The sequence below is a fragment of the Rhinoderma darwinii genome, chromosome 11 (assembly GCF_050947455.1).
Source record: "Rhinoderma darwinii isolate aRhiDar2 chromosome 11, aRhiDar2.hap1, whole genome shotgun sequence".
Classification (NCBI taxonomy): Eukaryota; Metazoa; Chordata; class Amphibia; order Anura; family Rhinodermatidae; genus Rhinoderma; species Rhinoderma darwinii.
This window is the reverse complement of record NC_134697.1, coordinates 91,671,344-91,743,432: the sequence shown is the minus strand read 5'-3', so window position 1 is coordinate 91,743,432 and position 72,089 is coordinate 91,671,344. Positions and strand designations below refer to the sequence as shown.

The window sequence follows — 72,089 nt, the reverse complement described above, 5'->3', positions numbered from 1 at the left end:
CAGCCAATCACAGGCTGCCGCGTCAGAAAAGAAGGTCGGACTGGAGGAAGAAGAGGGACTCGTCACCAAGACAACGACCGGGTACGTATGAAATGTTTTTTATTTTATTTTTAATCAGCAGCCTCTTTTCTCTATCAGTGATTGATAGAGACAAGTGGCTGCCGATTTGTATAATATTTTTGACCGGGTTCGGCCGAACCCGGTGAAGTTCGGATTCGCTGTCCCGGTTCGCTCATCTCTACCTGTCAATATTGTTTCTGACAGAGGGGTACAATTTGTTTCATTGGTTTGGAGAGCCTTCTGTAAGAAGTTGGAGATTGATCTGTCCTTCTCCTCGGCCTTCCATCCTGAAACTAATGGCCAAACTGAGAGGACTAATCAGTCTCTAGAACAATATTTAAGGTGTTTTATCTCTGACTGTCAATATGATTGGGTCTCATTCATTCCCCTCGCCGAATTTTCCCTTAATAACCGGGTCAGTAACTCGTCAGGGAACTCCCCCATTTTCTGTAATTTTGGGTTTAATCCACGGTTCTCCTCCGTTTCACCTGGTGGTTCCAACAATCCTGAGGTAGATGTCGTTCATCGGGAACTGTGCACAGTCTGGGCCCAGGTTCAGAAGAACCTAGAGGCGTCCCAGGGCATACAAAAGACTCAGGCAGATAGAAGACGTTCTGCTAACCCTTTGTTTGTGGTCGGGGATCTGGTGTGGCTGTCTTCAAAAAATGTGCGCCTTAAAGTTCTGTCTAAAAAATTTGCTCCCCGGTATATAGGGCCGTACAAGGTCATTGAGGTCCTTAACCCTGTCTCCTTCCGGCTGGAGTTACCCCCGTCTTTTCGAATACACAACGTGTTTTATGCCTCCCTCCTGAAACGCTGCTCCCCGTCCTTGGTTACCTCGAGGAAACCTCCGGTCCCTGTTCTCACCCCTGAAGGGGTAGAATTCGAGGTGGCCAAGATTGTGGATAGCAGGATGGTCCAAGGCTCCCTCCAGTACCTGGTCTATTGGAGAGGATACAGGCCTGAGGAGAGGACTTGGGTACCCGCCCGGGATGTTCACGCTGGGGTATTGCTCAGGAGGCTCCATCTTCGGTTCCCCAATAAGCCAGGTCCACCTAGGAAGGGTCCAGTGGCCCCTCATAAAAGGGGGGGTACTGTAAAGGATCTGCCAGACACCGCTTCTGTGTCGACGCCCGTGGTTAATCAGTCTGCACCTGCTCCTAGGTCTGATAGAGTGACTCGATCTGTTACCACTCAGGCTGGTAGGCTGAGGAGTGGGAGAACCTATCACAGCCTGGCCAGACAGTTCTAGCTCCCGCCCTCGGTCTATGTATACCTTCATTTCCTGCTTGTCTTTGCCTGTGATTCTCTCTGGTTTCCTGGCTCTACTGTTCCTGCTATAACTATTCACCTCTGCTTCATATGACCCTGGCTTGACTGACCATTCTCCTGCTCTGCATTTGGTACCTCGTACACTCCTGGTTTGACTCGGCTCGTTCACTACTCTTGTTGCTCACGGTGTTGCCGTGGGCAACTGCCCCATTTCCCTTAGCTTCTGTGTACCCTTGTCTGTTTGTCTGTCGTGCACATATTGAGCGTAGGGACCGTCGCCCAGTTGTACGCCGTCGCCTAGGACGGACCGTGCAAGTAGTCAGGGACTGAGTGGCGGGTAGATTAGGGCTCACCTGTCTTCTCCCTACCCCGACATTACAATAGGATTGTATAGAAAAAAACCTAGTTTGTTATTAGCACCATTTTGGGTACTTCTTGATCACTTTTTATTACATTTTTTTTAAGGATTTAAGGTACCCAAAAACCAGCAATTCTGGTGGGTTTTTTCTCGTTCTTTTTTAAATATGGCATTTACCCTGCAGGTTAAATAACGTTATTTTAGATCAGACTTATACGGACAAGTCCATCAATTATGTTGATTTTATTTTTTTTATATCACTTTAGAGGATGAGGGTCTTTTTTTTTTTGGTGTATTACTAAAAACTTTAAGGGTATGTTCCCACACACCGGATACGCTGCAGATTTTCTGAAACAGAAAATCTGCAGCAGAATCTCAATAAAAACGCTGGTCAATGTGTGACAGAAATCCCCACCAAATAACGTGTTTCTTCGGCTCATTTTGCTGCGGTAATGCTGTGTTTTACCTGCGGATTTCGTTTTAAACATTGGTTATAGCAAAGTATATGTGCACCTGCGTGTTTCCGCTGCGCAAACGCTGTAAAAACCGCAACAACATAAATCTGTTGCAGAATTTCTGCTCCCTATTGAAGTCTATGGGCCAAACACGCAGGATCTCTGCACAACACGCAGCATGAGAAACGCACCGCAGAACACTTTCGCGTGACTTTTCTGCGGTTTTGTTTTCCGCAGCGCGGGCATGAGATTCTCTTATTCACTTTGCTGCTACTGTAAATGCTGTGGAATATCTGCAGAGTTCAGTTGTGGAAATTCCGCAGCATTTACGCTACGCGAGAACCCGGCCTTACTCCCTTTTTTTTTTGTAAACATTTTTTCCATCCCCCTAAGGACTTCCGTATTGCTGTGTATTGTGCTATTTACAGCCTCCTATTAAAGGGCTTAATAGGAGCACAAAGATGGCAGACCTGGGGTCCTTTTTATTAGGCCCCCAGACTGCCATGACAACCATCAACACCACGTAAGTGAGCCCGCTCCATGCTCCTCTCCTCGCGCCATAAGGTACAGTTACGTCCTGGTGCTACAAGAGGCTTAAAGCACCGGCCTCACCTACAGCAACTTCTGTATAATATACGAGCCCGTACACCAAATGCTCGGCTTTCCGAGAGAAGTCGATCAGAAACGAAGCGGCTCAGCGCTCACCTGAGCACTTCTCCTGCTTCGTTTTAGCGATCTGTGGGGGTCTCCGTGCTCGGACACCCAGTCATCCAAACTTCAGACATCTCACTATGACAAGCCAGAAGTTTTTTTGAAAGTTCAATTACCATTTTACCTGCAGAAATTTGCCTTTTTAAAAAATAAAAATAAAAAAACCCTGTGTTTTTGACCACTTAGCCCGTGTTTATTTTTTTACAGTTTATATAATCAAATGACATTGTGATCATTGTTACCAAAGTTTCCACACTCCGTGACATTCCCAACCAGCTCTGCATTGTTAGACATTACCAGATTTTAACTGAGCATCACATTTTGTTTGGTTCTCCACAATTTGCCACAAACATGTTATTCCCTTTGCAGTTGGAGCAGAACGGTTCCTATTCTCCCATTATCACTGCAGTACCAGCCTGGGCAGCCCACTCTATCTGTTTCTATATCTGACCATCCGTCTCCTGAGTGACGTGGGGGGGGGGTCTAGATTACACCCAAAAATAATCATTTCTGTGTTCCTTTGTAATTCCACCCACAAGGTTTCCACCTCCTGACAATCTTCCTCCAGTATTGCTTCTTTTACACTTCCCTTCGTATGACGTTTAACATGCAGACATTCTCCCCCACCTTTCCTATTTGTCCTGTCTTTCCGAACGAGTGTAAAACACTGAAGATTGACAGCCCAATTGTGTGAAGGTCCCGGCTATGTTTCTGCGAAGCCATCTATATCGATAAGTTCCTCCAGTACCAAGGCCTCAAGCGCCCCCAGTTTTTCTTCCTAGACTTCTGGCATTTGTGAACATACACTATAGGTTGCCGTCCAATTTTTCATGTTCAGTTTCAGGAATGTGATTGACATTTTTAGGCACATGTGTCTTCAATGTTGGTTTGTAACGCACGGATCTCATTATCCTGTGACCTAATACTTCACCCACCAATATAGTCTGACGCCTCTTGATGACTGAATCCCCTAGAACCACTTCTTATCTTGCCCTAACTTCATTACCATCCCCCCGGCTACCAGCTGGGCTGTCCTCCTGGCTGTCGGGGAGAGCAGTATCCAGTATACAGTAGCTGCTCAGCAGTGCGACTCCATTACTGTCTACAGTAAACCAACACCCCAAGTAGCTGCCGAGAAGTTAAGGTCTGTTCTCATCTGCGTCTATGGCAGTTTCCGTCAGATTTGACGGGAAAAACAATGCTGTATGTTGCACCACGCTCTGGCCCGATTCACCACATTGTAAGATAATGTCCTGGCTTTCAGTGGCGTGTGTGCGGCTTGTGTTCTATGTGTGCAGTCCTGGCCAAAAGTTTTGAAACAAATTTTGGTTTTCACAGTTTGCTTCTTCAGTTTTCATAGTGCTATTTGCATTAACTCTAGATTGATATGAAGAGTGATCAGATGAATTGCAATTAATAGTATAGTCATTCCTTGCCATGAAAATTATCTTAATCACAAAAAAAACATTTCCACCTCATTTCAGCCCTGCCATAAAATGACCTCCTACCATCATTTCACGTTCGCTCAGGAGAAAGTGTTAATGAGGACAAGGCAGCTGATAGAATTATAAGAGTGGACTGGTTGCTTTAAAATGGAAAGGTGCTTGAAATCAGTCTTCTTCTGTTAGCCATGGTTACCTCCATGGAAACGCGTACAGTCATCATTGCTTTGCATCAAACGGGCTTTACAGGTAAGGACATTGCTGCGTGTAAGATTGCCCCTAAATCAACCATTTATCGGATCAAGAAGAACTTCAAGGAGAGAGGTTCGATTGCTGTGAAGAAGGCTTAAGGGCACTCAAGAAAGTCCAGCAAGTGCCAGGACCGTCTCCTAAAGAGGATTCAGCTATGGGATCAGTTTTAACAGCAGTGCAGAGCTTGCTCAGGAATGGCAGCAGGCAGGCGTCAGTGCATCTGCACGCACAGGCAGGTGAAGGATTTTGGAGATTGGCCTGGTGTCAAGAAGGGCAGCAAAGAAGCCACTTATATGGGAAGTTGTCCGTGGTCAATAGAAGTGAATAGGTCTGTAATTGCGGACCGTAATTACTGTCCGCAAGTACGGATGATTTTTACGGTTGTGTGCATGGGGCCTAAACGATCGATAAACACTAAAGCAGCAAACTTTGGGAAAACCAAAATTTGTGTCAGTCTCGAAACTGTGTCATTTATAGTGACCCGGCTCCAACAAGTGTTACAGGAAGTTGGTTTAGAAGTTTTCCATTAATGAATTACTCGGCTTCTCTAGATGTTACTGACACCATTTTCTTGGATAATATTTGTGAAATATCTTTAGTAAGAATAGGAAATATAAACGACTGTACAGTGTGTGAAGAAGAACAATTAATAAATGAAAGTGATGGGGGAGGGGAACTATATGCACTTTATATGAGCTTTACTGCTTGGAGTTGTGCCTAAAATTATTATCTTGCCTCCAGTTTTTTGGCTTTCTTTCCATGTCAAAATAATAAAAATGTTCTTGTTTGATAATCGCTGCGTCAAAATTGTCTTTAAAAAGAAAAATAATATTACATCTTTGTAATTTAATGGTCTCATTTATTTTTCTACTTGATTTATATTGACTCCTGCACCCTATAAAGAAGCAGTTAAGTGCTGAGTTCAGGAACACTACAGTGCCAGCCCATGCACCTGGGTTTGAAGCTTGCTGCGTGCCGCTGGTGTTGTAGATGGCATTCTCCTTACTTATACAAGTTTTCTGGGGATAGTACCTGCATGTTCCTGACTCTTCTGTTAGCAGAGAACTTTACCAGTGCGCTACCTCTACTGTCGAGAGCCAGCTGCAAATTATTCCAAAGATGACATGTTCTTATTCCTGCTGGAAGTAATGTTTACATTTGGTCTTATGAGGACAATAAGAAAGTCCAAATATCAACCTGAGCTGGTGGCATGGTGCATGATCAGTGTCTAGCCAGTGAGTGTCTTCTGTGTGGTCTCTGGTTCAAATCCTGATGTGTGGTCTTGTCCAAAAGATACCTTGCTGGGTGGTGTTTATAGTGGTGTGGAGGCAGGACAGTGAGTATGTTGCTGCATAAGAAAGTCACTTACATGAATAATGTTACTTATACAGCTGTATTTATATAGAAGATTATAACAATATACAAATCACTCAAACAGGTATCATAATCCATCACTCCATGGGTGGCACTTTACCCAAGGAGGCCAATGTGGGGATTAGAACCCACGTTGACACAAGCGATCCCTGCACTTAACTCAGATGACGCAAGCTGCGCTGCAGCTTCTCAACAACGCGTTTATTCACTTCTTAAAAAACAGGGGTAATCGGACTTTCAACATTAGAAACTTTAGATCACATAGGGTGCATGATAGCATGGTGGCTTTGGGATTAAGTGCCTAGACCAGTTATGGAGTTAGCCCATGTGCCAGGGTTCATATCTTGTTGCATGGAGCTTGTGTGGTAGGTGGCATTCTCCTTACTTATAAACGCTTGCTGCCTGTGCTTAACGGTGACAATGTTTTTCCAACAATTTTGTCAAGCAGCTTACGCTCAACAGGCAAAGAATTTCTCCTTTAAAAGAATCCCTCGCCTTGTGAACCTAAACTGGTGAAAAGCTGGAGATCCTGGGGATAGAACCCATATGTGCCTGATTCTTCTAATTTATCAGCAGAGAACTTTACCCGCATGCTACATCTGCTATCAGGAGCTGTCTGCAAATTCTTCCAAAGATGACATGTTCTTATTCCTGCTCGAAGTAAAAAATGTACATTTGGTTTTATGGGAGACAATGAAAAAGCCCAGAGATCAACCTGAGCTAGTGGTGGTATGGTGTTTAAGCAGTGTCTAAGCAGAGATTGTCTTCTGTGCAGGCCCTGGTTCAATTTTTGATGTGTGGCCTAATCCAAAAAATATACTTTGCTGGGTGGTGTTTATAGTGGTGTGGAGGCAGTGCAATAAATATGTTGCTGCATAAGAAAGTTACTTATATGACGAAAGTTACTTGTGCAGCTGTTTCTTTTTCTAGAGAGCTGTATTCATATAGTAGATTATTGCAGATTTCAGCAATATACTCATCACTCAAACAGGCATCATAATCCATAGGTGACACTTTGGGGAAGGGGGAAGGTGACCAGGAGAACAACATGGGGATTAGAACCCACGTTGTATAGAAGTGATCCCTGCACTTAACTCTGACTGTATGTAGCTGCAGTGCAGCTGGCGTGGTCTATTTATCACCTCTTTAAAAATAGGGGTAATCGGATTTTCAACAAAAGAACCATTAGATCACATTGGGGTACAACAGCACAGCAGCTTTAAGTGCTTTCAAGACTGGAGACACAAGGAGTAGAACCAGGGTATAGAACTTGTATGTTCCTAACTTATCAGCAGAGAACTTTACCTGTGCGCTAAGTTGCTTAGTGGTGTGGGGGCAGTGCAACAAGTTTTTTTGTAGGATAAGAAAGTAACTTATACAGCTGTCTTCTTTTTTCTAGACAGCTGTATTTATAGAGTAGATTATTGCAGATTTCAGCAATATACTCATCACTCAAACAGGTATCATAATTCATCACTCCACATGTGGTACTTTGGGAAAGGGGGGAGCTGCCCAATGTCACCAGGAGACAATGTGGGGATTAGAACCCATGCTGTACAGAAGTGATCCCTGCACTCAACTCAGATCACCGCAGCTGCACCGCAACACATGTATCACCCCTTTAAAAAATGGGTAATCATACAAGAAAAACTCTACATCTCATTAGTGCTTTTAAGGCTGAGGACACAAGGTGGAGATCCTGGGGATAGAACCCATATGTGCCTGATTCCTCCAATTTATCAGCAGAAAACTTTACCAGTGCGCTACCTCTGATGTCAAGAGACAGTTCCAATGATGACATGTTCTTATTCCTGCTGGAAGAGACAATTACATTTGGTCTTATGGGGACAATAAGAAAGCACACTGATCAACCTGAGCTGGTGGTCTGGTACTTAAGTAGTGTCTAACCAGTGAGTGTTTTTTGTGCAGGCCCTGGTTCAAATCCTGATGTGTGTGTGACCTTGTTAGAAAGAATACCGTGGAGTTGGTATAATGAGAAGGTTCCTGCATTAGGAAGTTACTTACTTCTACAGTATATTATTGCAGATTTCAGCTATATACTCATCACTCAAACAAGTGTCACAATTCGTTACCCTGTCACCACATAAAAAGCGAGGTAATGGGGCAGATCTTGGCTCCTGAGTGGGATGGCTGCCCAATCACCTTAATCCCGTGTACTTGCAGCTCAAAGCAGCCCTTAAAATCTAAAACCTGCCTTAAAAGAGTCTGAAAGTAGGCAGTTGGGTGAGTCAGTTTAGAGAGTGCTTATCCTGAGGCGGGATTACACTTTCATGAAGAGAAACTTTAGACCACATTGGGGCATGACAGCACAGTGGCTTGGGGCTTAAGTGCTTTCAAGGCTGGATACACAAGGAGAAGATTCTGGGGATAGAACCCACATGTTCCCGACTCCTCTAATTTATCAGAAAATAACTTTACCAGTGCGCTACCTCTGCTGCTGAGAGCTGGCTGCAAATTCTTCCAATGATGACATGTTCTTATTCCTGCTGGAAGTGACAATTACATTTGGTCTAATGGGGACAATAAGAAAGTCCAGAGATCAATCAGAGCTGGTGGCATGGTGCATGAGCAGTGTCTAACCAGTGAGTGTCTTCTGTGTGATCTCTGGTTCAAGTCCTGGGGTGTGTGGCCTAGTCCAAAAAGATGCCTTCCTGGGTGGTGTTTATAGTGGTCTGGATGCCGCACAACATGATTGTCAGTGCTTAAGAAAGTTACTTATATGAAGAATGTTACCGACACAACAGTCTCTTTTTCGAGACGGCTGTACTTAGCGAAAATTTTCAACAATCTACTCATCACTCAAACCAGTATCATAACCCTTACTCCATAGGCAGCACCTTGGGAAGGGGGAAGCACCCCAAGGCCACCAGGAGGACAACATGGGGATTAGAACCCACATTGTTTAGCAGTGATCCCTGCACTCAACTCAGATCACACAAGCTGTAAGCCAGCTGGACTGCAGATACACAATACCACATTTATCAACTCTTTAAAAATCATGGGTAATCAGACTTTCAACAAGAGAAACTCTACACCTCATTAGCGCTTTTAAGGCTGGAGACACAAGGCAGAGATCCTGGGGATAGAACCCATACGCTCCTGACTCCTCTAATTCATCGGCAGGGAACTTTACCAGTGCGCTACCTCTGCTGTCAAGAGCCCGTCACATATTCTTCCAAAGGTGACGTTCTTATTCCTGCTGGACGTGATGATTACATTTGGTCTAATGGGAACAATAAGAAGCTCTAGAGAATAACCTGAGCTGGTGGTGTGGTACTTAAACAGTGAGAGTCTTCTATGCAGATTCCTGGTTCAATTCCTGATGTGTAGCCTTGTCTGAAAGGATACCTTACTGTGTGGAGGCAGAATAATGAGTAGGTTACTGCATAAGAAAGGTATTTATGCTGCTGAACCATCTTACTTTTCTACTACATTATTGCAGATTTCAGCAATATCCTCACCACTGAAACAAGTGTCACATTTCATCACCCCATAGACGGTGCTCTATGGGAAAGGGGGAAAGTTGAATTATGAGCACAAAAGCTGTGAGCTAGCTGCTCAGTGGCTCCACCAGAACATATTATTCATCTCATAGAAAAGCGCAGTAACCTGACATTCAACAGAACTCACTTTAGACCGAATCAGGGAACAAGTGGGCTGCGGGCTGTGGCTGGGGGGCTTAGGGTTTAAGTGCTTAGGCCAGGAACGCTGCAATATTTGCACATGTCCCTGTCTTAGATCAGTTAGAATCTCTACTATATTCTAAGAATGTGAAATGTCAGAATACTACTAGAGATAATGATTTATTTCAACCTTTATTTCTTTCATCGCATTCCCAGTGGCTCAGACGTTTACATACATCAAGTTATTTTTCAATTCTATTTTTATTAAAACGTTTTTTTATTACAGATAAATAGACAAAGAATCGAGCACAAAGTCATTTGCTAACCCCGCAGGGCGGCTTAAAAAACACATGATATCTCAAAAGCCTGTGTAGCTAAGAAATCTTGTGTACCAATAACAATAGTTGAACAAAAGCAAAAGTAAAAATACAAAAAACAAAATTGTATAGACATATATTTTATATAGTACGGAGTACAAAATGCGGTCGAGACCAGACCGCTTAATAAAACATAATGAAAAGAAATGGAAACAAAACAAAAAGACAGAGGGTGACCTCCAATCAAGGTGTCGTCTGTTATGGAAGATTATTAGAAGTAGCAGGAAGGTAAATATGTAGCAGCAATAACCATAGAATTAGAATACCCAAGCCTTTAGGCCAAAGAGATATCATTATATGTCGCTATATGAGTAGGTGGGAAGGACAGCACACAGGTTATAAAACAATCAGTCTAGATAGCGAGAGAAGGAGTTTGAGAAGTCCCATCCTGTACATTTTATACTTAATCTACCTGTCCAATGTGCGGAAGATCTTTAGTCTATTACCAGATTCCCCCAAAAAAGTTCTTGGACCTTTTCCCGCCAATGTTGGATGGAAGGAGGTTCTATTAGTTATATAGTTTCTATGTGCCCCCAGTGTAGGGAAGTAAGCAGTTTAGCTGCTTGTACCAGCCAGGTGACCAAACAATGCTTGGACAGTTTGTAGTCCAGGGAGGGGACCCAGCAGAGGATCGTTTTAGGACTAAGGCTATGTTCACAAGGCAAACTAAAAACGGCTGTAAAATACGAAGCTGTTTTCAAGGGAAGACAGCCCCTGGTTTTCATCCGTCTTTAAAGCATCAAGAGTATTTTACGGACGTTTTTGGAGCCGTTTTTCTACTTAGAACTATGAAAAACGTCTCACACACTTCTTTTAATTGGGCTTTTTTTTTTTATACACACATTCAGGAAAACAGCAGCACAGCCATAAAAACAAATTCAGTGGGAAAGGACAACTCTGGAGGGATATCTCTAACTTGCAAAGGATTGACAGTGACAAAGCAGGCTGGGTCTATGATATATTGAGAGGGCGCCACAGTGTCCCCCGTTTCAAACGACATGGATAGGGCATCGGCCCTCACATTATTGTCAGCGTGACGTAGTGCAACACAAATTGGAAACAGGTGAAGAACAGCGACCACCTGGCTTGACAGGGGTTTAGCTATTGAGCCGACTGGAGACAGGTGAGATTCTTGTGGTCGGTGTATATCAGGATGGGGTGAGCTGTGCTCTCCAGCAGATGTCTCCACTCCTCCAGAGCCAATTTGATGGCCAGTAACTCCCGATCCCCATTAGAGTAATTGTGCTCTGCGGAGGAGAAAAGTCTCGAGTAATAGCCACATACTACTGCCATTCCTTTGAGGCTTCTCTGGAACAGAAGTGCACCTGCACCAACAGAAGAAGCGTCCACCTCCAACGAGAACTGCCGAGTCACATCAGGATGATGGAGGATCGAGGCTGAAGTGAAGGCATTTTTGAGGCTATTGAATGCTAATTCTGCATCTAGAGTCCACACCTTGGCGTTCATACCTTTCTTGGTAAGGGTAGAGATGGGGGCCGCCAGTGAAGAGAAGTTTGGGATGAATTGCTAGTAGAAGTTTTGTATGGTGTATGGACCGCAGGCCCTGAGGACGTGGCCACCCCAGAATGGACTTTACTTTCTCAGGATCCATCTTGAGACCCTGATCCGAGATGATGTAGCCCAGGAAGGGCAGAAAATTATTTTCAAAAGTGCATTTCTCCAACTTGGCATTCAGGCAATTCCCCCTTAAATCGCAGCATGGCTTGACGGACATGCCTCCGATGTGTCATCTGATTTGGGGAGAAAATCAAAATGTCATCGAGATAGACCACAACAAAAACATAGAGGAGATCTCAGAAGATACAATTCACAAATTCTTGGAAGACCGCTGGAGCATTACACAGGCCAAAGGGCATAATCAGGTATTTGTAGTGCCCGTCCCGGGTGTTAAATTCCATCTTCCACTCATCACCTTGACGGATTCGGATGAAGTTGTAGGCCCCACGCAAGTCTAGTTTAGAGAAGATCTTGGCTCATATGCGATAAAATAGTTCCCAGATCAGTGGCAAAGGGGTATCTGTTTCTTACCGTGATCTGGTTGAGACTACGGTAGTCAATGCAGGGTTAAAGAGATCCGTATCTTATGGACACCCTGACTTACCTACCCCCGATTAGCTTTCTAAATGGGAGTCTGACCTGGGTATCTCCTTTTCTATCACACAAAGTAAACGTATCCTAACTATGGCTCACAAGACATCGGTCGGTTCACGCTATCAAGAAGCCAGCTTCAAACTTCTATCTCGCTGGTATAGGACTCCGGTCCGTATACACCGCATCTTCCCTACAGCGTCTCCCATGTGCTGGAGATGTGGACGTGAGAATGGCACCCTCATTCACATCTTTTGGTCGTGTTCTCTTCTTACCTCGTTCTGGGAGGGCGTTAAAAGGGTGATAGGTGAGGTCACAGACACCGGTATAACCATGGATGCGGCCTTTTTCCTTCTCCATCACTGCGACATTCCGGTGGATATCTACAAGCGTTCCTTGCTTCACTTTTTAGTGATGCAGCACGTCACTGCATCCCATTGAGATGGAAGGATTCCTCGCCCCCTGCTTTGTCCCTCTGGGTTTCCAGGATCAACGACCTTATGCACATGGAGGATTTGACCTCCATTATTCACATCTCACATGTCAAGTTTAGCCAAGTATGGGCTCCTTGGATTGCTTTTCAGGATTCTGACTCTTACAAAGACATTATAAGGGAGTTGAGTGTTGCTCAGCAACCTGAGTAGAGCTTTTGCTGAACTGCGGGATGTGGTGGTGGGAAACTCCATACACTTTACCCCACTTTTCTCCCTCCTCTGCTCCTTTTCCCTTGTAACTTTTTTCTCCCTCTGTATTATTTTGCTGCCTCCTGAATCGAGCCTTCACGTAGGGGGGCATGGAATCACTTAGATTATTCTCCTGCGTGGGAATAGGTGTTTTCATAACAATGTTTTATGTTTATGTATATTCTACATTTAGATTTTCTGTGCTTTTGTGTACTTCTGTACCCCACATGCTTGATAAAATGGACCTTTCTGTCATGAAAATAAAGACTTTAAAAAGAAAAAAAAGAGATCCGTATTTCTTCTTTACAAAGAAGAACCCGGCACCGGCCCGGGAGGAGGATTTCCGTATAAAACCCCTCTCCAGATTCTCCTTGATAAAGGCTGACATGGACTGAGTCTCTGGCAAGGAGAGGGGTTAAACCCGTCCACAGGGCGGTGAAGCATTAGGAACCAGTTCAATCGGGCAGTTGTACGCCCGTTGATGGGGAAGCATCTCAGCCTCCTTCTTGCAAAAGACGGCCGCAAACTGTTCAAAATGAGTGGGTAATCCTGTCAATAACTCAGACATAGGAGGCAGGACAGGCTGAATCTGTGACAGGCAGTGGTGGAGACATTTGAAGCCCCATTGGAGAACTTCCCCCGGAATTCCAGTCCAGAATCGGGGCATGAAGCCAGAGCCAAGGCAGGCCCAGCAACACCGGATTGATGGCTTTGGGCAAGATGAGGAAAGTAATCTGCTCAGTATGAAGAGCTCCCACTTGGAGCTTCAGTGGCTTGGTCTCAGACATGATGGGGTCGGGCATTGGAAGTCCATTCACCGAGGCAACCGCCAGAGTTGTCTCCAAGGGAACAGTCGGCAACTGGAGCTGATCCACTAGGTCATGTTGGATGAAGTTTGCCACGTACCCGGAGTCCAGGTAGGCAGAGACCTGGTGCGTCTGCTCACCAGACGCTCATCATTGATATCAGAGGATAAACCCTGCCAGAAGGTAGCCACAAAGGCAGCGTTGTTCCAGGATAGCTCTGCCGCCTGGGTATGGAACTGAATGGCGTACTCGCCCACAGAGGTGTCTCCTTGGTGAAGGGTCAGCAGGGATGCAGCTGCTGAAGTGACTCACCCAGGTTCCTCAAATACAGTGCGGAAAGTCTATAGAAAACACTGTTCCCTGACGTTCCCAGATGGGGTTGTCCCATGCCAGGGCCTTGCCAGTAAGAAGAGAGACTATGAATGCGATCCTTGTGCCAAGGAAATGCTCTGGCATGTGGATCTGACTTTGGTTCAGAAATCCCCTGCAGATCCTCGCGTCTCTGTCGTAGCGAGGAGGCAGTGGCAGAGAGAATCGGGAATCGGTGCTGCCAGGAGTTGTAATTGGAGGAACAGCAGTAGCAATAGGAGCAGGTGCCGTAGGTGCAGCTTGCATTTCCAGCCGATGTGCAATTATGTTCACTCCCTGGAGGAGTTGGTCCTGTCGTGACCGGAGGTCTAGCATATCCGCCCGCATTACTTCTGATGTCATGGTCTTGGTTTGACCAGCGGAGTCCATGGCCTGAGCGTACTGTCACGATCTGTGGACCCACTAGGCTGCACCGCCGTTAAAGGGTAGCAGTTGGCCAAACAACAGAGTACCAAGTCAATATAAGGTCCGAGCACAAGGGTACCTGTAATAGTCCAGACAGTAGCAACGGCACTGATGGGACCTAGGCGGCAGGAGATGAAAAACGTAGCAACTGACACCAGATGTGGTGTAAGTCAGCAGTCACAAGACGACTACAACACTACAGATGGCAGAGGAACAAACACAGTTACGTTATTTTGTGGGACAATATAATTACGGTGAAACCAAATTTATATATATTTTTTTTAATGTATTACTACTTTTGCACAAAAAAAAAAAGAGGTAGCAGGGCACGGGAACAGGATACGGCTAAGGGACTATTTGCAAGACGAACAGAGAAATACAAAACGCTCAGGCAAGGAGTGAAAGGGCAGGACATTTTTTATAGTCCAGGGTGATCTGGGAGTAATTAGTTAATTATTAACGTGCACACGCTGGCCCTTTAAGGCCGGGAATGAGCGTGCACACACACCCTTGTGGTCACTGCAGAACAGGACAGCCGCATGTGCTGGCATCTCCGGGGATGAAGACGTCGGCAGGATGAAAGGGGTCTGCGGTTAGCGCCCACCATTACACACTTAACGCGGTCCATTGAATGGCTATGTGAATGGCCCCACTGAAATACATGCGTCCGTGTGACGGCCGTAGTTTTAATGGCCGTCACATGGACTTATTCTACGTTAGTCTGAATAAGGCAGGATGATTTTAAGTTCAAACTATGTGAATAGCTCATTCTCCCATTCTCTTACATCGCCCGGTTTTGGGCCAGAGTTCTGTAAAAGAAATAGCGAGTAAATATGGGACATAGAAATTTGAATTGGTTGGAGAAACTCCTTGATGATACTGCACCTCAAGCCGAATCTAAGTGGAGAAGGTATAAAATGCAGTTTGATGAATACCTATACGAGTATAGACCATTGGCATGCGCCAAACAATAATGCGTCCACACAAATCATAAAGCAAATATCAATACCTATACCAGACTGTGAAGACTACTAGTATATCCAGAAAATGAAACACACATAGCACAAGTCATGTACCATGACAATATAAAATAAAGTTTATTGAAATATACATAACACATTGGCCATCAAAATATAAAAACAATATAGCACACAGTTAAAAAGGAGAGTATGGAGCAGCTGCGTGAATAATCCAATAATACCATACTAAAAACATCCTGTGATGTGGTAACAAATGCAGATATCTATAGAAAAGATAATCATATAGATCAAGTATTTGGACAACAGAAGCACATAAATATATTTAGCACCTGACAGAAGAGCACACAATTGTGCATGCATATAAAAGTATACAGCTAGAGCTCCAAGTTGCACCCAAAACAAAGACCATGCTTTATAAATAAATGATATTGCACAAACCCATGGACTGCATGATAGGAAGCACGCAGGAACACTCCACACTGACCGCCCCCCAAACCCATGGACTGCATGATAGGAAGCACGCAGGAACACTCCACACTGACCGCCCCCCAAACCCGTGGACTGCATGATAGGAAGCACGCAGGAACACTCCACACTGACCACCCCCCAAACCCATGGACTGCATGATAGGAAGCACGCAGGAACACTCCACACTGACCGCCCCCCAAACCCATGGACTGCATGATAGGAAGCACGCAGGAACACTCCACACTGACCGCCCCCCAAATCCATGGACTGCATGATAGGAAGCACGCAGGAACACTCCACACTGACCGCCCCCCAAACCCATGGACTGCATGATAGGAAGCACGCAGGAACACTCCACACTGACCGCCCCCCAAACCCATGGACTGCATGATAGGAAGCACGCAGGAACACTCCACACTGACCGCCCCCCAAACCCATGGACTGCATGATAGGAAGCACGCAGGAACACTCCACACTGACCGCCCCCCAAATCCATGGACTGCATGATAGGAAGCACGCAGGAACACTCCACACTGACCGCCCCCCAAACCCATGGACTGCATGATAGGAAGCACGCAGGAACACTCCACACTGACCGCCCCCCAAACCCGTGGACTGCATGATAGGAAGCACGCAGGAACACTCCACACTGACCACCCCCCAAACCCATGGACTGCATGATAGGAAGCACGCAGGAACACTCCACACTGACCGCCCCCCAAACCCATGGACTGCATGATAGGAAGCACGCAGGAACACTCCACACTGACCGCCCCCCAAATCCATGGACTGCATGATAGGAAGCACGCAGGAACACTCCACACTGACCGCCCCCCAAACCCATGGACTGCATGATAGGAAGCACGCAGGAACACTCCACACTGACCGCCCCCCAAACCCATGGACTGCATGATAGGAAGCACGCAGGAACACTCCACACTGACCGCCCCCCAAACCCATGGACTGCATGATAGGAAGCACGCAGGAACACTCCACACTGACCGCCCCCCAAATCCATGGACTGCATGATAGGAAGCACGCAGGAACACTCCACACTGACCGCCCCCCAAACCCATGGACTGCATGATAGGAAGCACGCAGGAACACTCCACACTGACCGCCCCCCAAACCCATGGACTGCATGATAGGAAGCACGCAGGAACACTCCACACTGACCGCCCCCCAAACCCGTGGACTGCATGATAGGAAGCACGCAGGAACACTCCACACTGACCACCCCCCAAACCCATGGACTGCATGATAGGAAGCACGCAGGAACACTCCACACTGACCGCCCCCCAAACCCATGGACTGCATGATAGGAAGCACGCAGGAACACTCCACACTGACCGCCCCCCAAACCCATGGACTGCATGATAGGAAGCACGCAGGAACACTCCACACTGACCGCCCCCCAAACCCATGGACTGCATGATAGGAAGCACGCAGGAACACTCCACACTGACCGCCCCCCAAACCCGTGGACTGCATGATAGGAAGCACGCAGGAACACTCCACACTGACCGCCCCCCAAACCCATGGACTGCATGATAGGAAGCACGCAGGAACACTCCACACTGACCGCCCCCCAAACCCATGGACTCCATGATAGGAAGCACGCAGGAACACTCCACACTGACCGCCCCCCAAACCCATGGACTGCATGATAGGAAGCACGCAGGAACACTCCACACTGACCGCCCCCCAAACCCATGGACTGCATGATAGGAAGCACGCAGGAACACTCCACACTGACCGCCCCCGACGCACAATTCGCCGTCAGCTTTCTCAAGGGGTACTGACTGATGGGATAGTGGTTGTTTTAAATATAAAATGCAGAGGGAGGGGACTACACGAATAGCCAAACACTAAGCAGTGTTCACAGCATATGGAGATCTGCAATCACAGATCAAATTACACCTACCATGCTGCAGGCACCATTAGGCTATGTTCACACAGGGCACTTTTGCAGGAGGAACATCCGCCTAAAAATTCTGTTAGGAAGTCCGAGGCAGATATTCCTCTCCCTGCACGCCGATTTACGCTGCAATTCTCGCGCCGCTCTTCGCCCGCGGCCATTGTGCGCCGCGGGCAAAAAACAGCGCGAGAAACTGCTGTAAATGCTCTTTTACATGCATCTTCGTTCCACCCCTCACACACTATACGCGCCATCCCCACAGGACAATTCCTGCGGGCACGACGTGTATGCGATTCACAATCAAACTTCGAAAATGAATCCCAATGTTTGAAGGCTCGGTTTGCACAACGAGGATACCGTAAAAATGATATTGAGAAAGGGTATCAGAGAGCATACCATACTGACCGTAATAGTCTTCTTGTTCAACAACAGCGCAAAAAGAAAAACAGTGAGGACACGGTAAGGCTTATCACTACCTACAATACACAATGGTCTGAGATGCACAAAATTGTTACTCGCTTTTGGCCCATACTGTTGACAGACCCTGATCTTAAAAGGCTTCTACCCCCCAAACCCCAACTTACAGCCAAAAGGAGCAAGACCTTAAGCGACCATCTAGTTCGGAGTCACTATAGTGCCCCAAACTCTAATATGTATCTATATGGTTCCAAGGGACCAAAGTGGGGATCATTCCCCTGTGGCCATTGCTCTATCTGCAATTTGATAGTCAAAACGGATACTTTCCCGGACTCTGAAAACAAAAAATGCTACAAAATTGTGCATTTTATTAATTGCAGTACATCGGGGGTTGTCTACAGGGCAACATGCCCGTGTGGTCTCTCCTATATTGGCATGACCACAAGAGAGCTTAAAATAAGAATTCAGGAACATGTAAGAGACATTAAAAAGGCTGAAAAAATTGTGGATAATGATTGGGAGATGATTAATAAACTTAAATCTATCCCCAGACATTTCCGGGACCATCATAACAACAGGTGGCAAGATCTGAAAGTACATGGCATTGATAAAATCATCATCGGAACACGAGGTGGAGACACTTTTCGCAAGCTTGAACGTATCGAGTGTAAGTGGATAACAAAGCTTAACACTAGTTCACCATATGGTCTAAATGAAAAAATGTCCTTCGCTTCCTTCTTGTAATTTACCCCGTGGGTTCCATGGCGTCACTTTTATGGAATATAGTTAGTTTTATGATATTTTAATTGTGTGATGGGATTATTTCTGGTTGATACATTTCTGTGATCATGCTGTTGCGGTGGGGACGCAATGTTCTGTCGGTGTGAGTTATATATACTCAGGTCGGACTATTTTTGAGTATTCTACACTATCTCAAATTCTCAATCTCTTTGCAGGCGATATGGATACATTGGCTCATTTGTCCAGTTATAGCGGAGGTGCTTTATGATGCCCAAATTGTGCCCGTTCCCGCTTTCTTCTGCGTGCTATTATCATATGTGGGCTTAGTGTATGCATGGGAATGTCATTTTATGTATACATTGCTATACATTTATACCCTTTTTTTGTATATGTTTGGTATTTTGGGATGTTCTCAGCTTTCTCAAGGGGTAGGTATTGGTACTGGTACACGTACCTTATCCATATTTCTCTCTTACTGACACATGTTTATATGCATTTACATATTGTTATTATTGTATTTCTTGTATGATATCATGATTACTACATGCACATATTATGTATACACTTTTAGTGTACCAATTTTATATATTTGTATATTTTTATTACTTTATATACACTAATTAATTAACATATTTATATACCTAAGTCTATACACGTTATCACTTTTTATATATCATGCATGTATCTATATATATATTGTTTCATGTTTCTTATCCATTATATTATATCCACGTATACTCACTACACATTTTTTTGAATATATATATATATATATATATATATATATATTTTTTTTTTTTGCACATGTATGGATTTTAATTGTATACATGTGTTCAGTTATATTTATTAGATCACTTACATTTTGATGACTTTCAGTCATGATGCATTTATTATTTTTATTGTCTCTAACGCTCATATTGAGTCGCATCATTTTCATATTTTTATATAGGTTTTCACATTTTTGTCATTTATACAATACATTATATAATGATTCATATTGAATGTTTATATTTCTGCATGTTTAATAATGGCTATATATTTTTCAGGTGCAGTCCTTTTTTTTACTCCTTCACATAATCTATTTATTTATTTATTTTCCTCACTTCTTTTCACTATCACGAGCACGTGTGTTCACTCACCTCTCCTCACTCCCCTTGCACTTTATTTACACTATTTACTATTATTTGTTTATATGGGGGTACATTGTATATTATATGTAAAAAAAAAAAAAAAAATATATATATATATTTTTTTTACGATGGTGTTTATTGTAAAATAAAGTGGAATTTTTAATTGTATGGTGCTATTTACAGTGATGTACTAATATGTGTAGAATATTGATATTGTTGTGTATTTATGTATGTATGTGTGTATGTATGTATATTCATTCACGTCTATGTATATGGGATTTTTATGTGCGTGCTCCAGCTGTCCAGTGATAATGTCTCAACTACCTTGAGAGATACCCAGGTACTCGGGAGTACCGACTAATGTAGTAACTATGCTTTCACTATTTATGTTTTCCCGGGGTAGATTGTTTTAGTGCTATATACGGCACTCCTGGTCAGTACATGACCTTTATCCCATGTTTGGGTTTCTGGCATAACTGCCAGGCTCTAAAATGGCCACTAACCCTTCCCTGTATAATGCCAGCCCCTCCCTTTAGTCTTTTTGCAGCGTGCATGCGCAGTTTGTAGTTTAAGTCCATGGCACAGTTTCCGACATCCGGATCAGTGCCGGTGCGCATGCGCCAAGCAGGTATGATGGCGTCCGCAGAGACGAATGTGGCTTCCGTCATCCGTGCACATTGAGGCTGTATTCGCACGGAGTATTTTGGCGAGTTTTTTTATGCGGAAACCGCGTCGCAAGACTCGGCAAAAACGGCCTGAAAACGCCTCCCATTGATTTCAATGGGAGGCGTCTGCGTCCTTTTCCCGCGAGCAGTAAAACTGCCTCGCGGGAAGTGGAAGCGACATGCCCTATCCTCGGGCGCTTCCGCCTCTGACCTCCCATTGACTTCAATGGGAGGCAGAGAAAGCGTGTCTCGCGCTGTTTTTTGCCCGCGGCGCACAATGGCCGCGGGCGAAGAGCGGCGCGAGAATTGCAGCGTAAATCGGCGTGCAGGGAGAGGAATATCTGCCTCGGACTTCCTAACAGAATTTTTAGGCGGATGTTCCTCCTGCAAAAGTGCCCTGTGTGAACATAGCCTAATGGTGCCTGCAGCATGGTAGGTGTAATTTGATCTGTGATTGCAGATCTCCATATGCTGTGAACACTGCTTAGTGTTTGGCTATTCGTGTAGTCCCCTCCCTCTGCATTTTATATTTAAAACAACCACTATCCCATCAGTCAGTACCCCTTGAGAAAGCTGACGGCGAAACGTGCGTCGGGGGCGGTCAGTGTTCCTGCGTGCTTCCTATCATGCAGTCCATGGGTTTGGGGGGCGGTCAGTGTGGAGTGTTCCTGCGTGCTTCCTATCATGCAGTCCATGGGTTTGGGGGGCGGTCAGTGTGGAGTGTTCCTGCGTGCTTCCTATCATGCAGTCCATGGGTTTGGCGGGCGGTCAGTGTGGAGTGTTCCTGCGTGCTTCCTATCATGCAGTCCATGGGTTTGGGGGGCGGTCAGTGTGGAGTGTTCCTGCGTGCTTCCTATCATGCAGTCCATGGGTTTGGGGGGCGGTCAGTGTGGAGTGTTCCTGCGTGCTTCCTATCATGCAGTCCACGGGTTTGGGGGGCGGTCAGTGTGGAGTGTTCCTGCGTGCTTCCTATCATGCAGTCCACGGGTTTGGGGGGCGGTCAGTGTGGAGTGTTCCTGCGTGCTTCCTATCATGCAGTCCATGGGTTTGGGGGGCGGTCAGTGTGGAGTGTTCCTGCGTGCTTCCCATCATGCAGTCCATGGGTTTGGGGGGCGGTCAGTGTGGAGTGTTCCTGCGTGCTTCCTATCATGCAGTCCATGGGTTTGGGGGGCGGTCAGTGTGGAGTGTTCCTGCGTGCTTCCCATCATGCAGTCCATGGGTTTGGGGGGCGGTCAGTGTGGAGTGTTCCTGCGTGCTTCCTATCATGCAGTCCATGGGTTTGGGGGGCGGTCAGTGTGGAGTGTTCCTGCGTGCTTCCTATCATGCAGTCCATGGGTTTGGGGGGCGGTCAGTGTGGAGTGTTCCTGCGTGCTTCCTATCATGCAGTCCATGGGTTTGGGGGGTGGTCAGTGTGGAGTGTTCCTGCGTGCTTCCTATCATGCAGTCCACGGGTTTGGGGGGCGGTCAGTGTGGAGTGTTCCTGCGTGCTTCCTATCATGCAGTCCATGGGTTTGGGGGGCGGTCAGTGTGGAGTGTTCCTGCGTGCTTCCTATCATGCAGTCCATGGGTTTGGGGGGCGGTCAGTGTGGAGTGTTCCTGCGTGCTTCCTATCATGCAGTCCATGGGTTTGTGCAATATCATTTATTTATAAAGCATGGTCTTTGTTTTGGGTGCAACTTGGAGCTCTAGCTGTATACTCTTATATGCATGCACAATTGTGTGCTCTTCTGTCAGGTGCTAAATATATTTATGTGCTTCTGTTGTCCAAATACTTGATCTATATGATTATCTTTTCTATAGATATCTGCATTTGTTACCACATCACAGGATGTTTTTAGTATGGTATTATTGGATTATTCACGCAGCTCCTCCATACTCTCCTTTTTAACTGTGTGCTATATTGTTTTTATATTTTGATGGCCAATGTGTTATGTATATTTCAATAAACTTTATTTTATATTGTCATGGTACATGACTTGTGCTATGTGTGTTTCATTTTCTGGATATACTAGTAGTCTTCACAGTCTGGTATAGGTATTGATAAAATGCAGTTTGTCTACAAGATAAACCAGGCAAAAACGTTAGTTCCATATTGTCACTTCCAGGTAACAAAGAAGAGATGTCTATAAGAGAACCTCGGAAACAAATGTCTTTAATATGGGACCTGAGAAGTTCAGACCAGGGAGCCGTGATGTCCACAAATTCATCCGATTATTCCAATCTGCATCAAAGGGACATATCACTCGTGCTTAAAGATTTTGTCAGGTCTAAGTTGACCTTAATCGGGCCCCAGTAATAGCACAGAGTACATCCCGTTTCTGGTGAATTAATTTGGACTTCCACAGACAGGGGATGGCTCGCGATCCTAAGAGCTCTCTATATTCCCAAGTATGGGAACAGGAGATGGAGAGACCAAATCCAGCCAAAGGGAAGTAAGATTGGCCTTATAATACATATAAATATCAGGGATTGTGTCCCTTTTTCTGTGTTGGGAGGGAGTAAGCTGGTCTGGGACGTCTGCTGTTCCATAGGAAGGAGGAAAATAAACGTTGAAGATGGGTAAAGAGGGATTTAGGAAGTTCAGTAGCTACAGTTTGCAGTATGTAGAGAATTTTGGGCAGGATAAAGGTTTTCAATATATTCTACTGACCCATCTAGGAAGTATAAGAAAGTCTGAAATTTGTGATTTAAAATGAGATAGCAACGAAATATAGTCAAGAGGATATAAAAGGTCGGGCTTAGCTGGAATCTGTACACCCAAAACCTTAATAGACTTATGAGGCCACATGAAGGGAGTGATGGGTGTCAATGATCTAGTAGCAGAGGAGGGAGCGGAAACATTTTACATTTCACATTTACCCAAGTTGACTTTAATTGTTAGTGACCGCCAATACACCTTTTCACGTCGCGGCATCGGAATAAGTAAACAGAGCAGGGAGCCGTTAAATCTCCCTGCTCTCAGCTGCCAGAGGTAGCTGAGGGCTGGGGGCGTCCCTGCTCGAACGGGTGAGATCGATATCAACATCGATCTCAGCCGTTCAACTCCTCATTAGCGAGCGCCGCATCTGAGTGGTTTTGGAGAGAGGGAGGGAGGGAGCTCCCTCTCATGCCACCGGCACCCGGCGATAAGATCACCGAGTGTCTGTGTCGTGTATGGCAGCCGGGGGCCTAATAAAGGCCCCAGGTCTGTCTGTAGTGAATGCCTGCTGGGTCATGTCAGAAGCATGTCCTAGCAGATGCCTGTCTGCTTTAAACGGACAGGCAGTAATACACTGCAATACAGAAGTATTGCAGTGTATTATAAAAGCGATCAAGGGATCGCATATTAAAGTCCCCTAGTGGAACTAGTAAAAAGGTAAAAAAAAACTTTAATAAAGTTAACAAAAAAAAGTGAAAAAAAATAAATTAAAAACCCACTTTTTCCCCTTACAAAATGCTTTATTATTAAAAAAAACTAAATAAAGTAAAAAAGTTACACATATTTGGTATCGCTGCGTCCGTAACGACCCCAACTATAAAGCTATTACATTATTTAACTCGCACGGTGCACGCCGTATAAAATAAAATAAAAAACAATGGAAAAATTGCTGTTTTCTGTGAATCTTGCCGTAAAAATAATGTGATAAAAAGTGATCAAAAAGTCGCATCTACTCCAAAATGGTACCAATAAAAACGACAAGTCGTCCTGCGAAAAAAAGCCCTCATACAGCTGCATCGGCGGAAAAATAAAAAAAGTTATTGCTCCTCAAATATAGAGACACAAAAACAAATAATTTTGAAAAAAAAAGTGCTTTCACTGTGTAAAACTAGTAAATCATACAAAATCTATACAAATTGGTATTGTTGCAATCGTAACAACCCGCTGAATAAAGTTATTGTGTTATTTATACCACACGGTAAACGGCGTAGATTTAGAACGCAAAAAAACAGTGGCAAAATTTGTTTTTTTCCTATTCCCAACGAAAAAAACGTTAATAAAAGTTAATCAATAAATTATATGTACCCAAAAATAGTGCTATTAAAAAATACAACTTGTCCCGCAAAAAGACCTTATACAGCGATGTCGACAGAAAAATAAAAAAGTTATAGCTCGTGGAATGCGGCGATGGAAAAACTTAAACAATAGCTTGGTCATTTAGGTTTAAAATAGGCTGGTCACTAAGGGGTTAAAGTTAGAAACTTTGCAAATAGAACAAACCATTGTAGGATGGAGGGAACCAACGTGACAGGGTCAGTAATGAAAACAACGGGATCATTCATGGAGGCTGCAGTGGTATATGGGTGTAATTACCGGCTGTCAGACCCTGTATATCAGGGGTTTTACCTAATCTTCTGGAGGAGCGTTTAAAAAAATCAGGATGAAAAGTGCTGGGGAGAGGGGGCATCCCTGCCGAGTAACATTTTTAATATGAAATCGATCAGAAAGTGTACCATTAACCCTAAACTGTTGCTGGCGCAGAGTATGAGCAAAACACGGTTGAGATTAAACTAGATGGGAAACGAAACTTCGTAAGGGTAGCGCGCATAAAATCCCAGTTGACACGGTCAACAAGTCTTTTCGGCGAGAAGAATCAATGGGACCCACTGGAATAAATCCCATGTGTTCAGGACCGATCAGCTCTTTCAAGAACTCTGATGTCCCGGCTGCCAAAAGCTTAGACCACCTTTTTACATCAGTATTAAGAGAAATCTCAGTAGGCCAGAAAGCACCGACCATGAGGGAGTTACAAATCTTTATAGATCTGGGAACCAGGATGTCAGAGGATCTTTTGTAATAAGCGGTCAGAAACCCATCTGGACCCAGTGGGATAGTAAAAAATAGGTTATGCAGTCCTGTCCAGACAGGGATCCCGGCCATCAGGAGTCGTGTTGATATTATCAAGGTATTGGTAGTAGAAATTGAATTCTTTAGCAATACTGTCCGTGTGCCAATCAGCGTCATACACTTCTCTCCATTCATTTACACAGCACATAGCGATATACCTATATCGCTATATGCAGCCACATAAACACACTATAACATTACTGCAGTGTCCTGACAGTGAATAAACATTACCTCCAGCCAGGACGTGATGTCTATTCAGAATCCTGTCACTTCTGTAGCGTCTCTGTGATATTTACAGCAATGCAAGCGTAATCTCGTTTGAAATTACAGGTTACATGGTAATCTCGCGAGATTACACTTGCCTTGCTGTAAATATCACAGAGACGCTACAGAAGTGTCAGGATTCTGAATAAACATCCCGTCCTGGCTGCAGGTAATGTATATTCATTGTCAGGACGCTGTAGTAACGTTATAGTGTGTGTATGTCCTGTTGTAGGATGAAATTGGCTCCAATCCAGCGCTGTCCACAGGGTATGGCATGGCGTTGCAAAATGGAGTGATAGCCTTCCTTATTCAAAATCCCCTTTACCTTGTACAAATCTCCCACTTTACCAGCACCAAAGCAACCCCAGACCATCACATTACCTCCACCATGCCTGACAGATGGCGTCAGGCACTCTTCCAGCATCTTTTCACTTGTTCTGCGTCTCACAAATGTTCTTCTGTGTGATCCAAACACCTCAAACTTCGATTCGTCCGTCCATAACACTTTTTTCCAATCTTCCTCTGTCCAATGTCTGTGTGCTTTTGCCCATATTAATCTTTTCCTTTTATTAGCCAGTCTCAGATATGGCTTTTTCTTTGCCACTCTGCCCTGAAGGCCAGCATCCCGGAGTCGCCTCTTCACTGTAGACGTTGACACTGGCGTTTTGCGGGTACTATTTAATGAAGCTGCCAGTTGAGGACCTGTGAGACGTCTATTTCTCAAACTAGAGACTCTAATGTACTAGTCTTGTTGCTCAGTTGTGCAGCGGGGCCTCCCACTTCTCTTTCTACTCTGGTTGGAGCCTGTGTGTGCTTTCCTCTCAAGGGAGTAGTACACACCATTGTAGGAAATCTTCAGTTTCTTGGCAATTTCTCGCAAGGAATAGCCTTCATTTCTAAGAACAAGAATAGACTGTCGAGTTTCACATGAAAGCTCTCTTTTTGTAGCCATTTTGAGAGTTTAATCGAACCCACAAATGTAATGCTCCAGATTCTCAACTAGCTCAAAGGAAGGTCAGTTTTATAGCTCCTCTAAACAGCAAAACTGTTTACAGCGGTGCTAACATAATTGCACAAGGGTTTTCAAGTGTTTTCTAATCATCCATTAGCCTTCTAATACAGTTAGAAAACACAATGTACCATTAGAACACTGGAGTGATGGTTGCTGGAAATGGGCCTCTATACACCTATGTAGATATTGCATTAAAAACCAGACGTTTGCAGCTAGAATAGTAATTTAGCACATTAACAATGTATAGAGTGTATTTCTGATTAATTTAATGTTATCTTCATTGAAAAAAACAGTGCTTTTCTTTCAAAAATAAGGAAATTTCTAAGTGAACCTAAACTTTTGAACGGTAGTGTATGTAAACTGGGCAGAGTGCATCAGGGTATATGTAATATGTGAGGAGTACATCAGGGTATATGTAAGCTGTGTGGAGTACATCAGGGTATATGTAATATGTGAGGAGTACATCAGGGTATATGTAATATGTGAGGAGTACATCAGGGTATATGTAATATGTGAGGAGTACATCAGGGTATATGTAATATGTGAGGAGTACATCAGGGTATATGTAATCTGTGCGGAGTACATCAGGGTATATGTAATCTGTGCGGAGTACATCAGGGTATATGTAATCTGTGAGGAGTACATCAGGATATATATAATAATTGAGGAGTGCATCAGGGTATATGTAATATGTGAGGAGTACATCAGGGTATATGTAAACTGGGCAGAGTGCATCAGGGTATATGTAATATGTGAGGAGTACATCATTGTATATGTAATATGTGAGAAGTACATCAGGGTATATGTAATATGTGAGGAGTACATCAGGGTATATGTAATATGTGAGGAGTACATCAGGGTATATGTAATATGTGAGGAGTACATCAGGGTATATGTAATATGTGAGGAGTACATCAGGGTATATGTAAGCTGTGAGGAGTACATCAGGGTATATGTAATATGTGAGGAGTACATCAGGGTATATGTAATATGTGAGGAGTACATCAGGGTATATGTAATATGTGAGGAGTACATCAGGGTATATGTAAACTGTGCGGAGTACATCAGGGTATATGTAATATGTGAGGAGTACATCAGGGTATATGTAATCTGTGAGGAGTACATCAGGGTATATGTAATATGTGAGGAGAACATCAGGATATATGTAAGCTGTGAGGAGTACATCAGGGTATATGTAATATGTGAGGAGTACATCAGGGTATATGTAATATGTGAGGAGTACATCAGGGTATATGTAATATGTGCGGAGTACATCAGGGTATATGTAATCTGTGAGGAGTACATCAGGGTATATGTAATATGTGAGGAGTACATCAGGGTATATGTAATATGTGAGGAGTACATCAGGGTATATGTAATCTGTGAGGAGTACATCAGGGTATATGTAATATGTGAGGAGTACATCAGGGTATATGTAATATGTGAGGAGCACATCAGGGTATATGTAAGCTGGGCGGAGTACATCAGGGTATATGTAATATGTGAGAAGTACATCAGGGTATATGTAATATGTGCGGAGTACATCAGGGTATATGTAAACTGGGCAGAGTGCATCAGGGTATATGTAATATGTGAGGAGTACATCAGGGTATATGTAATATGTGAGGAGTACATCAGGGTATATGTAATCTGTGAGGAGTACATCAGGGTATATGTAATATGTGAGGAGTACATCAGGGTATATGTAATATGTGAGGAGTACATCAGGGTATATGTAAGCTGTGAGGAGTACATCAGGGTATATGTAAGCTGTGAGGAGTACATCAGGGTATATGTAATATGTGAGGAGTACATCAGGGTATATGTAATATGTGAGGAGTACATCAGGGTATATGTAAGCTGTGAGGAGTACATCAGGGTATATGTAATATGTGAGGAGTACATCAGGGTATATGTAATATGTGAGGAGCACATCAGGGTATATGTAAGCTGGGCGGAGTACATCAGGGTATATGTAATATGTGAGAAGTACATCAGGGTATATGTAATATGTGAGGAGTACATCAGGGTATATGTAAACTGTGAGGAGTACATCAGGGTATATGTAATATGTGAGGAGTACATCAGGGTATATGTAATATGTGAGGAGTACATCAGGGTATATGTAATATGTGAGGAGCACATCAGGGTATATGTAAGCTGGGCGGAGTACATCAGGGTATATGTAATATGTGAGAAGTACATCAGGGTATATGTAATATGTGAGGAGCACATCAGGGTATATGTAAGCTGGGCGGAGTACATCAGGGTATATGTAATATGTGAGAAGTACATCAGGGTATATGTAATATGTGAGGAGTACATCAGGGTATATGTAATATGTGAGGAGTACATCAGGGTATATGTAATATGTGAGGAGTACATCAGGGTATATGTAATATGTGAGGAGTACATCAGGGTATATGTAATCTGTGAGGAGTGCATCAGGGTATATGCAATATGTGAGGAGTACATCAGGGTATATGTAAGCTGTGCGGAGTACATCAGGGTATATGTAAGATGTGAGGAGTACATCAGGGTATATGTAAGCTGTGCGGAGTACATCAGGGTATATGTAAGCTGTGAGGAGTACATCAGGGTATATGTAAGCTGTGAGGAGTACATCAGGGTATGTGTAAGCTGTGAGGAGTACATCAGGGTATATGTAATCTGTGCGGAGTACATCAGGATATATGTAATATGTGAGGAGTACATCAGGGTATATGTAAGCTGTGAGGAGTACATCAGGGTATATGTAATCTGTGAGGAGTACATCAGGGTATATGTAATCTGTGAGGAGTACATCAGGGTATACGTAATCTGTGAGGAGTACATCAGGGTATACGTAATCTGTGAGGAGTACATCAGGGTATACGTAATATGTGAGGAGTACATCAGGGTATATGTAATCTGTGAGGAGTGCATCTGGGTATATGTAATATGTGAGGAGTACATCAGGGTATATGTAATCTGTGAGGAGTACATCAGGGTATATGTAATATGTGAGGAGTACATCAGGGTATATGTAATATGTGAGGAGTACATCAGGGTATATGTAATATGTGAGGAGTACATCAGGGTATATGTAATATGTGAGGAGTACATCAGGGTATATGTAAGCTGTGAGGAGTACATCAGGGTATATGTAATATGTGAGGAGTACATCAGGGTATATGTAAGCTGTGAGGAGTACATCAGGGTATATGTAATATGTGAGGAGTACATCAGGGTATATGTAATATGTGAGGAGTGCATCAGGGTATATGTATGATGGGCGGAGTACATCAGGATATATGTAATATGTGAGGAGTACATCAGGGTATATGTAATCTGTGAGGAGTACATCAGGGTATATGTAATATGTGAGGAGTAGATCAGGGTACATGTAATATGTGAGGAGTACATCAGGGTATATGTAAGCTGTGAGGAGTACATCAGGGTATATGTAATCTGTGAGGAGTACATCAGGGTATATGTAATATGTGAGGAGTACATCAGGGTATATGTAATATGTGAGGAGTACATCAGGGTATATGTAATATGTGAGGAGTACATCAGGGTATATGTAATATGTGAGGAGTACATCAGGGTATATGTAATATGTGAGGAGTACATCAGGGTATATGTAAGCTGTGAGGAGTACATCAGGGTATATGTAATATGTGAGGAGTACATCAGGGTATATGTAATCTGTGAGGAGTACATCAGGGTATAAGTAATCTGTGAGGAGTACATCAGGGTATATGTAATATGTGAGGAGTACATCAGGGTATATGTAAGCTGTGAGGAGTACATCAGGGTATATGTAATATGTGAGGAGTACATCAGCGTATATGTAATATGTGAGGAGTACATCAGGGTATATGTAATATGTGTGGAGTACATCAGGGTATATGTAATATGTGAGGAGTACATCAGGGTATATGTAATATGTGAGGAGTACATCAGGATATATGTAATATGTGAGGAGTACATCAGGGTATATGTAATCTGTGAGGAGTACATCAGGGTATATGTAATATGTGAGGAGTAGATCAGGGTACATGTAATCTGTGAGGAGTGCATCAGGGTACATGTAATATGTGAGGAGTACATCAGGGTATATGTAATCTGTGAGGAGTACATCAGGGTATATGTAATCTGTGAGGAGTACATCAGGGTATATGTAATATGTGAGGAGTACATCAGGGTATATGTAATATGTGAGGAGTACATCAGGGTATATGTAATATGTGAGGAGAACATCAGGGTATATGTAATATGTGAGGAGTACATCAGGGTATACGTAATCTGTGAGGAGTACATCAGGGTATACGTAATCTGTGAGGAGTACATCAGGGTATACGTAATCTGTGAGGAGTACATCAGGGTATACGTAATATGTGAGGAGTACATCAGGGTATACGTAATATGTGAGGAGTACATCAGGGTATACGTAATATGTGAGGAGTACATCAGGGTATACGTAATCTGTGAGGAGTGCATCAGGGTATATGCAATATGTGAGGAGTACATCAGGGTATATGTAATCTGTGAGGAGTACATCAGGGTATATGTAAGCTGTGCGGAGTACATCAGGGTATATGTAAGATGTGAGGAGTACATCAGGGTATATGTAAGATGTGAGGAGTACATCAGGGTATATGTAAGCTGTGCGGAGTACATCAGGGTATATGTAAGCTGTGAGGAGTACATCAGGGTATATGTAAGCTGTGAGGAGTACATCAGGGTATGTGTAATATGTGAGGAGTACATCAGGGTATATGTAATCTGTGCGGAGTACATCAGGATATATGTAATATGTGAGGAGTACATCAAGGTATATGTAAGCTGTGAGGAGTACATCAGGGTATATGTAATCTGTGAGGAGTACATCAGGGTATATGTAATCTGTGAGGAGTACATCAGGGTATACGTAATCTGTGAGGAGTACATCAGGGTATACGTAATCTGTGAGGAGTACATCAGGGTATATGTAATATGTGAGGAGTACATCAGGGTATATGTAATATGTGAGGAGTACATCAGGGTATATGTAATCTGTGAGGAGTGCATCTGGGTATATGTAATATGTGAGGAGTACATCAGGGTATATGTAATCTGTGAGGAGTACATCAGGGTATATGTAATATGTGAGGAGTACATCAGGGTATATGTAATATGTGAGGAGTACATCAGGGTATATGTAATATGTGAGGAGTACATCAGGGTATATGTAATATGTGAGGAGTGCATCAGGGTATATGTATGATGGGCGGAGTACATCAGGATATATGTAATATGTGAGGAGTACATCAGGGTATATGTAATCTGTGAGGAGTACATCAGGGTATATGTAATATGTGAGGAGTAGATCAGGGTACATGTAATCTGTGAGGAGTGCATCAGGGTACATGTAATATGTGAGGAGTACATCAGGGTATATGTAAGCTGTGAGGAGTACATCAGGGTATATGTAATCTGTGAGGAGTACATCAGGGTATATGTAATATGTGAGGAGTACATCAGGGTATATGTAATATGTGAGGAGTACATCAGGGTATATGTAATATGTGAGGAGTACATCAGGGTATATGTAATCTGTGAGGAGTACATCAGGGTATAAGTAATCTGTGAGGAGTACATCAGGGTATATGTAATATGTGAGTACATCAGGGTATATGTAAGCTGTGAGGAGTACATCAGGGTATATGTAATATGTGAGGAGTACATCAGGGTATATGTAATATGTGAGGAGTACATCAGGGTATATGTAATATGTGTGGAGTACATCAGGGTATATGTAATATGTGAGGAGTACATCAGGGTATATGTAATATGTGAGGAGTACATCAGGATATATGTAATATGTGAGGAGTACATCAGGGTATATGTAATCTGTGAGGAGTACATCAGGGTATATGTAATATGTGAGGAGTAGATCAGGGTACATGTAATCTGTGAGGAGTGCATCAGGGTACATGTAATATGTGAGGAGTACATCAGGGTATATGTAAGCTGTGAGGAGTACATCAGGGTATATGTAATCTGTGAGGAGTACATCAGGGTATATGTAATATGTGAGGAGTACATCAGGGTATATGTAATATGTGAGGAGTACATCAGGGTATACGTAATCTGTGAGGAGTACATCAGGGTATACGTAATATGTGAGGAGTACATCAGGGTATACGTAATCTGTGAGGAGTACATCAGGGTATACGTAATCTGTGAGGAGTACATCAGGGTATACGTAATATGTGAGGAGTACATCAGGGTATACGTAATATGTGAGGAGTACATCAGGGTATACGTAATCTGTGAGGAGTGCATCAGGGTATATGCAATATGTGAGGAGTACATCAGGGTATATGTAATCTGTGAGGAGTACATCAGGGTATATGTAAGCTGTGCGGAGTACATCAGGGTATATGTAAGATGTGAGGAGTACATCAGGGTATATGTAAGCTGTGCGGAGTACATCAGGGTATATGTAAGCTGTGAGGAGTACATCAGGGTATATGTAAGCTGTGAGGAGTACATCAGGGTATGTGTAATATGTGAGGAGTACATCAGGGTATATGTAATCTGTGCGGAGTACATCAGGATATATGTAATATGTGAGGAGTACATCAGGGTATATGTAAGCTGTGAGGAGTACATCAGGGTATATGTAATCTGTGAGGAGTACATCAGGGTATACGTAATCTGTGAGGAGTACATCAGGGTATACGTAATCTGTGAGGAGTACATCAGGGTATATGTAATCTGTGAGGAGTACATCAGGGTATATGTAATATGTGAGGAGTACATCAGGGTATATGTAATCTGTGAGGAGTGCATCTGGGTATATGTAATATGTGAGGAGTACATCAGGGTATATGTAATCTGTGAGGAGTACATCAGGGTATATGTAATATGTGAGGAGTACATCAGGGTATATGTAATATGTGAGGAGTACATCAGGGTATATGTAATATGTGAGGAGTACATCAGGGTATATGTAATATGTGAGGAGTACATCAGGGTATATGTAATATGTGAGGAGTGCATCAGGGTATATGTATGATGGGCGGAGTACATCAGGGTATATGTAAATTGGGCGGAGTACATCAGGGTATATGTAATATGTGAGGAGTACATCAGGGTATATGTAAGCTGGGCGGAGTACATCAGGGTATATGTAAGCTGGGCGGAGTACATCAGGGTATATGTAAGCTGTGCGGAGTACATCAGGGTATGTGTAATATGTGAGGAGTACATCAGGGTATATGTAATCTGTGAGGAGTACATCAGGGTATATGTAATATGTGAGGAGTACATCAGGGTATATGTAATCTGTGAGGAGTACATCAGGGTATATGTAATATGTGAGGAGTACATCAGGGTATATGTAATATGTGAGGAGTACATCAGGGTATATGTAATATGTGAGAAGTACATCAGGGTATATGTAATATGTGAGGAGTACATCAGGGTATATGTAATATGTGAGGAGTACATCAGGGTATATGTAATATGTGAGGAGTACATCAGGGTATATGTAATATGTGAGGAGTACATCAGGGTATATGTAATATGTGAGGAGTACATCAGGGTATATGTAATATGTGAGGAGTACATCAGGGTATATGTAATATGTGAGGAGTACATCAGGGTATATGTAATATGTGAGGAGTACATCAGGGTATATGTAATCTGTGAGGAGTACATCAGGGTATATGTAATATGTGAGGAGTACATCAGGGTATATGTAATATGTGAGGAGTACATCAGGGTATATGTAATATGTGAGAAGTACATCAGGGTATATGTAATATGTGAGGAGTACATCAGGGTATATGTAATATGTGAGGAGTACATCAGGGTATATGTAATATGTGAGGAGTACATCAGGGTATATGTAATATGTGAGGAGTACATCAGGGTATATGTAAGATGGGCGGAGTACATCAGGGTATATGTAATATGTGAGGAGTACATCAGGGTATATGTAATATGTGAGGAGTACATCAGGGTATATGTATGATGGGCGGAGTACATCAGGGTATATGTAAGCTGGGCGGAGTACATCAGGGTATAATAGGATGATGGGCGGAGTACATCAGGGTATAATAGGATGATGTAATAATGGGGAGAATGAATAATCCATGGATTGGTGTGGCTTTGAACCAATCCTTTATGCACAGGCCGGGATTATTGGGGATTATACAGAATATCTGAGCTCCGGTGTTGCCTAATCTATGGCTTCTTCACTAGCCCTATAAGCCGCACAAGGCCCTAAAGATTCCTCATCTCGGCTGCATCTACGGGGTCCACCTGTGGGGTCCAGCAGATGACGATGTGGGATATTTAGTGAAATTCTAGTCTGGGCCGTCATTTTGCATCATTGCGTTTTTAGAGTCATAACGTGTTATTTCTCCGGTGACGGAGCCGTGTGAGGCGCGTTTTTTGTGTCTCGAGATGTAATTTTTATTGGTTCCATTTTGGGGTACCAGCGATTTTTTTTTTATCACTATTTTTTTAATTTTTTGGGAGACGAGGAAACCAAAAAACAGCCATTCCAGCCCGGTTTTTATTTTTTACAGCGTTCACCGTGCGGTATAACAACGTGGTAACTTTATTCTGCGGGCGACACGATTACAGCGACACCAAATTGATATCGTTTTTTTACGTTTCGCTGCGTTCCCACAATAATAATACTCTTTTCTAAAAAAAATCATGTCTTAGTGTCGCCATTTTCTGACAGCCATAACTTTTTTATTTTTCCGTTGATATCGCTGCGGGACGGCTTGTTTTATGCGTGACGAACTGTCGTTTCTATTGGTGCCATTTTGCGTTACTTGCAACTTTTTGATCACTTTTTATTAAAAAAATTACGGTGTTCACCATGCGGTAAAAACAATGTGATATTTTTATAGATCAGGCCGTTGCGATCGCGGCGATACCTATTATTATGTATCGTTTTTTTTTTCATGTTTTAATTTTTCTTCTAATAAAGGCGTTGATCAGGGAAACAGCGATTATTGTTTTTATTAGTTAAACCTTTTATTTATTGATTTTTCTTTCACATTTTTTTTGTCACTTTTTCTTTTACACTGACCTGGGACTTGGAGATCTGATCTTCTGATCGCCGGTACAATACACTGCACTACTTCTGTATGTACTTGTGTAGTGCAGTGTATTGTAACGTCATTCATCATCTGACAGTTACCTATTACGTCATGCCTCGGGCAGGACCTGATAGGCTGCCGCACCTGGGCAACCAGGAAGCCTAGCAACAGATTCCTGGTTGCCATAGCAACCATCGCCATCCACGATCCATCGCGGGGGGGCCCAGGGGGGTACAGAGGGTGCTCCCTCCCTCTGTCAACCACTTCAATGCGGCAGACGCCATTGACCTCCGCATTGAAGGGGTTAAATGGCTGAGATCGGCGGTAACTGCCATTGCAGCGGGATGTCAGCTGTGAATGACAGCCGCTGAAGATGAAGCGCGCAGCTCCTGTGCCGGCTTCATCTACAGGGCGTGACTGTGCGCCCGTGCGCGGGAATGCACCTTGAATTTGGACGTACAGTCATGTCCAAAAGCGGGAAGGAGTTAAATTCCCCTCAAATCCAGCGCAACTGCTCAGGTGATCAGACACCGTTTTGTTTTTTACAGGCTGCCAGCAGTGACGTGGCGGTGTGTGACCGCTTCAGCCAATCATTGCCGGCAGCCCATAATCAAAGACCATCAAAGTCCTGTAATCCATCCGACATCCTCCTGAAGGCTTTATTCACATTGTAGTGTTTGTATCCACCGAACACATGACCCGGACGTATGAAACGGCTATACATGGCGGGAGGGCTGGACAATTATGGCCTAATACCAAAATCACGATTAATTAACGGTTTAGGCCACGCCATTGAATTAATCTAGATCCCCTGAAACTACTGTATAGAATATACCCCCTGACACTGCCCCTCACAGAGTATTATGCCCCTATAGCTGCCCCTCACACAGTATTATGTCCCTATAGCTGCCCCTCACATAGTATTATGCCCCTATAGCTGCCCCACACACAGTATTATGACCCTATAGCTGCCCCTCACACAGTATTATGCCCCTATAGCTGCCCCTCACACAGTATTATGCCCCTATAGCTGCCCCTCACACAGTATTATGCCCCTATAGCTGCCCCTCACACCGTATTATGTCCCTATAGCTGCCCCTCACAGTATTATGCCCCTATAGCTGCCCCTCACAGTATTATGCCCCTATAGCTGCCCCTCCACACAGTATTATGCCCCTATAGCTGCCCTCCACACAGTATTATGCCCCTATAGCTGCCCCTCAGACAGTATTATGCCCCTATAGCTACCCCTCACACAGTATTATGCCCCTATAGCTGCCCCTCACACAGTATTATGCCACTATAGCTGCCCCTCACACAGTATTATGCCCCTCACACAGTATTATGCCCCTATAGCTGCCCCTCACACAGTATTATGCCCATATAGCTGCCCCTCACACAGTATTATGCCCCTATAGCTACCCCTCACACAGTATTATGCCCCTATAGCTGCCCCTCACACAGTATTATGCCCCTATAGCTGCCCCACACACAGTATTATGCCCCTATAGCTGCCCCTCACAGTATTATGCCCCTATAGCTGCCCCTCACACAGTATTATGTCCCTATAGCTGCCCCTCACAGTATTATACCCCTATAGCTGCCCCTCACACAGTATTATGCCCCTATAGCTGCCCCTCACACAGTATTATGTCCCTATAGCTGCCCCTCACAGTATTATACCCCTATAGCTGCCCCTCACACAGTATTATGCCCCTATAGCTGCCCCTCACACAGTATTATGCCCCTATAGCTGCCCCTCACACAGTATTATGCCCCTATAGCTGCCCCTCACAGTATTATGTCCCTATAGCTGCCCCTCACAGTATTATGCCCCTATAGCTGCCCCTCACACAGTATTATGCCCCTATAGCTGCCCCTCACACAGTATTATGCCCCTATAGCTGCCCCTCACACAGTATTATGTCCCTATAGCTGCCCCTCACAGTATTATACCCCTATAGCTTCCCCTCACAGTATTATGCCCCTATAGCTGCCCCTCCACACAATATTATGCCCCTATAACTGCCCTCCACACAGTATTATGCCCCTATAGCTGCCCCTCAGACAGTATTATGCCCCTATAGCTACCCCTCACACAGTATTATGCCCCTATAGCTGCCCCTCACAGTATTATGCCCCTATAGCTGCCCCTCCACACAATATTATGCCCCTATAGCTGCCCCTCACACAGTATTATGCCCCTATAGCTGCCCCTCACACAGTATTATGCCCCTATAGCTGGCCCTCACACAGTATTATGCCCTTATAGCTGCCCCTCAAACAATATTATGCCCCTATAGCTGCCCCTCACACATTATGCCCCTTTAGCTGCCCCTCACACAGTATTATGCCCCTATAGCTGCCCCTCACACAGTATTATGCCCCTATAGCGGCCCCTCACACAGTATTATGCCCCTATAGCTGCCCCTCATACAGTATTATGCCCCTATAGCGGCCCCTCACACAGTATTATGCCCCTATAGCTGCCCCTCACACAGTATTATGCCCCTATAGCTGCCCCTCACACAGTATTATGCCCCTATAGCGGCCCCTCACACAGTATTATGCCCCATTAGCTGCTCCTCACACAGTATTATGCCTCTATAGCTGCCCCTCACACAGTATTATGCCCCTATAGCTGCCCCTCACACAGTATTATGCCCCTATAGCTGCCCCTCACAGTATTATGCCCCTTTAGCTGCCCCTCACACAGTATTATGCCCCTATAGCTGCCCCTCACAGTATTATGCCCCTCACACAGTATTATGCCCCTATAGCTGCCCCTCACACAGTATTATGCCCCTATAGCTGCCCCTCACAGTATTATGCCCCTCACACAGTATTATGCCCCTATAGCGGCCCCTCACACAGTATTATGCCCCTATAGCTGCCCCTCACACAGTATTATGCCCCTATAGCTGCCCCTCACACAGTATTATGCCCCTATAGCTGCCCCTCACAGTATTATGCCCCTCACACAGTATTATGCCCCTATAGCTGCCCCTCACACAGTGAAATATATCTATATTTTCTTCCAGTATCACGGCCTTCAGCTCCCCCATTTTGCTTGCTAGACTTCTGCCATTTGTGAACATTCACTTTAACTTGCCTTTCAGTTTTTCACTTTTATTATCAGAAATGTGATTATTGGACATTATTTGGGCATTTTTATTTTCACTGCTGTTTTGTAACAAAAGGATCTCCTTATCCAGTTGTCTAGTCCTCTCCCCACCGTCTGTTTCTCCCCCCACCAATATAGTCTGACCCCCCTCTAACCTGACTACCCCTTTATTTCCTACATTGACCTCCCTCCTCAGCCATAGTTTATATACTCCGCCACCCCAGCTAGAAGTCTCTCCCCCAGCACAGCGGACCAGTTGTAGAGAGCAAGCCCAAAGCTCCTGAACCTGGAAAAATACAGAATTCTTTATTGTTGTGTAATACATGAGGTCCGGCTCTTACATAAGGTACAAGGTTGGTGGGTTCCTGTGTAATGAATAACATCCCGCATACACAATCAGGACCCCAAAGAGCCCGCGCATGCATGCACAGACAGGACCCCAAAGAGCCCGCGCATGTGAACACAGGACCCCGAAGAGCCCACACAGGACCCCGAAGAGCCCACACAGGACCCCGAAGAGCCCACACAGGACCCCGAAGAGCCCACACAGAACCCCGAAGAGCCCACACAGAACCCCGAAGAGCCCACACAGGACCCCGAAGAGCCCACACAGGACCCCGAAGAGCCCCCGCATGCATACAGAGGACCCCTGAAGAGCCTGCGCACGCCCACACAGGACCCCCAGAAGAGCCCGCGCACGCCCACACAGGACCCCCAGAAGAGCCCGCGCATGCCCACACAGGACCCCGAAGAGCCCGCACAGGACCCCGAAGAGCCCGCACAGGACCCCGAAGAGCCCGCACAGGACCCCGAAGAGCCCGCACAGGACCCCGAAGAGCCCGCACAGGACCCCGAAGAGCCCGCACAGGACCCCGAAGAGCCCACACAGAACCCCGAAGAGCCCACACAGGACCCCGAAGAGCCCCCGCATGCATACAGAGGACCCCTGAAGAGCTTGCGCACGCCCACACAGGACCCCGAAGAGCCCGCACAGGACCCCGAAGAGCCCCCGCATGCATACACAGGACCCCTGAAGAGTTTGCGCACGCCCACACAGGACCCCCAGAAGAGCTCGCGCATGCCCACACAGAACCCTGAAGAGCCCACACAGGACCCCGAAGAGCCCCCGCAAGCACACACTGGACCCCAAAGAGCCCCCGGACGCACAGACAGGACCCTGAAGTGCCCTAGCACGCACAGACAGGACCCTGAAGTGCCCCCGCACGCACACACAGGACCCTGAAGTGCCCTAGCACGCACAGACAGGACCCTGAAGTGCCCCCGCACGCACAGACAGGACCCTGAAGTGCCCCGGCACGCACACACAGCACCCTGAAGTGCCCCCGCACGCACACACAGGACCCTGAAGTGCCCCCTCACTCACATAGACTGCTCCTTATAGTTCCCCCCTCTACGACACAAGCTGTTCCCCATGGTTTAGACCCCAGACAAGACCCTCCCCTTAGTACAGACCAGACACTCCACCACAGAACCTAGAGCAGACCCCCTCCCATAACAGACCCCAGAACACCCCTCAACAAAGACCAAACTCTCTTTACCACTATCAACACGGACTCCCCCTTAAGACTGACCCCGCTCAGTACAGACCCCAGGCCGGCTATTCACAGCGTCTCCCCTGCTCGCTCTGGAAGATTGATTGCGCTCATGTTGGAGAACAGACACAAGACACGGACCTGGGAACGTCCCACCCTCCATATATGGCGTCTCCATGACTACAACCAAACAACAGAAAAGAAGCGTGCGGGGGCGTGGCCTGTACCGCGAGCGACTTCCGGGTGAGAGGGTAAGAGGAGGCGGGGCAGTGAGGAGACATTGCTGTGACTGTATCATAGGCTGTTATTAAGGTCTGCGGCTCCATGACGGCTTGTGCATACATTCTATTAGATCTAGTGGCATTTTTCTTGTTCTGTTCTGTATTTTGGAACAGCATGTTTGTATGTCCTTATTAGTATGTATATCATATAGAAGTATATAGCAGATATATAGAGATGCTGCCCTATAGCATGTACATACCAGGTATCATATACCCCCACATCTCCCCATAACTGTAATAGCTGCGGTATCCCCATAACTATAATAGCTGTGGTGCCCCCATAACTGTAATAGCTGCGGTGTCCCCATAACTGTAATAGCTGCGGTGTCCCCATAACTGTAATAGCTGCGGTGTCCCCATAACTGTAATAGCTGCGGTGCCCCCATAACTGTAATAGCTGCGGTGCCCCCATAACTGTAATAGCTGCGGTGTCCCCATAACTATAATAGCTGTGGTGCCCCCATAACTGTAATAGCTGCGGTGTCCCCATAACTGTAATAGCTGCCGTGTCCCCATAACTGTAATAGCTGCGGTGCCCCCATAACTGTAATAGCTGCGGTGTCCCCATAACTGTAATAGCTGCGGTGTCCCCATAACTGTAATAGCTGCGGTGTCCCCATAACTGTAATAGCTGCGGTGCCCCCATAACTGTAATAGCTGCGGTGTCCCCATAACTGTAATAGCTGTGGTGCCCCCATAACTGTAATAGCTGCGGTGTCCCCATAACTGTAATAGCTGTGGTGCCCGCATAACTGTAATAGCTGTGGTGCCCGCATAACTGTAATAGCTGTGGTGTCCCCATAACTATAATAGCTGTGGTGTCCCCATAACTGTAATAGCTGCTGTGCCCACATAACTGTAATAGCTGCAGTGTCCCCATAACTGTAATAGCTGCGGTGCCCCCAAAACTGTAATAGCTGCGGTGCCCCCATAACTGTAATAGCTGCGGTGCCCCCAAAACTGTAATAGCTGCGGTGCCCCCATAACTGTAATAGCTGTGGTGCTCGCATAACTGTAATAGCTGTGGTGTCCCCATAACTATAATAGCTGTGGTGTCCCCATAACTATAATAGCTGCGGTGCCCCCATAACTGTAATAGCTGCGGTGCCCCCATAACTAAAAGCTGTGGTGCCCCCATAGCTATAATAGCTGCGGTGCCCGCATAACTGTAATAGCTGCGGTGCCCCCAAAACTGTAATAGCTGCGGTGCCCCCATAACTGTAATAGCTGCAGTGCCCCCAAAACTGTAATAGCTGCGGTGCCCACATAACTGTAATAGCTGCGGTGTCCCCATAACTATAATAGCTGCGGTGCCCCCATAACTGTAATAGCTGTGGTGCACCCACAACTAATAGCTGCGGTGCCCCCATAACTGTAATAGCTGCGGTGCCCCATAACTGTAATAGCTGTGGTGCACCCACAACTAATAGCTGCGGTGCCCCCAAAACTGTAATAGCTGTGGTGCCCCCATAACTGTAATAGCTGTGGTGCACCCACAACTAATAGCTGCGGTGCCCCCATAACCGAAATAGCTGTGGTGCCCCCATAACCGAAATAAAAGTGACAGTGTCCCCATAATAGTGACACACAGTGCCTACTTGAAAGTGACAACAACAGTTCTCCCATAACAGTAACAACTACCTGCCAAAGTGTCCCCATAACAGTGATAGTCATAGTGTCCCAGTAACATTCCCAATGCCCCCATTACAGTCACATTCAAAGTGTATGCATAATAATAACAACAGCCACATCACCGTCGTGACAGTAATAGCCATGATACAGCCACAGAGCCCCCATAACAATGACAGTAATAGCCATGGTACAGCCACAGAGCCCCCATAACAATGACAGTAATAGCCATGGTACAGCCACAGAGCCCCCATAACAATGACAGTAATAGCCATGGTACAGCCACAGAGCCCCCATAACAATGACAGTAATAGCCATGGTACAGCCACAGAGCCCCCATAACAATGACAGTAATAGCCATGGTACAGCCACAGAGCCCCCATAACAATGACAGTAATAGCCATGGTACAGCCACAGAGCCCCCATAACAATGACAGTAATAGCCATGGTACAGCCACAGAGCCCCCATAACAATGACAGTAATAGCCATGGTACAGCCACAGAGCCCCCATAACAATGACAGTAATAGCCATGATACAGCCACAGAGCCCCCATAACAATGACAGTAATAGCCATGGTACAGCCACAGAGCCCCCATAACAATGACAGTAATAGCCATGGTACAGCCACAGAGCCCCCATAACAATGACAGTAATAGCCATGGTACAGCCACAGAGCCCCCATAACAATGACAGTAATAGCCATGGTACAGCCACAGAGCCCCCATAACAATGACAGTAATAGCCATGGTACGGCCACAGAGCCCCCATAACAATGACAGTAATAGCCATGGTACGGCCACAGAGCCCCCATAACAATGACAGTAATAGCCATGGTACAGCCACAGAGCCCCCATAACAATGACAGTAATAGCCATGGTACAGCCACAGAGCCCCCATAACAATGACAGTAATAGCCATGGTACAGCCACAGAGCCCCCATAACAATGACAGTAATAGCCATGGTACGGCCACAGAGCCCCCATAACAATGACAGTAATAGCCATGGTACAGCCACAGAGCCCCCATAACAATGACAGTAATAGCCATGGTACAGCCACAGAGCCCCCATAACAATGACAGTAATAGCCATGGTACAGCCACAGAGCCCCCATAACAATGACAGTAATAGCCATGGTACAGCCACAGAGCCCCCATAACAATGACAGTAATAGCCACGGTACAGCCACAGAGCCCCCATAACAATGACAGTAATAGCCACGGTACAGCCACAGAGCCCCCATAACAATGACAGTAATAGCCACGGTACAGCCACAGAGCCCCCATAACAATGACAGTAATAGCCATGGTACAGCCACAGAGCCCCCATAACAATGACAGTAATAGCCATGGTACGGCCACAGAGCCCCCATAACAATGACAGTAACGGTGTCCTCACATAAGTAATGTACAGAGTGCTCCCATATCAGACACAGTGCCCCATAATAGTAATAGCTCAGTGACATCCACAGTTCCCCCATAACAATGACAGTAATAGCCATGGTACAGCCACAGAGCCCCCATAACAATGACAGCAATAGCCATGGTACAGCCACAGAGCCCCCATAACAATGACAGTAATAGCCATGGTACAGCCACAGAGCCCCCATAACAATGACAGTAATAGCCATGGTACAGCCACAGAGCCCCCATAACAATGACAGTAATAGCCATGGTACGGCCACAGAGCCCCCATAACAATGACAGTAATAGCCATGGTACGGCCACAGAGCCCCCATAACAATGACAGTAATAGCCATGGTACAGCCACAGAGCCCCCATAACAATGACAGTAATAGCCATGGTACAGCCACAGAGCCCCCATAACAATGACAGTAATAGCCATGGTACGGCCACAGAGCCCCCATAACAATGACAGTAATAGCCATGGTACAGCCACAGAGCCCCCATAACAATGACAGTAATAGCCATGGTACAGCCACAGAGCCCCCATAACAATGACAGTAATAGCCATGGTACGGCCACAGAGCCCCCATAACAATGACAGTAATAGCCATGGTACAGCCACAGAGCCCCCATAACAATGACAGTAATAGCCATGGTACAGCCACAGAGCCCCCATAACAATGACAGTAATAGCCATGGTACAGCCACAGAGCCCCCATAACAATGACAGTAATAGCCATGGTACAGCCACAGAGCCCCCATAACAATGACAGTAATAGCCACGGTACAGCCACAGAGCCCCCATAACAATGACAGTAATAGCCACGGTACAGCCACAGAGCCCCCATAACAATGACAGTAATAGCCATGGTACAGCCACAGAGCCCCCATAACAATGACAGTAATAGCCATGGTACAGCCACAGAGCCCCCATAACAATGACAGTAATAGCCATGGTACGGCCACAGAGCCCCCATAACAATGACAGTAACGGTGTCCTCACATAAGTAATGTACAGAGTGCTCCCATATCAGACACAGTGCCCCATAATAGTAATAGCTCAGTGACATCCACAGTTCCCCCATAACAGTGACAGCCATATTTTCCCTACAATTGTGACAGCCACAGTGCCCTCGTAACCGGGACAACCACAGTGTTTCCTCTAGAAGGAAGTATCGGGCCTAAAATCCAGGACACTTGGGAGCCACGCGCTTGTTAGAGAATTGGGGTCAGTTCACACGTAGCGTCAATACTGCGGAGAGACCGCGGCGAATTACATTAGCAGCAAAGTGGATGAGAGAACAAATGCACCGAAAACCCTTCATAGACTGACCGGCGGTGCGTTTTTAAGCCGTAGTTTGCCAATTTATGCTGCGGAATCGCTGCTTTTCTGGTGCAGGTTTTCCCCATTGAATTTAAAGGGAAGATGAGCCATGCGTTGCTGCGGAAACCATGCGATTCCACCGCAAATATCGCAAATGAGAAAAAAGGTTTTTGAGTTAAAATGAAGAAAACAGTTTATACTTACCCTCCGGCGTTGTCATGGCGACACGTCTCCGTCTTCTGAGCGTAGCCCGGCCTCCTGGGATAACGTTTCAACCCATGTGGCTGCAGCAGCCAATCAAAGGATGCAGCGGTCACATGGACTACAGCGTCATCCCAGGAGGCCGGGCTACGCTCAGAAGGGGGAGATGTGTCGCCATGACAACGCCGGAGGGTAAGTATAAACTGTTTGTTTTTTTTTTTAGATTTTCTACAGCGGACATTTTTGCCTGATAACCCTGCACCACAATTTGGTGTGTTTTTTTCGGGTGGTGGGATTCCCTGCGGCTTCCAGAACTAATACTTTGTGTACTTTCCTGTGTGTTCGCAGGACAAATCCCATTCTCTGGCGACCTGGTTCCGCTCCCTGCACTTTATACACTCAGCAGCTGGGGGCCCCAATCTGGTCCCGGGGCTGAAGTTGATCACAGACCGCTCCTGCGGGGCCGAGTGCACGCAGCGGAGGGGTATGCATCGTGGCTGTGACTACTGAGAAGATGAGCTGGAGGGAGTGGGGGGCCTGCTGTGACTATTGGGAGGGTGGAGGGAGTGGGGGGCCTGCTGTGACTATTGGGAGGGTGGAGGGAGTGGGGGGCCTGCTGTGACTATTGGGAGGGTGGAGGGAGTGGGGGCCTGCTGTGACTATTGGGAGGGTGGAGGGAGTGGGGGCCTGCTGTGACTATTGGGAGGGTGGAGGGAGTGGGGGGCCTGCTGTGACTATTGGGACGGTGGAGGGAGTGGGGGGGCCTGCTGTGACTATTGGGAGGGTGGGGGGCCTGCTGTGACTATTGGGAGGGTGGAGGGAGTGGGGGGCCTGCTGTGACTATTGGGAGGGTGGAGGGAGTGGGGGGCCTGCTGTGACTATTGGGAGGGTGGAGGGAGTGGGGGCCTGCTGTCATTATTGGGAGGGTGGAGGGAGTGGGGGCCTGCTGTGACTATTGGGAGGGTGGAGGGAGTGGGGGGCCTGCTGTGACTATTGGGAGGGTGGAGGGAGTGGGGGGCCTGCTGTGACTATTGGGAGGGTGGAGGTAGTGGGGGGCCTGCTGTGACTATTGGGAGGGTGGGGGGCCTGCTGTGACTATTGGGAGGGTGGAGGGAGTGGGGGGCCTGCTGTGACTATTGGGAGGGTGGAGGGAGTGGGGGGGGCCTGCTGTGACTATTGGGAGGGTGGAGGGAGTGGGGGGCCTGCTGTGACTATTGGGAGGGTGGAGGGAGTGGGGGGCCTGCTGTGACTATTGGGAGGGTGGAGGGGTGCTTCTGTAACTACTGGGGAAACGGCAGACAGCCAAGATGGACACAAGCTTTAGGGTATCTTCACTGCATCATGGCATATTGGCATGGAATTAAATGCAGATTTTGTGGCACTCATGGCAAAACTGCACAAAAAATACTGCCCGGTGTGAATGTGCGCTTACTACTAGAGGGGGGAGCAGATAGAAAATTGTTGGTTCAGGCTTGAAATGATTTTTTTCTCTTTCTGTAGATGGTTGCCCGATTGTGTTTATATTAGGTCCATTAATTGTGTCATCATGATGGGTAAAGGAATCCGTCATAAGAATGAGAGAATACTAAACCCCACTCTGGAGATCATCTACCTGCTAACGGGAGAGGTGAGGGATTCTGGGAGTTATGTCACATGACGTCTCTCTAATCTATATTAATATACTACGAGTATGAGGGATTGAAAGAATGTGTATCGGGACATGTATCAGTGTCTCCCCATACACAGGACTACGCTGTCCTGAAGAAAACATGTGATGAGGGTATGAACTCCGGCGGCCGTTCCCGTGTGTCAGGAGGAGGGAGCAGGACCCACAGCCCCATCACAGGACCTCTACCTCACTCACTGATACATGAGCAGAAGATCCTAGACCTCACCAACAAGATCATTCATCTGCTGACCGGAGAGGTGAGGACCACCCGGAATGCTGGGACATTATATAGTAACGCTATGAAGGTGTCGGGATGATGACTGTCTCATTGTGTGTCAGGTTCCTATAAGGTGTCAGGTTGTCACCGTCTATTTCTCCATGGAAGAGTGGGAGTATATAGAAGGACACAAGGATCTGTACAAGGACGTCATGGCGGAGGACCACCAGACCCCATCACCGGGTAAGAGGGATCTGTGCAGGGACGTCATGATGGAGGACCACCAGACCCCATCACCGGGTAAGAGGGATCTGTACAAGGACGTCATGATGGAGGAGCACCGGAACCACACATCACCGGGTAAGAGGGATCTGTACAAGCACGTCATGATGGAGGACCACCGGAACCACACATCACCGGGTAAGAGGAGACTTCCATTATAGGGGTTATGCGGGGTCAAAAAATGATTATCCCTGCAGTATGTGAGTACATTCGCTAATATACATTCCGGTCCCCTTCTTTGATGACGATTCTTTGTCACGTGACCGAGCCCGTTGTACTCTATGTAATCGCTGTTCTATTTCTCCTGCTTGTACATAGAGTAAAGCGGGGCTGGTCACATGACGAAGAGTCATATCGTCATCAAAGAAGACTGTGCAACTAGACTTCCGGTCCCCTTCTTTGATGACGATTCTTTGTCACGTGACCGAGCCCGTTGTACTCTATGTAATCGCTGTTCTATTTCTCCTGCTTGTACATGGAGTAAAGCGGGGCCGGTCACATGACGAAGAGTCATATCGTCATCAAAGAAGACTGTGCAACTAGACTTCCGGTCCCCCGGCAGCGCTATAAAAATCTATTAAATCTCATAATCCGCGCCACCGGGGACCGGAATGTATATTAGCGAGTGTACTCACATACTGCACAGACTACACCGCTAATAAATATTGGTCCCCGCATAACCCCTTAAGAAGAGAACAGTTTTGAGGGTCACCTATCTGTCACCCCACCATCTTTTCATCAAATATACACTATGTATTCAGTCATTGTCTACGTGTTTCCTATAGATGGATCCAGTAGGAAATGGCCAGCAGGGAGATGTGCCAGTCCAGTGAACCCCAAGGATAGACCAGAGAAAAATCACAATGTCCGACAGAGTCATCAGGTATATAGGAAATATCTTAGAAACGACATTGTGACCTGTGGAACCTCTACACATATTGAACGTTATTATGTTTGATTTGTACGTTTAGATTTTTTTTCTTTCTTGATTTATTTCTTTTTTTAGGCTGAAGAACTGGTTATTATTAAAGTTGAAGAGGTGGAAGGGCTAGAGGAAGAAGGAGAGACATTTATCTGGCATGATTGGCAGAATACAGAGGAGGACATTCTCACAGATACCAGTCTAGGTGATTACTAACCACTAAATACAGAAAAGAGGAACATATTGCCCATGTCTAATCCCTGCGTCAGTCTCGTATTCTGCCATCTTCTCTGCCAATGTAAACTAGTGAGGAAAATGCATTTGCCGAAGGAGGTGCCTTCAGTGACATGCACACGCTGCGTATTACGTGCGGAGTTGCCGTGCAGGTTTTCCTGCAGCAAATCCGCAGCGTAATACAGTACCTGCGAAGGCAAATCAGGTTTCAACTAATCTCATCTACACAAAGCAGAATTTTTCCTGCACATAAGTTGCCCTGCGGTGCGTATTTTATACTCTACAGCATGTCAATTTATCTTGCGTTTCTGCCTCACAATTGTATCTGACAAAATTGGAAAAAAAACGCAGCAAAATGTAAAAATCGACCTAAAAACGCATAAAAGAACGGTGCGGATTTGACCTGCCTGTCTTTACCTACCGTTTTGATTCAGATTTTCTGCATCAAATTACGCAATAGCCTAGGCAATTGCTTCCGGCAAAACTACGGGTCCGATGCACAACAGAGAAAATCGGAAACCATGGGCACCGGATCCGTCACCATTGAAATCAATGGCGATGGAAACGGAAACCTCTGGTTTCCGTCAGTTTGTGTCTGTTCCTGGTCCCGTTCTGACGGAAACCTCAAACGGAACGTCAGAATGGGACCCCAACACAGATGTGAACGAGGCCTTAGCCTTGATCCTTTCAATAATAGTGATTTATAAATATTTGCTTGTTATTGTAAGATGTTTCTGTAGTAAACTTTAATATTTAAAGATTTTATTTTTCTCGTGCAGATGGATCCATGATCAAGAATACACTGGAGAAATGTCTCATGTTGTCTTCTGATTGTAACATAGACAATGACAAGCCCGCACACAATTCTCCAGGACATTACCCCATTTCTCACAATATAACAGACTCCCATAATGGTAGAATAGCCCATGGAAGTGGTAACAAGTATCAGTGCTCTGAATGCGGGAAATGTTTTACCCAAAACGGGTCTCTTAACGTCCATAAAAGAATCCACACAGGGGAGAAACCCTTCTCTTGTTCAGAAAGCGGAAAATTGTTTATGCGTAAATCTGACCTGGTTAGACATTACCGAGTTCACACTGGAGAAAAGCCCTTTGTATGTTCAGTGTGTGGGAAGTGTTTCAGTCAAAAGTCAAAGCTGGTAAGTCATCAACGTACCCACACTGGTGAAATCCTCTTCCCATGTCCCGAGTGTGGAAGATGTTTTACAAATCGAGCTATACTTGCAACACATCTGAAATTTCACTCAGGAGAGAACCCATTTCAGTGCTCCGATTGTGGGACGTGTTTTCAGTACAAATCGTATCTTGTTAAACATCAAATAATTCACACCAAGACAAAACCCTTTTCTTGTTCGGAGTGTGGAAAATATTTAACCAACAAGGGCGCCCTCATCTATCACTTGAGGACTCACACAGGGGAGAAACCTTTCTCCTGTTCTGAATGTGGGCGATGTTTTACAAGTAAAGGATACCTTGTCACTCATAAGCGGACCCACACAGGGGAGAAGCCATTTTCATGTGCAAAATGTGGGAAACTTTTTGCCCGTAAGGCAGACATGGCGATACATCAAATGATGCACTCAATCGAGGAGCCGTTTTCATGCTCCAACTGATGAGGAATATTACAGAAATGTCAATCAGAAAATTACTCCTAAGGCATCAATTCTATTTTTGGAACCTATAATGCATAAAAAAAACTAAATAAAACTCATCTTAATTTATTACACACATGTGGATGTGAATCCATTTTTATCTTGCAACTAATAGTGTTTTTCTTCTCCAAATTTAAAGAGGACCCGTCACTTGGTCATATAAGTTGAGCCAGTCTACTGACCTGATTAGCGCTGTCTCCGATTCCAGCGCTGTTTTTCTTATTTTCCTGGACCCCCACATTCCAGAGATATGGCCACTGTTGTGTTGGCTCCCTATATGCTGTAGTTAGCCAACAAGGAGTGAACTACCCTCAAGCTGCCTCGCGCTGGTTGGTCAGTATCACAGGCAGGGAAGCTAGCCCCACCCCCTTGGCTAACTACAGCAAATTAGCATATAGGGAGCCAACACAACAGTGGGTCATATCTCTATATCAGGAAAAAAAGAAAAACAGCGCTGGAATCAGGGAGATAGCGCTATTCAGGTCAGTAGACCAGTTCACATTATATGACCTAGTGACAGGTCCTCTTTAAAGCATCAGCGTGTTAGTATTACAGACCATTTTTGAAAAAAATCTTTTCTATCTTTATGGTCACCGATAGGGTCCTGATCCACCATCATAATTTAGTCATTCAGAAACACCAAACTCGGTAAGTTGCAAAGTGAATACTTCCTTCACCTAGATAGGAGCTTTGTTTTTCTCCAGTTTGTGAAGAAGCTGCGTGACAATGCCCAAAGGAGTGCAAAAATGGCTGCCCATAGTAGTTTTTAGTCCTTTGGAAAAACTTCTTTGCATTGGTCAATAGAGGTCTGCACACATTCGGTAAGATTTATGAAAAGTAGTACAAAAGAAAAGTACAGTAGTCGCCCAGAGCCACCAATCAGATTTTAGGTTTCCAAAGATCCTCTGGAATAGGAGAGATGGAATCTGATTGGTTACTGAAGGAAACGACTCCACTTTTCCTCTGCACTACTTTTCATAAACCTCCCCAATTGAATTTGAAGCTTCCAACTTTGATCAATTTTAATGTCCATTTTTTTTCCAAAGGATATTCCGTGGCGAGATTTATTAAGACTGGCGTTTTATACGCCAGCCTTAATAAAGAGTTTACAGGATGTGACACACTTATTAGGAGGTGAACGTCTCTTAATGAATGTTTAGCCTGATTGGAGAGGGGGAAGGTCCGGGGTCCGGTATGGGCCTCTACCTTGTTACGCCCCACAGAGTGAACTCTACGCAAGCCAGGAACTCAATGAAGAGCAGCTCAAGATTTACGAGCGTCTCAGACGGCTCACAAAATGCGAGGAGGAGCATTTACGTGTGAAACGAGGCAGCTGTTTTCTCTTGAAAACAGTCTGTCTTTTCACACGTAAATGACAGCTAGCGTGTGAACATACCCTAACGGACGTGCACGTGTAAACATACCCTTAGGGTATGTTCACACGCAGTGTTTTCAGGCGTATTTCGGGGCGTTTACGCCTCGAAAAACGCCTGAAAAAATGGAAGCTGAAGGCCTACAAACATCTGCCCATTGAAATCAATGGGAAAAACAGCATGTAGTTTTCGCCTGTTTAAAAAAACGAAGCATAAAAAGACGCTCCATAAGGGTATGTTCACACGGCCTATTTACGGACGTAATTCGGGCGTTTTTGCCCCGAATTACGCCTGAAAATAGCGCTGACAAACATCTGCCCATTGAAAGCAATGGGCAGACGTTTGTCTGTTCACACGAGGCGTATATTTACGCGCCGCTGTCAAATGACGGCGCGTAAATAGACGCCCGCGTAGAAGAAGTGACCTGTCACTTCTTTGGCCGTAATTAGAGCCGTTATTCATTGACTCCAATGAATAGCAGCGCTAATTACGGCCGTAATTGACGCGGCGTTCAAGCGCCTGCACATGCCGGTACGGCTGAAATTACGGGGATGTTTTCAGGCTGAAACATCCCCGTAATTTCAGCCGTTACGGACCCCCGCCGTGTGAACATACCCTTAAAAGAAGTAGCATGAAACTTCTTGGCGCTGATTTTCCATTGAACACTATGAAAAACGCCTCAAAAAACGCCTGAAAAGAAGTCTCAAAAGAAGCTCCAAATGTCATTTTCAGCTTCAAAAACACCTGAAAATCTGAGGCTGTTTTCTCTGAAATCCGCTCCGTATTTTCAGACGTTTTTTGTTAAGCGTGTGAACATCCCCTTACACATAATAGGCTTAGATACAGAGGACAGTATCACACATGATAGGCTTAGATACAGTCCATGGCCCAAGCAGACAGTATAGCACATGGTAGTAGGCTGTGTTCACACAGTGTTTTTTGCAGGAGGAAAATTCCTCCTGAATTAAATGCTCCAGACGTTTTTTGCACAGTGGTTTGACAAAAACTCGTCAAGGTGTTTTTTTTACCCTTTCTGACTGATTGAAAGATGGGTCATGTCGCTTCTTTTTACCGCGACGCGTTTTTTTTACTTGCGGTAAAAAAACGTTTACAACTCCCATTGGCATTTTCTAGAGTTTTTTGACGAGTTTTATGGAGCGGTTTCCGCGCCAAAAAACTCTGTGTGAACAGGGCCTTAGATACAGGGCCCCAGCAGGTATCTGTGAGTTTGCCACTAGCATTTGGTGACATCCACTCAAGCCATTTTGCCTGGCACAGGTCTTTACAGATGTATCTCCATATGACGGCCTCCTGGATTCCAACCGGCCACCTGGTATATTGATGACTGTACACAGGAAGGTGTCATCACCCTCTGAACTACGGACATCTGCAGAAAGCGGCTACAACCAGTGAACTGCTCACATCTGTGACCAACAACCCCTTCTACGCAGACTCCACCAGGAGTTCCCTTATCCATTAGATGTTACTCCCACTGGCTGGTTCCAGAATACAACAGCGACTGTAGCGGCAGCATCGTTCCGCTGAGCTCCTCCGAGTTGCCTTCTTTCTTCCACATCTGGTGAGCACAGGTCCCTTGTGGCCCTCACATCCCCTTCTTTCTAACTAACCACCTCAGGAGAGTTTTACTGCGTCTCTTTTTTAGAATCGGTCACGCAACGGCCTCCCAAAACCAGGGTGTAGTTTAACCTACAGGTATTTCCAAGCCAGGCCTATAGAGACTACTAGTAGGTGCGCTCCTTTAGTGGTGCTTACACCGAACGTTTTGCACTAACATTATACAGTGCGTTGGAAAACTATTTGCCCCTTACTTGAATTCTAATTTTTTGATCATTTGTCCCATGTAAATGTTTCACATCATCCAACCTATTTTAATTCCATTCCATTTAATGAGAATAATTCAAAACCTATTTTGCCCATGTGATCAAGTATTTGCCCCCCTAAAGCGAACTGGTTGCACCAACCTTGGTGGTAACAACTGCAATCAAACGTTTGCGATAACTTGCGATGAGACTTTTACATCTCTGTGGAGGAATTTTGGCGCGCTTGTCATTGCAGAATTGTTTTTATTTGGTTACATTGGAGGGTTTTCGAGCATGAAGTGCCAATTTAAGGATTTGCCACAGCATCTCAATGGGATTCAAGTCAGGACTTTGACTCGGCCACCTCAAATCCTTAATTTTGTTTCTGTTGACCCATTCAGAGGTGGACTGTCTTGTGGACTTCAGATCTTTGTCCTGCCCCTTGGTGCTGCAGCTAATCTGTGCTCCTGGGGGAGAGGCTCTAAGCAAAACTATTCTCCTTCCTACTTTGGCAGCTGACAACAGTGCCTTATTTTCACAGCAGAAGGAGTCTCCAAAGCTATACCGACATGGAACTGCAGAGGCTCCGCTCCTTTCCTGACAAGCAGGAATGAAAGCTATTTCTATTGGCTGATCTGCAGGTATCAGAAGATTACAATGCAGAGACAAGGTTGTGGGGAGAGTGACTGTGCATGTATGTCCACCAGCATTGAGCTCAGTAGGTGGACGTGCACATTGCTATACACTTTGAACACCCGGAGGCGCCATACATATGTAAGGTAAATTTCATAACTCTCCACTGGATCATTTTTTTTTTAACAGTAAATGGAAAACATAATTTTTTTAATGATCTTTACAATGTATATGATATTTAATAATGGGACCACTACGTTAAGGGTCTAAAAGTAGTCATGGCGACGTGTCCCTCTATTGTCCAGCAGCCCGGACTCCTGGGATGACGTTTCATCTCATGTGACTGCTGCAGCCTTTGATTGGCGTCATGAAACGTCATCCGAGGAGGCCGGCCTGGATGGAGAAGTATATAAAAACGGGTAAGTTTAAGCTTTTCTTTTGTTTCAGCTATTCCGTCGCAAAAAAACGCAACATTTGAGATTTGTCGCAAGTTTTACCTCCGCATTGAATTAAATGGGGAAAACCCGCAAGAAAAAAACAGCAATTTCACAGCATAATGCTGCGGATTCATATAAATCCGATTGTTCAAATCTCATTCCCTCTACTGCTACTGCATTAGGCCTCATGCACATGGACTTCTATTGGCCACGGGAACCTTCCCGTTTACTTACAGGAAGGTGACCGAGCCGTTGAATAATATAGAACATGTCCTATTTCGGGCTGTAATAACAGCACGGGCAGCCCATAGAAGTCTATGGGGCTCCCTTAATTACGGGTGGCTACGTGTGTGCAATCACGGGAGCGTTGCTAGGCGACATCAGGGGATAGTCACTGTCCAGGGTGCTGAAAGAGTTAACTGATCGGCAGTAACTCTTTCAGCACCCGGGACAGTACATTACAGGAGTTAATAGTATTAAAAGTTAACTTACCCAGAACCCCCTGCTGCTTGCTCCAGTCCGGCCTCCCGGGATGACGTTTCATCCCATGTGACTGCTGCAGCCAATCACAGGCCAATCACAGGCTGCAGCGGTCACATGGACTGCCGCGTCATCCAGGGAGGACGAACTGGATGTATTTACGGGCACGGGTCCGTAAATACTGGTGGAATATGAGTCAAATACGTGTAACAAAGGACCCGTATTTACGCCAGTATTTACGGGAGGAAAAAAAATATGTTCGTGTGCATGAGGCCTTAGGCTGCAGATTTTACGCAATGAAATACGTTGCAAAAAATCTGAAGTATTTATTCTACTAAATGTCTATACTCAATAGACCGAGATGTGATCCTTAAAAAGTTGTGGTGTAAAGGGGGCATTCGCGTAATAAAGTAAAAAAATAATGTTATTCTCAGACTGTAAAAGAGATCAAAAGCTGAGAGGGTCTTTTTGGAGGTAAAAAGATAACAAAAACGTTGAGTTTTCACTTATATACCCGACAAAGCTAAGAATTATCCATAGAGGTCAGACAGTCGTCTTAGGAGATCCAGTCCTTAGTTACAGCTTGTGACTAATATTTTTGAAACATACATCAAATAATATCTGGTTTCTGCCGGACAGCCGCCTCCTGTAATGTCCGTGGCTGCGGGCTGTCAGTGCCAACCTCCCCCTGACAGCCGCAGCCACGAGTCGGCAAGCGCTGGCCCCAGCCTCCTCCTCAGGAGACGCCAGCTCTTGCATCCACTCACCTCTGCCGTCCCGTAGGGTGCGCGCGCATGCTCGTGCCCACTCTTAAAGGGGCAGCGCGCGCACCGAACCTCAAGGACGAACTTTGACCCGTGAGTACCCTGGACTATAAGAGGGGTCCAGCCCCCTAGTTCTATGCCTGAGCGTTGTTGTGTTCCCTAGTTTGTTTATGTGATGGCCTCCTAGTGTGTTTCCTGTTCCAGTCCCTGTCCCTATACCCGTTTCCAGTTCGTGTTCCTAGCAATCCATACCTTCCTGGTGTAGCACTGAGCTGTGCCAAAGTCGTGCCGTGCTGCATCCACGCCTGACCTGCTTCACCTCGCCTGACGTTCGCCTGCTACCCAAGTCCCAGCCGAGCCTGCCCTGCTGCTGTCTGAGATGCCACAAGTACCTATAGAACTATAGACCCTCACCTGCTCCCTGTTGGCCAGCTGCCTTACCGCCAAGGCGGTACGGCCCAGTAGGTCCACAGACCCTTCGTGACACCTCCATTGTAATGAATGGAAATCCTAAGAGAAGGGGCTTTGCCTTCTAAACTCTCATGGGCGGTTGTGTGGGTGCATCTACTTAGTGACGGAGTGCCCTCCACTTTGCACTAATCAAAGTAGGCACAAGTAGATATCGTAGGTATTAATACCCAGACTGACAAGGGAAGAGTTTGTGTATTTCGTATGTCTATTTTTAGTGAACAGAAAAAGAATATTTCTCGCCCCAAAAAATCTGAACACGTGATTACAAGTTTTCTATAACCCCTTAACACAGAATGACGTCCATACAGCTACGTCGACGGAAAAATAAAAATGTTATGGCTCTTGGAATGCAACGATGGAAGAACCAAAAACAATGCTTGGTCCTTAAAGGGGTTGTCCGGGCACGGGGCGGTTTTTAATACGGAGGACCTATGGTCCACAGGATAGGTCCTCAGGATAGGCATGGACATCCGGTGCTCGGAATCAGCCGGAGCAGCTGATCGGTGCCGGGTCTTTATTTATAAAATCTGTTTCCATCTAAGGACGGTGATTTGTCAATTTCCCGTTTAGAGAACATAATCATTCTTTACATCAATGTTCTCCCACAATTGAACATGTCATTTTTGTCTCACTTTTGTGGGATTTTTGATGTATATTAAGACTTGTTTTCTGTGCAAAACATTTTCCACAATCTGAGCAGAAAAACGGCTTCTCTCCAGTGTGCGGCGTCCTTTGATGGATGGTCAGATATGTCTTCAATGAAAAACATTTCCCACATTTGGTGCAAGAGAATGGCTTCTCACCTGTGTGGGTTTTCCCATGGCTGACGAGACTTAGTTTATGAGCAAAGAGCTTCCCGCAATCAGCACATGGATATGGTTTCTCCCCTGTGTGAACCCTCTGGTGTCTTCTAAGTTTTGATCCACTTCGAAAGCATTTTCCGCATTGTCCACATTGGAACGGCTTATCCTCGGTGTGAGTTTTCTTATGTTTATTCAGATAGGATTTTAGTGGAAAACATTTCCCACACTCAGAACATGAACACATATTATTGTCCTTACAATCTGTACTAGGTGAATTGACGCTCAATCTAATAGAAGAACATTCCTGGTGGTCAGAAGAATCGGATGATAAACCTGCACTAACAACCCTTGGAGAAGTGACGTTTTCTCCTGGAGAACCTTGAGTGATGTTGCCGTTGTCCAGTATACAGACTGGAGATAAAAAGAGACATCCTTCCAAAATATTTTTGCTGTCCTCTCCATCTGTGGGAGCAAATGTGAAGATGTTAAATGTAAAGATCTCTTATCAAAGTGTCAGAGTAGAAAGTTATGACAATGATGATAGATGTCACAGCATTTCCAAGGATGGCAGGAGTCCAAAAGATGATGTTGGCTCCTCGTAGCCCCTACCGGACACTTCTCACATACCAAGGCTACCTGCTCATGATTGTTTGTATTTGCGTCCTGCAAACAATGGATCCATTGTCCGTTTTTTTGCGGTACGACAGTGTGTCCTCCGCATGCGTCCCGTTTGTTCCATAGGTTTGACTTGAATGGGCGAGACCGAGCCACAAATACTGACAGGAACAGGACCTGCTCTGAGTTTTGTGGCCCGGTCCCACTCAAGGATCTGTGAAGAACATGGCAGTGTGCACGGAGCCATAGAAATGAAGGGGTCAGTCTGCCGTCCGTTACAATACGGATAGCACACTGACGAGAAGAACGGTCGTCTGCATGTAGCCAAGGAGAGTTCATAAAAAGGGATTGTTTTAGTCACTGAACAGTTTGTGGTTGTCGCTCACCTGGGTAGATATTGTTAGAAGTTTCTTCCTTATTGCACTTTTGATCCTCCCACACATACGCCTTGTATCCTCCGTCTACATTCTCAACTTTAATATGAATATTTCCCTAAACACTCACATAAAATATTACAAATGATTTCCTCAGTTAATGAGCTGAAATGTAACAAATTATTAGGTAATATTGGCAAAGCATGAAGTGCACATTCACCTTTATGGGATTTGACGAGACTTTGGTTCCACCTACGTGATGACCCTCTGGGACGTTGTGATATTCCTGTGGACAATCCCTGGAAAACACAGAACTGGGACATCTCTCTGATGGATTTCTCTTACTGGATATACCTGTAGGAGACACATACAGTGGAAGACATTGTTTATATGTAGTTATCAGGTGATGGGTGCATCTTGTGGACTGTCAAAAATGCTCTCCTCTTACCCGGTGATGGGGTTTGGTGGTCCTCCATCATGACGTCCCTGCACAGATCCCTCTTACCCGGTGATGTGAGGGGCTGGTGGTCCTCCATCATGACGTCCCTGTACAGATCCCTCTTACCCGGTGGTGCACGGTTCCGGTGGTCCTCCATCATGACGTCCTTGTACAGATCTCTCTTACCCGGTGATGTGAGGGGCTGGTGGTCCTCCATCATGGCGTCCCTGTACAGATCCTTGTGTTCTTCTATATACTCCCACTCCTCCATGGAGAAATAGACGGTGACATCCTGACACCTTATAGGAACCTGACACACAATGAGACAGTCATCATCCCGACACCTTCATAGCGTTACTATATAATGTCCCAGCATTCCGGTAGTCCTCACCTCTCCAGTCAGCAGATGAATGATCTTGTTGGTGAGTTCTAGGATCTTCTGCTCATTGTTTCTCTTAGGTATCAGTGAAGGCTCCGTGATGGTACTGGTCCATCCTCCAGACATGTAGGGACATCTTTAACCAAACAAAGAAAGGATCATGGAGTCTTTAAGTCAAAATGTATAAATATATAATCTTTTTATTGCACAACAAAATTATACAGGTAGTAAATATAAGTTTCTAAAAATGAATCACAAATAAAAGCATGGCCGCCAAACAAGAGTCAATTATTCACCAAAAGAAGTCATATTGTTATGAACTTATTGGATTACACCTCAAGACGAAAATGCATATAGCATGGTGTGAATATGGTAAGATATACTGGCTACGAAATGAGGTGTTCTACTGTTTAGGAATGGATAGGAAGGATGTTAGTACCATACATTGGAATTAAAGTTGTAACAAGACCAATGAGGAATATTGTATCCGAAATAGAGCTCATACATTAGTAAATACTAAGTGTGATTAATATATATAGAGCAACAAGAACAGCGAGCGATGAATAACAGAGTACTAACCCATGTGGCTGAGACTCAGAGAATGGCGACCGGCCCCAACGCGTTTCGGCTTCCGCCTATCTATCAGAAGTTTAGTCCAGATGGGCCTGAGCTGTCTATACGTGTCTGCAGGAACATGATCAAAAGATGGTCTCTTGGTTATGGCCATGTCAACTTCCAGCAGACGGTGAGTAATGGTCATTACATTGTGATATGTACCCGGTAATGTAATAAGTGGTGAAATATGACACCCGGACCCCACACCGATCAGCTGTTCGGGCTGCCTCCGGGCGCCGGATGTTATGCTGGGCATGCAGTGCTTCATACACTGTATAGCGGCCGTGCTGCAGAACTGCAGCTCCAGTCCCATTCACAGCCGCTATACTGTGAGCCATCTGCTTCCGGAACGGACCCCCATCAATGATATACCGATGACCTATCCTATAGAAAGGTCATCAGTATGAAAAACCGCCCCCTGCCCGGACAACCCCTTTAATTCTGGAGCACTGAACTCTCTTTAGCCGTGGGAACCTTCCAGTATTACACTTGAAGATCTCTGACCAAAAATGGAGCCAACTCAACGTTCTGTAAACAAGTCAACTTTATGGTCCAGTCAGGTAATGTCCTTGTCAGAGGTTATAATGTTGTCGGTCATTATAATGCCTGAACTGAAGTGTCCACATCTCACCTGACCCAGCTCCTCTCCAGACACTGATACCTTCAACATGCTCAGAACTGACGCTGTGCCGAGAAAATCCTGACAATCCACCAAAAACTTTCACCAAATATTTTTTATCAATGCCAGATTAGGGGCCGTTCACATATGACCGTTGCTCCTGTCAGTTTCCCTCCGGCGTGTTGCAGAACAGCCGGAGTGAAACTGATGCTAGAACGGATCCCATAGCTTTCTATGGGATCTGTCCTGGCACAGGGAACATCAGTTGTGGCTCCGTACAGTGATAGACCAGTGCAGGAACCAGGATCCAAAAACGTTACCTGCAGTGTTTTTTGGTCTGGCTCCCAGGATGTCCGGCGCCGTATCCTATCTATTTTAACAGTGGCCTGATGAACACCAGGTGCTGCCGCATCCACCTACCAGCAGCACCTGGCGGAAAGGCGGCCGGGGGTATGTCCCGCTGTCAACTGTATCTGCATCCTCAGGACGCAGATAGAGTTGAACCCAATTCTGAAGAACCATCAGCTCCCTGCTTCAGAATTAGTTCAGAGCGGAGAAGCAGAGGGAGCTCCTCCGCTTGCTGAGGACTCTCTGGCCACAGCGCTACCTACGGGGAAGCCCTTGACGTCACTGTCCATATATGGACAGTGACGTCAGTGGCTACTGATTGTCCGGAATCCCCATTGCCGATGATCTTGGCTCCAAGAGGAAACCCCTGAGGTTAATGTCCACATTTGGACATTGGCCAGGGATTCCGCTCCAGGAGGAGATCCCTGACGTCAGAGTCGGCAAGGGGATTCCACTCAAGGAGTAGACACTGACGTCACTGTCCATATATAGACAGTGGCGTCAGGGGGTCCTTCTTGAGGCAATCTCCGGCCACAGCATTGGTAATGCTGCGGCCGGGGATTCCGTTTAGGGAGTAACCCCTGACGCCACTGTCCATATATGCTAGAGGGAGCTTGAGTGGCACTATCTACAGGAGAAGGGGGTTAGCGCTATATGTATCCGGTGCTATCTACAGGGGGGCGCTGTGTGGCACAATCTACAGTGGGCGCTGTGTGGCGTTATCTACAGGGGGGTGTGGCATTATATACAGAGGGGGTGTGGCATTTTCAGACCCCAGACAACCTTTTTGGTGGACCATTGTGGTAAAAACTGATGTTAAAAACGGATGACAACTGATGGTTTTGTAGTAAAAATTTTGAAAAATTCTGATGCAACTGATACATTTTTGAATCGGTTTTTGCATCAGTTGTAATCACTTGAGACAAAAAAACTGATGATGATGCAATTGATATATTCAAACAATGTAACAGTGGCCATCAGCTGTTAATCAACTGTTATGGGGGACTTTGACTGTTGCTGTTATGTGGGCACTGTGACTGTCACTGTTAGGGGAGCACTATGGCTGTCACTTTCCTGGGGGAGAGTTGGTTGTCCCTGTTATGGAGGACTTTGACTGTTGCTGTTATGTGGGCACTGTAACTGTCAAAGTCCTCCATAAGAGGGACAACCAACTCTCCCCAGAACAGTGACAGCCATAGTGCTCCCATAACAGTAACAGTCAGGCTGGATTCACTCGAGCACATTACGTCCGTAATGGACGGAACGTAATTCGGGCGCTAATCCCGGACCGAACACACTGCAGGGAGCCGGTCTCCTAGCATCATAGTTATGTACGACGCTAGGAGACCCTGCCTCGCTGCGGGACAACTGTCCCGTACTGTGATCATGTTTTCAGTACGGGACAGTAGTTCCACGGAGAGGCAGGAACTCCTAGCATCGTACATAATTATGATGCTAGGAGCCCGGCTCCCTGCAGTGTGTTCGGTCCGGGATTAGCGCCCGAATTACGTTCCGTCCATTACGGACGTAATGTGCTCATGTGAATCCAGCCTCACAGTGCCCACATAACAGCAACAGTCAATGTTATGGGAGCACTATGGCTGTCACTGTTCTGGGGGCCCTTGACTGTTGCTGTCATGTGGGCACTGTGACCCTCACCGTAAGGGTATGTGCACACAACCTATTTTCAGACGTAATGGAGGCGTTATACGCCTCGAATTACGGCTGAAAAGACGGCTCCAATACGTCGGCAAACATCTGCCCATTGCCTGCAATGGGTTATACGATGTTCTGTTCCCACGAGGTGTAATTTTACGCGTCGCTGTCAAAAGACGGCGCGTAAAATTATGCCCGCGTCAAAGAAGTGCAGGACACTTCTCCGAATGTATTTGGAGCCGTTTTTCCTCCAATGAAGAACAGCTCCAATTACGTCCGTAAAAGACGCCGCGAAAAATGCGAGTTCATGCAAAAACGTCTGAAATTCAGAAGCTGTTTTCTTCTGAAAACAGCACCGTAATTTCATACGTATTTTGCGCTGTCGTGTGAACATACCCTTAGGGTATGTTCTTACGGTCTATTTTTGGCCGTTTTTCCGGCTGTAAACGTCCGAAAAGCGTCCGGAAGATCGGAAGTAGAAACATTGATTTCAAAACGGCGTTCTGTTCCGACAGAGCGTTTTTTTACGCGTAAAATAACGGTCGCGAAAAAGAAGTGCAGGTCACTTCTTGGGACGTTTTTGGAGCCGTTTTTCATTGACTCTAGCGAAAAAAGCTTAAAAAACGTCTGAAAATCAGGAGCAGTTTTCAAGGAAAGATAGCTCTTGACTTTCAGACGTTTTTTGAGCCACTCGCGTTTTTCGCTGTGTTTTTGTGGCCGTTCTTGGAGCTGTTTTCAATAGAGTCAATGAAAAACGGCTCCAAAAACGTCCCAAGAAGTGACCTGCACTTCTTTTGACGAGCCGTCATTTTAAGCGCCGTATTTTGACAGCGACGTGTAAAATTGCACCTTGTCTGAACAGAACATCGTAAAACCCATTGCAAGCCACGGGCAGATGTTTGTAGGCGTAATGGAGCCGGTTTTTCAGGCGTAAATCGAGGCGTAAGGCTGGGTTCACACAGAGTTTTTTGCAGGCGGAATTTCTGCCTCAAAATTCCGTTTGGAAGTTTGAGGCAGATTTACCTCTCCCTGCACGCCGATTTTCGCAGAATTTTTCGCCCGCAGCCATTGAGCGCCGCGGGCATATAACGCCGCAAAATACGCTTTCTCTGCCTCCCATTGAAGTCAATGGGAGGTCAGAGGCGTAAACGCACAAAAATAGGGCATGTTGCTTCTTTTTCCCACGAGGCGGTTTTACCGCTGGCGGGAAAAAGACGCCTCCGCCTCCCATTGAAATCAATGGGAGGCATTTTCGAGCCATTTTTGACAAGTTTTTTGGCGCGGTTTCCGGAAAAAAAACCTCTGTGTGAACATAGCCTAAAACGCCTGAATTACATCTGAATTTCATGTGAACATACCATTGTGGCTACACTGGTGTTACCACGGTTACATAGGAGAGGGGGGTGTCACAGGGGCTCTGAAAAAAGATCAAATATCTGTTTTATATCTCCAAAAAGTGTGAGGTTTGATTCTGGTACATGTAAATGGTAATAATATAATAATGTTATGTCATATCGCCACCTGGTGGCCATAGTACAGATTGCGTTCATCATCCGCCTGATTAGCATTTTAGTAAAAATCTCACATACAAAGAAGCTGAATATGTTTATACTACGCGCATCATGCATCACACACTGACACCTAATAAACGGACAGGAAAGATTCTGACTGTAAATACCTGAATGATTGCCTCGCTTCACCCAGAAGTCATAAACGTCACTTCCTGTTTGTGTGTGCCAGACATTTTTCTCCGGGTACTCAGATGGCCTACCAAGACAGTTGCCATCTTTGACCACACGAGGCCGCTGTTGCTACTGCACATCTTTTGTGCTGTCTGCATCATATAAAACTAGGTCTATAAATTCCCTGCAGTATTGCTATATTATTCATTAAAATATACAATATCGGAATAATTTGAAAGTAAAAAGTTCCCTGCGGTGACCACACGATGGCGCGCTGCTGCTCCTTGTATCACTAGGCTGCCTGCATTACATTGAATTTAGTGAGCATTTCACAGCATTGACCACACGATGGCGCTGCTGCTCAGCGTATCACTAATTCGGTCTGAATTAGGGTAAATTCACACAGCCCCGTAATTTCAGCCGTTACGGACGCTGCCGTGTGAACATACCCTTACATTTAATTGATTATGCATTTCCCAGCATTGACCACACGATGGCGCTCCTGCTCAGCGTATCACTGGGCTACCTGCATTATATTGAATTTAGTGAACATTTCTCAGCGTGGGCCACACGATGGCGCTGCTGCTCAGCGTATCCCTAAGTCAGCCTGAATTACATTGAATATAGTGCGCATTTGCCAGCATCGACCACAAGATGGCGCTGCTGCACAGTGTATTACTAGTCTGCCTGCATTACATTCAATTTAGTGAGATTTCTCAGCATTGACCACACGATGGCGCTGCTTAGCGTATCACTAAGGATATGTTCACACGAGGGCGTCCGTTACGGCTGAAATTACGGGGATGTTTCAGCCTGAAAACATCCCCGTAATATCAGCCGTAACGGCATGTGCAGGCGCTTGAACGCCGCGTCAATTACGGGCGTAATTGGCGCTGCTATTCATTGGAGTCAATGAATAACGGCTCAAATTACGGCCAAAGAAGTGACAGGTCACTTCTTTGACGCGGGCGTCTATTTACGCTCCGTCTTTTGACAGCGGCGCGTAAAATACGCCTCGTGTGAACAGACAAACGTCTGCCCATTGCTTTCAATGGGCAGATGTTTTTCAGCGCTATTGAGGCGCTATTTTCGGACGTATTTCGGGGCAAAAACGCCCGAATTACGTCCGTAAATAGGCCGTGTGAACATACCCTAAGGCTGTCTGAATTACATTGAATTTAGTGAGCATTTCCCAGAATTGACCCCACGATGGCGCTGCTGCGCCGTATAGCCAATGCAGCCTTCCATAAGTAATAAGGTCGTAAAATATAGTCAGTAATACCAGCGATGACCACATAATGGCGCTATTACTTCATCCATGAAAGTAAACAGTTCCCCGCGGTGACCACACCGTGGCACTCGACATTATATTTTGTATGTTTTTTCCTGCAGCGCATCATCTATAGAGGCTGTTCCACTTGCATTATATAGCTAGACGAGACACTAAAGTCTGCTCAGGGGCGTAACTAGGAAAGACTGGGCCCCATAGCAAACTCTTGGCCGCCCTCCCCTCGGGTGCCACAAGCAGCCCCCCCTTATAAATAGTGCCCCCTGTAGAATGTGCCATACAGCCCCCCTGTAGACAGTGTCACCCTATTTGTAGATAGCACCCCCACCTCCCCCTTGTAGAATGCCATAAACCCAGTGGCGGATTAAGTAGACCATGGGCCCTGGGCTGTTACCCAAACTTGGGCCCCCCTTCCTCACCGTAACTATTTTTAACACTACCTTTTTGGGCAAGCATTAACAGTGTTACGATTCCCCTTGTCACAGCGCGGTGTCCCTACATACTGACAGGATCACACTGTGCAGGGACACAACCTCCTGACAAGGGGAATTGTCTATCAGTCCTGGACTGCAGAATGACTTTTTGTGAAATACAAGGATTCCTATAATAAACATGTCAGGAGAGGTGACAGATTCTCTATAAATCTAGTGACTCACAGGTGACGACGTCTCAGATTCTAGTAGTTTTTTTCCTCTTTTCTTCTCCATCCGGTCCAGCACTCATGACGACTTCTCCCGGCCATGACTCATTTCTGCAGAATTTGCCACTCAGACGTCTCCTCACTTTTCCAACATTTCCACACCTATAAACGAAAATAAAGTTATCATGGTGCCACATACTGTGCCCCTAAATATAATAGCACCAAACACTGCGCACCTGAATATAATACCACACACTGTAAAACACCACATACACACAGCCCCCTGTACATAGTGCCACACACAGCCCCTGTAGATATTACACACCCCCATAGATATTGCACACCCCCATAGATATCGGCATACACAGCCCCCTCTATATATCACACATCCCCCTCGTAGAGCGTTACACACAGCCCCCTATAGATAGTGCCATACAGCCCTCCCCCTCTTGTAAATAGCACCAAAAAGCCCCCCATATAAAGAGCGCCACACACATACCACTGTGGATAGCACTACACAGCCCCCCCCCTTGTATATAGTGCCACACAGCGCTCCCCCTTGTATATAGTGCCACACAGCGCTCCCCCTTGTATATAGTGCCACACAGCGCTCCCCCTTGTATATAGTGCCACACAGCGCTCCCCCTTGTATATAGTGCCTCACAGCGCTCCCCCTTGTATATAGTGCCTCACAGCGCTCCCCCTTGTATATAGTGCCACAATGCTATGTACACATTTAAAAACGTTATATTATAATTATATATATATATATATATATATATATATATATATATATATAATATATATATAGTATGTGTGTGTATCAGTGTGATTGATTGATTTTATTAAAAAATATTTTTACTTTTTGAGATACGGCTGCTTTGTATCCTGTATCCGTCAGGTCAGCAGGACTGACAGGATCAGTGACACGCAGGATCCACCTCAAATCTATCACATTTAAGATTATAATTTAGCGCAGGGCCCGTTTCACTGATCCCGTCAGTCCTGCTGACCTGACGGATACAGGATACAAAGCAGCTGTATCTCAAAAAGTGAAAATATTTTTTAATAAAATGTAATTACAAAGTTGCACCAAACACACATTTTTATTAAAAAAAAAATAAAACCAACGTGATTTTTGTGACGTTTTTTCCGTAGACAATGCAGGTTTCGTTTTTTATCATTTTTATACACACCTTTTTTGCTATTTTAGAATTTTTATTCATAAAGTTTGAAAATAATAGTAAAAAAATAAGCTTTTTTACGTTTCAGCTATTTTTTTTGGGTAATAACATAGTTTTACCCTAAAATAGACCTTTTGTTTGTGATCGTCATTGTCTACCGTAAACTTTAATATATTACATGTCTATATTAGGGTAATTGGGTCAGCGCTAGCGTTACAACAATGATTGGCGGGGGGAACGTTTTTTTTGGGGTGGGTATTTTATGTGTATTTATTATTTACATTTTTTTTGCACTTTATTATTTTTTTATTACTATGGTCTGTCCCTTAAAGGTCAAAAAAGACCTTTGGGGAACTTTATATATTTTTTTTCTTTGTTTTACACCATGTTTTTCCACTGTAACTGGAGCTGCACAGCAGCCCCAGTTACAGGGGAAATCAGCCCTCTCACAGTGACGATCGTCACTAACAGGGCTGTGCTGGGTCTAGTAAGACCCAGATACAGTCTGCCACTAACGGCACCCGGCGATCATGTGACCAGTCACATGATTACCGGGAGGAATAGAGACAGCGCCGCTGCTGCTGTCTCTATTCCTGTACACAGCGTTCATTGAACGCTGTGTAAGAAGACATCGGAGAAGACAGAAGCAGCGAAAGCTGCTTCTATCTTCTCCTCAGGGTCCCCGGCAGTCACTGACAGCCGGAGACCCGACATTCAGCTGCCCGATCGCGCGGGCAGCAAGTTAAAACCCGAGCCGTAGAAAGTCTATGGCTCGGGTTTTAAGGACCCGTCCCTGACCGCTGGCCGTAAAAATACAGCCAGCGGTCGGGAACCAGTTGGGCAGGAGGATAAGCCTGTACTGACCTCAGCGCCGGTGACCGCCCGCCCGGCTCTTCTCTTGCTGCTTTGGAGTAACAGAACAGCCGTCCGTCGCTGTTCTGTTACTCAATGGCGGCGGGCCGCACTTGTCAGGGAGGCGTGTCCTACCTATTTCCCGGCCAATTCCCTGCTCCTCCTCATCTTCAGCCGTTAGCAGCGCTAGCGCGCTGAATAGATTTAGGAGATGATGTGCGTTTCGGGCTGCCATGGGCCCCCTGGGAGCCTCGGGCCCCGGGCGGCCGCCCGAAACGCCCATATGATAATCCGCCACTGCATAAACCCCCCACTGTATAGAGTGCCACACAGCCCCCTCCCTTGTATATAGTGCCACACAGCCCCCCTTAGTAGAAAGTGCAGCACAGCTTCCCCTAAGTAGATAGTGCCACATATAGAAAGTAAATAGGAGGGGACCTCCAGCTCACCTTAAGGCAGAAGAATTTCAAATGCCTGTTGCGCACGGATCCTCGTGTCGGCACACGTTGGTGAAATTGTAGCAGAGAAGTAGTTGAGATCCAGCGCAGAAATGGAGAGTTATTCAGAGATATGTTAAAATGGAATCTAGTTCCAATTTTATTGGATAAATATACATAAAAACAGGGAGTCTTATTCCCACAGCGGGTAAGGTGGATGTAGATGGAAGAAAATAGATGCGTAGCCTACGCGTTTCAGACGATAGCCTCATTCTCAGCCATGACTAAGGACGAGGCTATCGTCTGAAACGCGTAGGCTACGCATCTATTTTCTTCCATCTACATCCACCTTACCCGCAGTGGGAATAAGACTCCCTGTTTTTATGTATATTTATCCAATAAAATTGGAACTAGATTCCATTTTAACATATCTCTGAATAACTCTCCATTTCTGCGCTGGATCTCAACTACTTCTCTGCTAGATAGTGCCACACACAGACACCTGTAGATTGTGCCACAGCCCTCCCCCTTGTAAATAGTGGCATACAGTTCCCCCATGTGTATAGTGCCACACAGCCACCCTATGTGTAAAGTGCCACACAGCCCCCCCTTGTGTATAGTGCCACACAGCCCCCCTTTGTGTATAGTGCAACACAGCTCTCCCCCATGTGTATAGTGCCACACAGCCACCCTATGTGTAAAGTGCCACACAGCTCCCCCTTGTGTATAGTGCAACACAGCCCCCTTTGTTTATAGTGCCACACATCTCTCCCCCTTGTGTATAGTGCCACACAGCTCTCCCCCTTGTGTATAGTGCCACACAGCTCTCCCCCTTGTGTATAGTGCCACACAGCCCCCTTTGTGTATAGTGCCACACATCTCTCCCCCTTGTGTATAGTGCCACACAGCTCTCCCCCTTGTGTATAGTGCCACACAGCCCCCTTTGTGTATAGTGCCACACATCTCTCCCCCTTGTGTATAGTGCCACACAGCCCCCTTTGTGTATAGTGCCACACAGCCCCCCTTTGTGTATAGTACCACACAGCTCTCCCCCTTGTGTATAGTGCCACACAGCCCCCTTTGTGTATAGTGCCACACAGCTCTCCCCCTTTTGTATAGTGCCACACATCTCTCCCCCTTGTGTATAGTGCCACACAGCTCTCCCCCTTGTGTATAGTGCCACAAGGCAATGGCACATCCGAGAAAGTTGTATCAGCCAGGGAGATGTCACTCAAACATGGAAAGGTGGGTTTGGAGGCAGGACTATGTGACTCGTGAGGATATCGGCACCGCCCCATGACCCTCTAATGAGTAATTAGCATATAGTGTGCGTCGTTTTAAAAGTGGATTTTAAGGATTTTGCTGCATCTGAAAAAAACATACAGCGGAATACTGTCAGATCATGTATTACCGCATGGTGACGGTTCAAGGGGTTAAAACTACCAGACAGGTTCCCATGAAATATACAATGAATTGAGAAAAATTCCATCTGCCCTGCAATTTTGTTATAAATATATCCTATATAATTACAGCTCCAGAACCAAGCTCTGACATATATACAGCAATAGAACCAAGCTCAGTACATATATACAGCACCAGTACCAAGCTCAATACATATATATACAGCAATAGAACCAAGCTCAGTACATATATACAGCACTAGAACAAAGCTCAGTACATATATACAGCACCAGTACCAAGCTCAGTACATATATACAGCACCAGTACAAAGCTCAGTACATATATACAGCACCAGTACCAAGCTCAGTACATATATACAGCACCAGTACCAAGCTCAGTACATATATACAGCACCAGTACCAAGCTCAATACATATATATACAGCAATAGAACCAAGCTCAGTACATATATACAGCACTAGAACAAAGCTCAGTAGACAGTAGCCCAAATATAGACCCCCCTGTATATACTGTATATAGTGGCCCACATCTCCACATATAGGCCCCCCTGTATATAGTGGCCCACATCCCCACATATAGACCCCCCTGTACAGTGAAGGAAATAAGTATTTGATCCCTTGCTGATTTTGTAAGTTTGCCCACTGTCAAAGTCATGAACAGTCTAGAATTTTTAGGCTAGGTTAATTTTACCAGTGAGAGATAGATTATATATAAAAAAAAAAAAACAGAAAATCACATAGTCAAAATGATATATATTTATTTGCATTGTGCACAGAGAAATAAGGATTTGATCCCCTACCAACCATTAAGAGTTCAGCCTCCTCCAGACCAGTTACACGCTCCAAATCAACTTGGTGCCTGCATTATAGACAGCTCTTACATGGTCACCTGTATAAAAGACTCCTGTCCACAGACTCAATTAATCAGTCTGACTCTAACCTCTACAACATGGGCAAGACCAAAGAGCTTTCTAAGGATGTCAGGGACAAGATCATAGACCTGCACAAGGCTGGAATGGGCTACAAAACCATAAGTAAGACGCTGGGTGAGAAGGAGACAACTGTTGGTGCAATAGTAAGAAAATGGAAGACATACAAAATGACTGTCAATCGACATCGATCTGGGGCTCCATGCAAAATCTCACCTCGTGGGGTATCCTTGATCCTGAGGAAGGTGAGAGCTCAGCCGAAAACTACACGGGGAAACTTGTTAATGATCTCAAGGCAGCTGGGACCACAGTCACCAAGAAAACCATTGGTAACACATTACGCCGTAATGGATTCAAATCCTGCAGTGCCCGCAAGGTCACCCTGCTCAAGAAGGCACATGTACAGGCCCGTCTGAAGTTTGCAAATGAACATCTGGATGATTCTGAGAGTGATTGGGAGAAGGTGCTGTGGTCAGATGAGACTAAAATTGAGCTCTTCACCGCATCAATGGGAGAATGGATGGAGCCATGTACCGTCAAATCCTGAGTGACAACCTCCTTCACTGCACCAGGACATTAAAAATGGCTCGTGGCTGGGTCTTCCAGCACGACAATGACCCGAAACATACAGCCAAGGCAACAAAGGAGTGGCTCAAAAAGAAGCACATTAAGGTCATGGAGTGGCCTAGCCAGTCTCCAGACCTTAATCCCATCGAAAACTTATGGAGGGAGCTGAAGATCCGAGTTGCCAAGCGACAGCTTCGAAATCTTAATGATTTACAGATGATCTGCAAAGGGGAGTGGGCCAAAATTCCATCTAACATGTGTGCAAACCTCATCATCAACTACAAAAAACATCTGACTGCTGTGCTTGCCAACAAGGGTTTTGCCACCAAGTATTAAGTCTTGTATGCCAAAGGGATCAAATACTTATTTCTCTGTGCACAATGCAAATAAATATATATAATTTTGACAATGTGATTTTCTGTTTTTTTTTTTAATATAATCTATCTCTCACTGGTAAAATTAACCTAGCCTAAAAATTCTAGACTGTTCATGTCTTTGACAGTGGGCAAACTTACAAAATCAGCAAGGGATCAAATACTTATTTCCTTCACTGTATATAGTGGCCCACATCCCCACATATAGACCCTCCCCTGTATATAGTGCACCACATCCCCACATATAGACCACCCCTGTAGATTGTGCCCACATCCCCACAAATAGACCCCCTTTATATAGTGGCCCACATATAGACGACCCCCCTGTAGATAGAGCCCCCACTATAGATAATGCCACTCACAGTTTTATGAGAAAAAAACTTTACATGCTCACATGACCCCGTTCCCACCCTGTCCGCTGACAATGCAGACATGCTCTCTTCTGAGCGGGTCTGCAGGAGCTGAACAACGTGTCGTTCAATGACGCTGATTGGCGTGGCAGAATGACTTGCCCCGTCAATCAGCACCTTTCAAGCACGTAAGCGGT

At 45.5% G+C, this 72,089-nt stretch overlaps 2 protein-coding genes and 1 long non-coding RNA gene across 3 annotated transcripts in view; 1 reads left to right on the top strand and 2 right to left on the bottom strand.

Annotated features, from left to right (window-relative positions):
• LOC142663391 (uncharacterized) overlaps positions 1 to 19,371 on the top strand; it is a 21,601-nt gene extending 2,230 nt beyond the window's left edge. Inside the window, exons 3-4 of the long non-coding RNA XR_012851089.1 lie at positions 18,652 to 18,767; positions 19,057 to 19,371. This is a non-coding gene — a long non-coding RNA (uncharacterized LOC142663391). The remainder of the gene's footprint in view (positions 1 to 18,651; positions 18,768 to 19,056) is intronic.
• Positions 19,372 to 56,494: 37,123 nt separating this feature from the next.
• On the bottom strand, positions 56,495 to 58,182 carry LOC142663037 (uncharacterized). The gene is made up of 2 exons (XM_075841334.1): positions 58,126 to 58,182; positions 56,495 to 57,623 (listed from the first exon to the last, which is right to left on the bottom strand). The coding sequence occupies exons 1-2, from the start codon at positions 58,180 to 58,182 to the stop codon at positions 56,913 to 56,915; spliced, it is 768 nt and encodes a 255-aa protein (XP_075697449.1). The 3' UTR covers positions 56,495 to 56,912.
• On the bottom strand, positions 57,622 to 59,062 carry LOC142663363 (uncharacterized). The gene is made up of 3 exons (XM_075841969.1): positions 58,944 to 59,062; positions 58,562 to 58,862; positions 57,622 to 58,467 (listed from the first exon to the last, which is right to left on the bottom strand). Exons 1-3 carry the CDS (start codon positions 59,055 to 59,057, stop codon positions 58,271 to 58,273), a joined length of 612 nt encoding a protein of 203 aa, XP_075698084.1. The 5' UTR covers positions 59,058 to 59,062; the 3' UTR covers positions 57,622 to 58,270.
• Positions 59,063 to 72,089: the final 13,027 nt, after the last annotated feature.

Bases quoted from the DNA above. Each gene is read 5' to 3' on its own strand.
- LOC142663037 (XM_075841334.1), bottom strand. From the start codon at position 58,182: ATGTGTGGGAGGATCAAAAGTGCAATAAGGAAGAAACTTCTAACAATA. The intron at 57,624-58,125 runs GTGAGCGACAAC...CTTTGATAAGAG, and splicing joins TTCTAACAATATCTACCCAG to ATCTTTACATTTAACATCTT.
- LOC142663363 (XM_075841969.1), bottom strand. From the start codon at position 59,057: ATGTCTGGAGGATGGACCAGTACCATCACGGAGCCTTCACTGATACCT. The intron at 58,863-58,943 runs GTGAGGACTACC...ATTGTGTGTCAG, and splicing joins TTCATCTGCTGACTGGAGAG to GTTCCTATAAGGTGTCAGGA. The intron at 58,468-58,561 runs GTAAGAGGAGAG...TGTCTCCTACAG, and splicing joins CCACCAAACCCCATCACCGG to GTATATCCAGTAAGAGAAAT.